We start from the raw sequence: 72089 nt of genomic DNA on the forward strand, positions 1-72089 counted from the left end.
TGTTTTACTTGCTATAGAATGTAAAGAGACCAAGAGGGGAAGGAGATGGTCTAAGCACCACATTTTCAACAAACCCTGACCACAGCAATCATATTCCTTGGATTTACATCATTCCTGTAGCAGAGCACAGCTACCTGTTGATCGCAGCTTAAGATGCCAGAGCTGAAGCTAATCAAACAGATCAGAACAAAGAAGGTTCTAAGACCTGATAAACCAAACAGCCAGTTTCCTAAAGATGCAGCCAGTCAAAAAATTGAAATAAATAAGTTAACTTTCAGATTATTTTTGTTCAATTTTAAGCAATTTCTATGTAAGACATGGGATTTCATGAGGATGTTGGCTTGGGTTTCCCTAAGGATTTGTTCATATTCTGTGCAAAAGGTTAAAGAAAAAGTCACTGTTTCAAGGTAGAACTTAGACTCCCTTTCTTTTTTTCCCCCGAGGTCCTTTGCGGCTCAGAAGGACCTTTCCCGGCACTGTTCAGAGAGCATTAGGCTGAGGTGCAGTAGGAGTTCGGAGCAAATACCATAGCGTTCAATTAAACGATAAAAAATAAAAACTCCACGCACCTTAAACCCGGGTTCAGGTGGCCGGGTGCTCTCCTGCTAGATAGTAAAATTCCTGGTGGCTCTCCCTGCCGCTGGCTGAAGCCTTTCTTTCACGGGGAAGGCGGAGCAGCCCCTCCAAGGGACGCTGTGTCGGGAGAACTCAAAGAGTCATTCCAGGTGTGCCCGGACAGGGACCTTTATGAGCCACTAATGCACCAGGGGGAGCCTAAATGCCCCTAAATGGGCCATTTGTGGCTGGAAAAATCCCAGTGAGACCTGTCTGACAGAGCACACGTGGAGGTGCCTGGCAGCTCCCCCCGCTGACACCTGCCCCTGTCACAGGATCACAGGGCGGTCTGGGTGGGAAGCAACCTTAAAGGTTGCCTACTCCAACCCCCCTACAATGAGCAGGCACTTTTCCACTGGACCAGTTGGCTCAGGGACCTCCTCGCGTTGGCAAAAGCTTTTTTTTGGGGGGGGGAAAGACCTGAATCCTTTTTTTCTGTCCATTTTAAATGAATCGTTCCCCTGGTCAGTGGTCGGGCTGCAGGTGTGGGAATGGGGCATCACCTGCTTCTGGGTCATGCAAGCCTGGCTGAAAAAATTCAGGAAGAGAAGTAGAATGGTGTGTGACAGATCCAGCTGCAAAGGAGATGGCTGAGTATTCCTGCAGAATAACTTAAAAGCATCTTTCTTTGTTGTTTGTTTTTGTTGTTTTTGGTTTTTTTAGTAGGAAAAAGAGGGAAAAACCCTTGTTTTTAAAAAGTTAGTTGGCTTTTGTTAATGTGACTTCCAGCCACCAATGAATTTTTCTTATCTTAATTCCTTAAAAAAAAAAAGAAAAACCTCAGACAACTAAAATCTATAGACTGTACTAATCCTTGGAGTACAGATCCACTCTTTTGAAAGCCATAAATACCGAGTTAAAGAACCACAGGAAATTAGTTCTCTGAGTTATGTTAATTGCTCCCAACACTCCAGTATCTATCTACACAAGGAAGAAATACAATTTGAAGAAGACATCATAACATATCATGGTTAAAAAAACCGTTATGCCTAATGCTTTTTCTTAAGAACTAAAAGGGATTCGAACCACTTAAGAGAAAAAAAACCAAGAGCATGTCTGAAACATGGGCAGAAAGTATACACAGAGTAGAAGCAATTGATCCGAATGCTGTGTTATCTGTCACTTTAAATCCCTCTCTCCAGCAGCAGCAGCAGCAGCAGCAGCAGCAAGGGAATGAAACCCAAGAAAAGCAGCTACAGAAACAGGGAGAAAGAAAACAACAGACTGTAATTACAGTTCTGAATTCATAGATTAGAAAAGAAACATTTCAGTATTAAGAGAGTGGCTTCAACATGAAGATAGAAAAGTAAATCACATTAGGAGAAAAACATATTGTTAACTGTATTTGAAAAGTATAAAGCTCACAGTGTAACAAAAAATATGACTAAGAACACTGTCAAAATTTAAACCATAATAAGTCTTTCATGTTAAAGGCTTGGTTTTGTCAAATTAACTGTTTATCTGATGTAAAATACTAAAATGGTCATTAATATCATTAACTCAGAATCCTGAAGTTTGAATACTGGCCTTGTACCAACTGTATCTCAAGTATTTTCTGATTTATGATGAAGAGTTTGTGTTGTGGTACTGATAGTCGATCCAAAGTTTTATTGCTACAACAGGATAAGTGTCAGTTAGCTCAATCAATGTGAACTCTGACCTTCCTTGGCTCTATTTCAAACTTCCCAGTCCTGGATGTGCCCGCATTCAGTTCGGTATTCGTGGGTGAATGAGGACAATGGCTGAATCATAGAATCGTTAAGGTTGGGTGAATGAGGACAATGGCTGAATCATAGAATCGTTAAGGTTGGATGTGGGGATGTGGAGATCATCACCATATTCTGCCTGGAAAACCACTAAATAGGATACAATGGGAAACTGAGTAACCTGATAGATATGTGTATTGATTTACAAATAACTCTTTATAAGAGGTAATGAAAATGCAGATTTTCTAAAGAAAGAAGGTGATGAATTTCCTAAACTTCCTACTGAAAAATGTAAAGGGCTATGCAAATCACCTTGTATCTGAAAATAAATGAAGAAGCTGATTTATATCACCGAAATATTAATTTTTAATTTCGTCTACCCCAAACAGAAAAGCTATCTTCTTTTCCATATCAAAAAGACAAATGCGCAGAGATTTGGATCATACACAAATTCTACCTTGCAATATACATTCAAGGTTAATTTGAAAACAACCTACTAAGAATTTTCTTAGACAAATCTATATAGAAAGCTTTCAAAATATGTTGTTTTTAAGGCTCCCTTAACTTGTCATGACTACAGGGCCTGCACTGGTCAGCCAAGGGGAATATAACCAGGTGGTTCTGTCAGTGTCAAAAATTTGTCTCAATTACATTGCATAAAATAAATGTTAGTTAGGAATGGAAAAATGTGCAGTCCTGCAGAGAGTAGAGCTAAAACCTAAATCTCTGTGCTCGTTTCAAGTTTGTATAGGTGTGATGAATAGAAGACAGTCTGGCATGTCAGGGTTTTCTGTGTGACTGATAACATGATACTTCCTCATGGCTGGCTATGCAGGAACATTCAGTTTGAAAGGAAAATAACGTCTTTCATTTGCATATTCCTCTAATGTTAAAGTTGAAATAACTTGATGGAATTTTGGTAGTACTTCACATTTATTATTTACTGTGCAAAAATCATTTATGAAGTAGGAAATTACATGGAGGCCTAGAAAGTAGGCTTTTTCTCCCCTAGTAGAAGACTAAAATTTAAATATTTCTCTTTTTTTTTAGCACTCTGGCCCTTCCTGACCTGATTGGCATTGTAACCAGAATGACATGCCAACATGGTCCTGATTAATGGCAGTCCTCGTTCCTGATACTAGCCTAAATTTTGGTTGTCCTTATCTGACAGAATAATCACTCTTGTACCAGATGAGCTCCAGGACTCTTGTAATGTAGAGGTTACTTCTGGATTAATACTTAAAAGAACAATGTCCTAAATCAAAACAAGTGTCTGTAGATACTGTAGGCTGAAATACATTCAATCTGGTGTACCACATTTTGTGCTCTGCTGCCTGCATTCTCAGTGAGGTGTTCTTAATTGTCCTTCTTAGATTTGTTTTTTGTTCTTTGTTTTCTCTGATTGTTTTCTTCTCGAAGGTTTTGTGAAATCAGTCTTTCACTGCTTACATCTTTTTGTTTAACTTTGGTTAAATATTTCATATTTTAAATATAGCATATTAATAATTATTTTTCTGTTCTGAATTGGAACAAGTGTAGCTGAATGCATTATTCAAGAACAGCATCTGATCTTATTTAATATCATGTAACGCTTTGCTTGTTCTTACTCTTTTTTTCGTGTAGATGCAATATAGCATGCTTGCCAAATGTGTACAAGTACGTTTCTCCCAAACAAGCTGTTCAGAAATATTATTAGCCTAAATATCTTGTCCTGAATTTTTTAAAGCATGTTTCTTCTGAGTCAATCATATTTTTTTCTGTGTGCTTCAGTTATAGTAAGCTATTTCAGAAATGGCTGTGCAATAGGACGTACCATAACATGATCAGGAAAAAGTTAACCCGCTAAGAAAGTTAGTGACCTTTTTTTTCCCCCTGATTTCTAAGCTGCCCACTGAGCTTGCTTGAATCTCTCTCTTAAATATCTCTAGGGTTTGAGAACCAAATGTTTTCTGGTAGTTGAATGCCTAGGGATTTATGGTTGTGTGGTTTTCCAAGCGTATTTAGGCGTATACAGTAACTCCTGTAACAATCACCAAGTATCACACAATTATGACCTCCTGAAAATTCCACAAGGTACCTTTTTACTTCCTTGAGAACTAAATTTCTTAGTTTGTCTTGTACAATTTGTGATACTTGGCAGTAAAGTCCTACTAGACTTTCACCAGCACAGATCTGAGCAACCCTGAGAGGGGTTATGGCAGATGGGTTTGCCTCAAAATAAGCATGTCCTGCCTTCTGGGAATAACCGACATTTCTACTACTGAAAAAGTAAGCTTTGTGTGTACAGAAAACACAAAACTGATTGCTTCTTATTCTCCATCTCCAGCTTCTCAGTGCTGACTCATCTCTTTTATTTTAAAACTCATTCTCCCTCCTTTCTGGCTCATCCAGAGTCTTTTAATTCAGTAGACAATTACTTCTTCATCCTTGAGTCACTATTAGAGCTGTTCATTCTCACTAGCAATAATTTTTGTTACACTCCTTGCCTTAGGAGGCCTATGCATAACTTCATATAAGATGCCAAGCTCCTTAGAGTATACACTCATTTTACTTCCATAAAAATGACCTTTTTTCCCACCAGATAATTCATGGCTTTGCAAATATGGCTAGCAATACAATGCAGAGATTCAGTATTAAGAATGCTGATAGCATACTGCTAGAAGTTTTTGTTTCTAGGTATGATCAAAGGATCACTTTTTTGTGAAGAGAAACTACTATGTCAAAAGCTTCTGTAAATACACAGAATATCCTTCCTTTCCTGACCTTTTTTATCAAGCTGAGTCTCTGTGGAAAATTTCAAGCCTACTGTAAATGCAGATCCTTTGTTTTCTCTTTGTGAGGATGGGAGCTGTATGTTTGTCTCAGGCTAAACGCTGGCCTGCACAAATCGTCCAAATAAAAAAAAGATGGGTCTGAATATCATGAGCCTGGAACATCTGTGGCCATGTCTGAAGCTAATTTTTTTAATTAGTCAAAATAGCAAGCAGGAGGTGCAGCCAGTAACCTTCCTCGCCATATCATAATGCTTTATAGGCAGTTTTACATTCTGTGTGTTCTTCCTTCCTCGCTGTTGATACCAATTTGGATAGGCTGTGGGATGCAATGTATGAATAAACATGCAAACTAGAGTACACAGTGTGTAAATCTGCTTATAAAACCTGATGGTAAAAGAGGTATCTAAGTTAACCTTTTTTATCCTGCTCATGTGAATAACCTGTTGATGGAATTGCATCTCACAGCACCGATGATACTTAAATAATGCAGTCGCAACTTCATTTCTGTTTGAATTTTCTCTCAAATAAATGATCAGATAAGTAATACAAGGAGGGAGGTGTTCTGGTAAAACAGATTATGTTCTTAAAATAATTCTGAAGTTACAACTTGCTTGACTTCACAAGTAATCTCCTGTGAAATGTTAAGACCTTAAAGTTGGGTTAATCAGGTGTGTAGCTCACACAGCATACAAAAACCAGCTCGATGTGTTTACTTCCAAGTCTCAGATTTATGCTGTGTGTAATAGTCACTGGACTCTGAAATGTTGACTTGATGATTATTTTCCTCCATTATATCATTATTTGCTTTTTCTAGTATTTCTTTCTGTAAACTAATTTGGTACAGTGTTTGGAGAAGACAGACACAAAAGAAGTGCAAGCACAGAAAAGCTGTTTAAATTTAGAACTGGCTAGGAAATTTTCAATTTTCTTTCATTAGAAAAATGTTGGTTTGTAGAAAACAAAAACTATTCATTCAATTAAAGCAATCATCTACCAAGGAAAGAATTTGAAAGGGTTTATAAGATATTAAATCACATTTTTAAGTGAAAGGGTTGCTTGCAGTTCAAGTTCTCCAATATTTTCAATTAAAACACAGTAAATCTATAATTAAAGAAATAAAAGGTAAGCATTAAAAAAATACTTCTAAAATCACTCAAACTTAGGTTGATCTGATTAAAACTATGAAATTTTAAATAATAATAAGAAAGGGATATCAGCTTCTTTTACTGGTACCAGGTATGAAGAAATACAGATATCAAAAGTGTCATGTGATAGAAGAATGGGTGTCTTGTACACATCACTTCCAAAGATCCCAATGGGGATTATAAATCGGAGCAAACAGGGAATGGTTTAAGGTCTGACTCCAGCTCTTCATTGACCTTTGTACTAGACTGTCTTCCCTTTTACTGCACAGGGAATGTTTTGCTCTGGTGTCTACAGTTCTGTATTCTGAGCATCCACTTTTGTCTAATTTTGCTTTTCCTTTTCCATTAATAAACTTCCTTGTTTTAGAATAACAGATTCAGAAGCTGGTTTTTCAGTCCCTTTGTGCTACAACCCAGAAACAAGTATTCCAGAGAGTGTGCATCTGAGCTGATGCATCTGCACTACAGCTGGGCTCTACATTTCCATGCCTCCTTCCAACACGTGGGGTGAGCTTGGACAGCAGAACAGAAATCCAACATGGCTGTTTTCCAGTGGCTCAGTGCCCAGGACCTGACAACACTAAGCTCCTTGGCAGAGGCTTCCAATTTCATTGGACTCGGGCCTGGCCTTAAAATCAGGGAGCTGATCACATATCTCTACCATCTCACTGGCTCCAAGACTTACTCATGGCAAGAGAGAATGTGACACCCCCCTGTTCCATGAGTCTGATCAATCATGATTAACTGTGCTAATTAAACTCAGGCTCCAGAGCTGTAACACTGGTGTAAATGATCAGAACCAGCCCCATCAGCCATTTTGGTCCTGATTTTCATTTGTGCAACTGTAATTTCACATTGCTTATTTAACGTTCTGCTCTCTAGGCTGTCAAAGCGTGAAAAGTGTCCTAGCATATGAGACATGTAAAGCTGACTTGAATTAAAAAGTAAATAAATTAAAAAAAAAAAACAAACTCCCAAGTCTAAGAAGTAAATCTTTTAAATCTTTGCTCCTTGGGACTTCTCTCTTGTGTGGTGTTTAGAGTAATTTGTGTAGACAATAGTTTTCAGGCTCAAACCCTACTGCCTCCCCCTCTTCTTCTGATCAGAGGAGGGAGCAAAGCATTTCTGTGATGAACGTGATAACCTTTTGCATGGAATATGCAACAAGTATGCACGTGAAAAACTCCCTTATATTTTAGATGTCTCCCATTTTATTTAACTATATTATACTTTAACAGTAAACACACATATATAATCCTAACCTATTTAGGATATTGTATTTAATCAAAGAAATACTCATGCGATGAATTTCCCTAAACACACTATGCAAAGAGCATTATTCAGAATTAAACAGGAAGAGTCACTGATTGTGTTTGCTAAGATTACAAGTAAAGTACCATAAGGAAAAATTAGCAGTCAGCAGATGCTATTAAGGGCATCCGTTGACTACAATTAGACTACAGAATGCAATCGGATGGATACTATTCTAGGCACCTGAAACATGTACATGATTAAGAGTCTTCTGTTAAGGAGTTTACCTTATGTGCTCTACATAGGAAACAAACACTATGAATTAGAAATATTTCAAAGATCGCTAATAAGTTGGTCAATAATACGTAATGTTAATCTGCAATCTGCTTTATTGGCTGCTGACTTATTCTTTCTACACACAGAGAAAAGCTGGTGATCTTCTTACCACTCTGTTCAATATACATGTTTCTACTGAATTGCCTGAATTTTCTTTGGGAAGTCATGGTTCCTGTTCTGGTAAAAGGATAACCCAGTAAAAGCAAAGCTTTGTACTGATGAATTCATATGAACCAAGAAATAAAAAGAAGGAAGAGAACATTTGTGTATAATATGACAGTATGATCATTGAGGACTACATTAAATGATAGCCAATGTACATGGTAGCAGTTTAATTTCTGTTTTTCAGAAGGTGAAATAATAACTGTAGTGATAGGAAAGTCTGTATTCTTTAGAAGCCACTGCATTCTTTGATGAATTATAATTATGCAAATAGCCAAGGATGTTAGGACTGTTTAGAACAACTGAAGGACACTGTGGGACGGCACATGCTTTTCTTTCATAACTTGGTAATTTTTATGAATAGCTCAGCTTAACTGCATCAGTACCAGGGCTTTAGACTTTTGTTTGCTTGGTTTATCCTCTATGTCAAATTAATATTTGTAGAAATCATGCACCTTTTCAAATAGAAAATGTATCACTTCTGTTCCACCTTTGCTGTATGTTGCTGGTGTTACAATTTTTATAAGTCACATTTTTGTGGATTATGATGCACACAGAACTTCCATGCATATTAGATATAAACAATATAAAATTAAAGATAAAAGATTTAGTATACACTCTCAGAATTGTTGGGGACAGAGGAGAAGAAAAGGAAAAAAAAAAAAAAAAGGGGGAATGGAGAGATGAAAATGTCAGTTCTTTTGGCCATTCTGCTCATTCTAAAATGTGTTTTGCTTTGAATTTCGCGAGGCTGTTTTTTTATTGATGTAGATTACTTTTTTGCATGAATCATTCAAAACCTGCCTTTTGAAGAAGAGGACATGCATATTTTAATGCATACAATGAATTGTATATTATATTAGAATAGCAAATTCTTTTAGCTTTTCTCTCTACCAATGTTAAAAAAAGAAGAATTGATACAACTAATTATATTAACAGGAAAAATGAAAACAAACAAAACAGCAACAACATAAAATGCAGTCAAGAATTTGTTTCATTAAGACCTCAGTAACTTCTGCAAGTTTTATTATCTGTTATTCTCTATTAATGAAAATGTTTCAATGAGAGAAAATGGGACTACTGCAAATAAGAACTCAAGACCTGAGTTTGAGTATTTCCTTATATTCCTTTTTCCTCCATTTCCTATTTCTGCATTTTACCATCATGGCAAGGATTTTAATCCTGGAAGCAAAACACAAGAATAAGCAGTAAACTTTCTGCTATTTTTGGTTTTGTAATAGATTCCCGATGTGGGCAAGTCATATATGATCTGATTCAGCAGCCCTGACTTACACAGCAGTCATTATTCACATGAGTAATTCCATCAATATTAACAGGGCTGCTCATGCACATAAGAATTACTTACATAAAGGGTACAAAACCATGCTGTAATTCTACTGTATCACTGTTTCCTGGCTTCTGGTTGTAATAGGAGTATGGCTACATTAAATGTGCCCAATTTTCTATAGACTGGATGTTTGATTGAAGTGCATTTTTATCAGTATTTTGTTTCATAAAATGGAACAATGGGCTGTGACATTTATGGCTTTAGAATTTGTGTGTAAGAAGAGTGTAGATAATACAAAAAATTTTGATACTGATGATTTCCAACTTTCCAGAATTAAATAACTATAATTGCCTTGATCCCTTAGTTCCTGTTCAAACTCGCTCTGAAATCCTATCTTATTTTACTGCAGGAAACAAAATCATAGTATATCAAGAAAGCAAAGCCTTCCTTTTAATATAACACTTCCCTAAACTCATGTTTGTGAATGTAAAATGCGGTTTTCCAACATTAAAAAAGATGGTTATGGTTCATTTTTTTAATTACATGGCTTTTCTAACATGAAAAATAAACCTGCCTGCAAATACCTTCAGAAACAAAAACCCTGCATGTACAATATGAAAAAAAGATAAAAGATATCTCAAGAGTAAAGTATCTGAAAGCCATCATGAGATCACTTCAGGTTTTTTGTTTTCTTATATTTTGCAAGTGTGACATTTTGAAAGGAATGGCAGTGAATGAACTATCAGATAAAGGGATGACTTCACCGTGAAATGAGTGCAGTCATTGTACTCAGAAAAAGAAAGTATTTTTTTCTTTTTTAAAGTGCGACTAATCTTTGTTATTTAAAGAACCCTGTTAAATTTTAGAAGTTAAGTGCAGTGCTTGCCCATTTTTCTAGTTCTGGTTGGAAACTGGCCATCTATTTGAAGGGTTAGGAAAGATTTTAAATACAGTAAAATGGAAAAGTGCCTATTTCTTTTAAAATAGTTCTATTCTTTTTTGTTATACATTATACATCAGAGTGATATTTGAAGGCAGATTTATTACACACCCTGGCAGAATGCTTTGTACATTTATAATGCAAAGCTTTTATCTAAAGTTCAGAGCATTATTTTAGAAAGGAGGTGTATCATATCTGTGAGACAAGTTCTGTTCCTATTGAGAAGTGTCCGTAGGAATTGAAACTGCGTGGTAAAACTGGTAGCCAAGGAAGAACTTAAAATGAAATGTGTATTTTTTCCTTACTGTAGTGTTGCTTTTTGAGCCTTAGTCTCTCGATCAAGTTGAAGATGTCCTTGCTCATTGCAGGGAGGTTGGACTATATGACCTTTAAAGGTCCTTCCAACCCAAACCATTCTATAAGAACCAAGTCTAAATGCTTGATCTGTGAGTTATACATAACTTAATATAGTAAAACTAATTTATATTGTATGTAAATATTGAATCTGTTTGAATTTGTAAATCCTAGAGTCATAGAATATTCTGAGTTGGAAGGAACCCACAAGGATCATCAAAGTCCACCTCCTGGCCCTGCACAGGACAGCCCCAAGAATCATACCATATGCCTATATATCTATATATATCCCAGAGACAGTAAAACTGTTTTAAAGTATTTCCTTTTTTTTATATTTAATACCATTCTGTTTGAAATTATTTCCTAAGGATGCTCTTAGCGCATGAAAAATTGCTATTGTAAGGAAAAAGGTCTATCCATGAAATGAGATTGAGCTGTGTGTTTTAATACTGTATTGATAATTAAGGACTGGGATTTTCAGACATAAAAGCATTTGTACAATCAATTTCCTCAAACATTTAAAGTAGCAGGAACTTTGAAACTACATGGCTTTGCAAATGGAATCTAATCTGCCTACCCTCAGACCTGTATTTTCTAATATCACTTGTCACTCTGTGTTTTCATTCTCTGATGTTCCTTGAATAATTCTGAAGCAACTTGAAAAAACACTTTTGCATCCAAGCCCTTCACTCTGTGCCCATGGTCATTACTAAAGACAGTGATCAGGTCACTGCCTTAGGGCTTGGAGTGCAGGGGGCTTTTATGGGGATTATTTTCTAGTGCTTCTTCCGTGTTGGGAATTCAGCACTGAACTGAGAAGCCTCAGTTGTACTGCGTTCTCAAAGCTCACCAGCAGTTCTGTTTGCAAAGGAATAAACATGATGCTGGTGGAGTCAAACCTTGCTAAATAAAAAGTGTGCAACAAAATGGTTAAAAATGTTTTGATTAAACTTAGTCATCTTCAAAAAATTAACATTACAAAAAAAATCTAAAATTAACTATGAATAATATGTCTTGAGGCAAAGTAAAAATTATAGTCAAAAGGCATTTTTTCCATTAAACACATTTAAATAGAAGTCACCATTTTCTTTGTATTCTTCATGACCACTTGACACTTCTTTAGAAAGTCATCCTTGTCTACAAAGAGAGCTAACATGGTACTGTCAAAGCCAAATACAGTGATCGTAATCTGTGTTAAAGGTTTTATTACTGGAACTAAAAAATTATCAGTATTTCATGTAGCAATGATTTCAGTGGGACTATTTGTGAAGTCACCAACTGCTTGGTACCATAATTTGGATTCCCTGGCTGACCATCTTCTATACCACAGCCTGTGATAGGATTCCATGAATCTGAAATGGTGTAGGACACAAATATAGTCTCTTTTTTCCTGTCTCGCTCAGGCCAGCTGTCTTCTTTCAGGCAGGGGAATGCCCACTTTGGAAATACTTCTAAGAGACCCTCACAGCTTCTGTTTTAGATTAGATTTTGAATTTCTCATTAGCTGTGGAATGATATCAGCATTTGGAGAGTTTATCATACATGCCATATGGCATTGAAACTTAGTCAAATTTGAAAAACTGAGGAGTGTTTTCTGAAATGTTACCAGAGTCCACAATGTAGCATTAAAAGAGCTGGTAAAGAATCTGAGTGCTGACATGTTTGTAAGAAGAGCAGGTATGTGAAGAATGCCTGTTTCTTCTGCATGCACAGACATAACAAGCTTAAACACCTGGGACTCCAAGCCAGACAATGTCATACCAGAAATACAGTGAAGTGGTTTATCAGTAAGTGTAATTAACCATTCGGAAAAAATAACTAGAGCTGTGATAATTCCTTGTCATAAGATTTTAGTACAAGAATAAGTGTCTTCAGGAAGGAAATGCAGCCCAAACATTACTTACCTTGATAGACCTATTGCCTCTGTAATGCAAAAGGGATGGCTGTGGTGGCCACAGCTGGTTCAGAGCAAAGGGCAGAGCTAAGCTTCCTACCACCTCCAATGATAATGGTGTTTTACTTTTTTTTTTAATTTAACCATAATGGATTTCATTATTTTTCTGGAAATAATACTTTCATTTTACTCATGAAGATAGATAGACATATGCTTCTCTTAGTGCTCCTAAAATATCCTTGTTTTAATATTACACCCATTGCTAATTACACACTTACTAGCATATCTTCCATATTTATTGTAATATTTAGGGCATAAACTAGTATCCATAATCTAGCGAAATGTTGGGTTTGTTTTTCCTTGCTTATTTGGAAAACAAAATCACAGTAGAAGGGCATAACATATGCAGTGGTGTTGGAGCCACTGCTCCTGCACAGAGTGCTTTTTAAGGGATGGAAAAGAATTTCTGGTCTGTATCATACCCACCCATGTAATACATGACATATCAAGCAAATAAGTGTTTGTGCTTTAGTAGTGCATTTATGTCCTTCATAAAGTTTCATACTTGATTTGAAAGTTTCAAAACTCTTTGTGATACAGATGGTTCAAACTCCATTGGTAATTCAGTGTCTGGTTAGTTCTAAAGTAGACCAAAGACTGGTAATTGATGCCCTGAGAGATCTGAAAAAGCTTATGTGCACATTTGTATATACACTTGTATCTGCTGTCAGTGTTCAAACGTTTTTAGGAAACTGGACTGTGATTTGGAGCATATGTTTCTTGTTCCCTAATTGGTAGTCAGGGCCCCACACTGAGGGCCACTGCTGGCACGGAGTGAGGGCTAGAAGGTAAAGCACTGAATAAGAATTATAGTTGAGATGTAGTTCGTTAAAGTGAACATCAGTGGGTCTTCATATCTGTTGCTCAGATAGGTTTAGAAACTGAAGTGGATTTATAAAGCAAAATAATCAAATCCTTCATAAATGGGATGAAAGTTTCCATCTAATGGGCTGGTTTTGCAGTATTTATGGAAACTGTACAGGAGCTTACATTTTAAACATAGAAATGGCACAGATCTAATCAGTCAAAGCCAGTCAGATTGATTCCAGTAGTTACTGGTACACGTGTTGTGTGTGTGTATCAGTACAGCAAAGAAAAACATTCCTATATTTTTACAGGCTCACTGAATACACTGAGTTGGAAAAGGATCCACAAAGATCATCGAGTCCAACCCTGCCCAAGACCATCCCCAAGTGTCACACCACGTGTCTGAGAGTATCATAGTATCATCCAAAAGCTTCTTGAACTCTGCTAGGCTTGGTGCTGTGACCACTGCCCTGAGGGGCCTGTTCCCCTTGACTTCTCGCCACCAGACATTGTCTTTAGTCTCACAGTTCTTTGTGATATAGACCATGGAAACTCAGAACAAGCATTTCCATAACCTGCAATTTTCCAAAAAACCTAATGGCAAAGATATCACAAAGCCTCGAATAGCAACTGTTATGAACAGGATCACAACTAATGGCAGCAAGAGAGAAATGGAGGAATAAAGAACAGCTCCATTTATACCCACAGTGTGAATCTTCCAATCCAACAGAAGGCGTGTTTTGCAGACAAACAGAGAATGCCTTCCAGGATGCTCTGCAGAATCCAGTCATGGTGACAAAAATGTTTACAGAACAGTGGTCTAGTAGAAAAATGTTTACAGCACTTTGCTGAATACAAAAAGGAAAATCTTTCCTCAAAGACTGACTGCAGTCTTTCACACCTTGACACACACACGAATTAGTCAGATTTGTAATAGGCAAATTCTATTGCATCAAAATTTCAAAGCCTCTGTGCTGTGCAGCTTGCTCACTGGGAGACTTGTAGGACCTAGGACCAGATTCACAGAGAGCAGTTTGGGTCCACGTTCCCTGAACTTCCCATTCTGGTTCATCTATCTTTAATGAAAATTAATAATTTAATCTCCGTGTTACTAACACATTATCTCCTTCCAAAGGTACCAGTCGCTACCCCATGGGTCAGATCACAGTCTTCCATTACATACTATATTAAGGCAGTAACAATGGTTCAGCTTTCAATATTATATGAATTTTTTCCTCTACCATTTGTGTTATTTTCCCCATCCTAAACGTTGATGGCAATCATTTGTGCTCTGATTATAAGCTATATCTTCATCTATGGCTTCTCTCATCATAATATATGAAAGTGGCAAATACAATCTGTAAGTAATAAATATGGTATGAAATTTCACAAGGTCCTTATCATTTTGTGTCATTATTCTTGTCATTGTTTATTTCTCTCTTTTTATTCTAGGAATATTTTTTATTTAGTGTGGGGTTTTTTTCTTCACCTTTTCTTATTCTCTTTGATGACTGAATGTATTCTACTGCTTAAAATATAAAAATACTTTGTGGTCTTTTCAAAATGTTGATTTATATTCAGATTTACTCAATTTTTTTTTCTGTTTATGCCCCTTCTTGCTTTTTCAGTCATTGAAATGCTAGAGATTTAAGGTGTGTGCATGTACTTGTGAAATTAGTATAACTGAGCAGAGTGTATCCTGACCTTTACCCTGAAATGTGGTAAAGTTTGTGCTAAGGACATTTCAGATTATGTCTCTGTTCTTGTCCTTAGCGGACAAGACTTGTCTGCTCTTCCCAAAATACAAAGCTACTTCTGTACTTCCAGGTATATTTGCTTCATTTTGCTTTACTCCTCCTTGAAAATAAATCCCCTTAAATTTCTTTGTGAGGCAAACCACTGAGGAGGCCCAGCTGGTTTGTCAGCCGTGAGCCAGGGAAGCCTTTGATTCTCAGAATTAAGGACAATCTTATTTCCTTTGCTACACACTCAAGAAGCTTTGGGTTCACAAAGAAAATCTAGAAAGAAAGAATGGAAGCAAACAAGCAAGCTTTCAAGTGTGGGAAGTTTCTGGTGAAGTAAACATTTGGCTCCTTCAGGCTAGATGTAAAGGAGATAAAGAAAGTTAGGAAATCAGAAATGTACCTCAGTCCTCTAAGTAGACAGCCATGGATCGGGACTAGAATGGAAAGCAAATGAGTTTCAGATAGAAGCCTGTGTAACATAATTCCTCTTGCACACCAGCCAGTGTCCATTAGGTTTGGCTTAATATTATCTGAGACTTTTTATTTTTAGAGATTTCATTGATACTAATTTCCTGATACTTTTAAATAAAAATGAAATCTTTAGATATGCCAGCAAAAGGGTTACATTGTTAAAACATTATAGGAAACTAGAACCTGAAGAGCTCAACTAAGACCTTACTTTCGACAACTCAAGTATTTCTAAAACAGTGAATTTTGATGGCGTCTGAGATCCTTGCAATCTACATAGAGCCAGGTGCAGCAACACAGGAGTAAATAATCTGCAGATGGCAACTGGGAGCAGGCTTGGGTACATGTGCAAAACTAACCAAATTTCCTCTCTATACTTAACTTTGTAATAGTCAATGCAAAAATTTACCAAATATGCAAAATGGAAAGACACATGATTATACTAAGAGCTCTGGCAAACACATGCAGTTGTGAAGTTCTTAAAGATTCACTTACTAGAAACTGGATAACATGAAGCCTTGAGACTTCACTTTATAGTACTCTTTCAAGCATCTCTTCAAACCACTAAAAAAACGTGAAGAAATGCAGGAACAGCTGAAGTGGATCGAAGTAACAATAGCTACTGATTCAGAACAATAAGTGAAACCAGGCACCAGGACCAAAAAAATACTCGGTATCACCGTTCAGTGCTTTTGAGGTAGAATGTAACAAGAAAGTAAAGAGCTTGGTTGACAAAGAGTGGACAGGATCCTGAAGGCAGAGGGGAGAAAAAACTTCCCATGATCTCAGATTATCATTGTGGTAGAATAAAAACATATTTCAAAGGACACATTGTGTAGGTGACACACTACAATTTGAAAAAAAAGCTTTGTGATTACAGAACACAGAGTTTTATTATCAGCCATTGAAGAGGAAGGAAAGTCTGCACAGTCATTACTACACCTGTTGCATTTATCATGGCATGACTTCGCTCTCTAGTAGTGGTGGACATTAAGAAAAAAGAAGGCTTAGTACAGATCTAAACCCACTTTTTAGTTACTTGAGAAAGGCAGTATTTATTACATGTGACTGGAGATATCCTGTGTTACTTACCCAGCGCAAAAGTACTCATTCTTGGTGATGGGTTTCGAAATAAAAAGAAATTTTTGTACCTTCTCTGTTTCCCCTGTAAGATTCACCCTTTGCTTCTCTGGCTGTGGGACTATTTGGGGAACAGCAGGTTCCCCAGGAATCTGACTTCAATGCAGGAAGGATCTTCAGTAAAAACATCCTACTTCCATTTTTGTTTAAATAATGACAGAAATGGCAGTTCATAACCTATGTCTCTGAATTCAGCACAGCACTAGCAGAGGTTAAAGAATAAACAAACTGATGGACTGACCATCCAGCAAAACACAACAATTAAGTTATTACAGTGTTTTCACTATCACTGTTGGTTTTTCTTTTCAGTTCAATTAAATAAAATGGCACACAGGCAGAGATTTCAGAAATGTGAATTTTATTGAGATTTATTTCATAGAAAATTTAAATACAAGAGATTAAATGGAAAGTCTTATCAAGTGAGACCCTGTGAAACTAAGTTCCAATCACTGAACAACGTCTGATGGAATTGCTAATTAGATCACATGTTTCTCCTTAGCTGTAGAACAAGGAATCACACCAATGATTTCACTTTTCATCTGCAGAACAAGTTTTCAACCCCTTTTGTAGCTGGTTAGTACAGTATAAGGTACAAATTCTACTGATGCTGAACAGAAACATTTATGTATTTATAAGCTAATATATGCCTAGGGAAAAAAAACCTCCAACTTTTATTTTTCCAGTATTTATCATTCATTGAAAACCAGATGGTAGGAGGTAAGCCAGGTTATCTCAGACTTCTTGTGATGGGTTCAGTGGCAGAGACCCAAACAGCCTCGTATGCAGCAGAGTACCTATCCCACTGGCAGCCAGTTTTTTCCACTTAACTCCTTTTTTTCTACTTGGAGCCAATCCAGCCCAGTTCAGCTCTTTTGTAGGAACTGAGGAACCAGTATTGATTTCCCATTTAAGCCAATCTTGTGTAAGCCCACCACTGCCTCCCTCGCTATGAATACGGGAAGCACTGGAGGAAACCAGCTGCAGCATTTTCCACACGCAGAATTGCTTCTTCGGGCTGGATGTGAGCTGAGTTCCAAATTAGAAAAATAAAAAGCGAAAATGGCAGCATAGATAGGCTTTCTTTTCAAGTCTGATACACATTCAGCACTGCCTTCCTAGAAAGGATTCTCAGAAAACAGGGAATTTGCCTGTTAGAGCGAAAGAAGGAGATTCTTATTATAGGCTTCAGTGCAGTTGTCAGCCAAGATAACAAATCCTTGTACCAAAGTGGCCTTAGAACAGTGAGGCAATGAGGGCTTTCCTAAAAAAAAATATCAAAATTGTGCACTGTGCTTTTTTATGAAAGTGTGAAAATCTGTTGTAACTGTCTATACTGAGTGTTTATGGATTTAAGCTGAAGACTGTAGTGGTGTTTGAGGATTCTCAGGCTCTGTGCCATGAAAGTTTTGTTACCAGATTCAGAGTTGTCAACAGGCGTCCATTGCAATCAGGGGTAAAAAATACCTCCAGCACAGATATTTTTAGGGACTAGCAGTGAAGTCATGCTTTAAAAGATAAATAACGCTAATAACATTGATACAAACTTTCCAAAGTCACTTAGCAATAAGCTCCAGATATCTAGAATGCAGTTGCTGAAAAATGGAACACAGTTTGGTAAAAATTTGGCAATACTTCCTGAAGTATAACATAGAAATTAAACAAAATTTTGAATTGTGGGTGGGAAGTCATAGAGATAGTATTTGACCCTTACATGAAATTACCAAGCTAGTCTAAATATCATGCTTTTTGAGATCTCACTTCAAAATGGCTTAGCAGCTCTCTGACCTAATTCACTCTCTCTGTTCTTATCTGTTCACAGTCTCTAAAATGGAAATCTATATCTGGAATTTGTCAGGGACAAATTGTTGGAAGATCTTACATGGAAACAGGATACCTTCTTCTTCCCGCGGCGTGTCTCTGTAAAATACTTAAGAGTAACCATTCCCAGACACTGGAGAGTTCAGGCACTACTTTTTCTGATTTTCATTGAGAAACAAGCCACCAAACTCAGGTCATGACTGTTCTTGTCCCCCGTAAACACCATCAGTGCAGTAAGATTAGTCCACTGTGATTAATACAGACTGAAAGAACAATCTGCAGCAGCCTGATGGATGGAGCAATTTCAAATAGTATCACATGGATGTAGGAAACCAGAAACAACTGCAGCCTCCTGACCCAGCCTTTCAGGTTGTGTGCAGCCTAATGAACAAAGGTATAAGCTGCTTCTACACAGAGAATTTGACTAATGGGGAGAAAAGACAACTTTTATTTTTGTTTTATTTTTCTGTACAGAAAGCAATTGGCAAAATGGAGTCCATTAGGATAATATGAAGCTTAGCCGTCAGCAACTATATTTTTTGGTTAAATGTTCTTTGTCAGAGAACCTTATGCAAGAAGATTTCCCAAGAGAAAGAAACTGAGAGTTAGGTGGATTATTTTCACGTAGTGGAATCAATAACCTGAGTTTCCTTGGTGAGTGGTCAGAATAGCCACATATTTGTAATTCTCAATTCTCAGGTATCTGCACCAGGGAATAATTAGCAGCCTAAGCTGCTGGTTTGATTGATGAGGCTGCTGAGTGATTATTTCTCCAATTTTCCCCAACTTCAATTCTCATAGGCTAGGGTCAGTGAAAAGAGAAGTTCATTTTAGGCTCCTCGATACTGATATTCAGATTCTTTCTGTATTTATTAATATATTTTATCTGCATTTTCGAAGAGTGAACCTGGAGGCACTACTGAGAAGGTAAAAGACTTTACAGGGATTTTTGTGGGAGTTTACTGAATTTGTGGCATCTGGTAGACTTTAGGAAGAATGACAGAACAGATTCTGCCTAACAGAAGAAGTCTGAGCAGGAGGCAGTAGTAATATTTGGAGAGAGTGAGAAAGCTGTGGAAGGCGAGATGAACATCAAAGCTTTATTTGAGATGTAGTGCCCAGTGAGAGAGAGGAATAGGAACAAATGTCAACAGGAACAAACCAACCTTTTGCTTTTTAATGTAGTCATAAAAAACTTATGTGCGGGTAAGGAATATTTTAAACACTGCCTCAGATACAAAATGTCATTCACATCTACTGGAAAAAAAAAAAAAAGACTGGTGCCTGGGGCTATGCTAATTCTTTAATGTGATGACATTCCTGTTCAGAGAGCTCTGTAAGCTTTCCAGGCTGCCAAGCATGCTTGGCACCCATGTCTTCAAGCACTATTCCTGCAAGGTTCCTGAGTACATTTTCATTTTAATGGGTTCTTAAGTCAAGCATCTCTGGCAAAGCTTCCTAAAAAATGAGTGAGAGCTCATGCAAGGGACAATGACATTCTTTAATATTTACTGCACTAAAAATAACTTTTGAAAACAATATATGGTATACAGAATGTTCTTCTTGTTCAAAAATGGCTGGTTTTAACAGCATTTGATGGATTCAGAGGGCTCTTGGTAAGTACAGTTAATATATTTTCTCTATATATTCCTTCAGTATTAAAGAGCAAATTGCTTAATATGTAATTTTGAGTAAATGTTTCCCCAGTTACATTCACTCTCTCTTTCTGATATGCTTTATTCCTGCCTGAGTATTTTTCTCCTTTTAATATTCTCAGCAGGCTGGATTTATGAGCCTATGAAAGCAAAGAATAGGAAACATCTTCTTCTGAAGCCAGCTGCACTGGTGAACTTATTGAATAGCTGACCGAGTCCTGAATGATAATCATACAAAGAGAAGAGCAAGAGGAACAAAATGAGACAAAATCACCTTCATTTTCCAAAAAACTTGGAAAGTACCGGCACTGCACAGAAAGAGAGAGAAAAAGAAAATTAGGGAAAGTGAACCCACAGTTTGTTTCATTTTTCATTCTAACATCATTTCAACCACAAAGAATGACAGTATAAATGATCAAACAACTGTTTGCTAATGCATTATAGATAGTCATACACAATATGGCAGCTTTATACTTGTATATTTACCCACCATGAATACAAAATATACTAAGAGTGACAGGTAATGTAGCCAAAGCTTCTACTCTCTGTAAGCATCTGTGTACTATGAATTATAAATGAGAGTCTTGTGTCCAAAGGTAGCAAGTAATGTAGATAATGCCATCTGAGTAAATGAATAAATGTGAAACAGATGCTTCTTGCATTCAGGGCACACAGGTACAGCCAGGAAGCCACCAGTACAGATTATGGATGCTGGTGAGACAGCTGTTGTCTGCATCCAGTGCCAGGTGCATTCCTACCTGGGCTGCACTACATCAGTAAAAAAGGCCTTTCTCTTAGTCCATTTTAACAAGTTTCCAGAAGGATGAGGTATCTTCTTATGTAGATTCCTCAGGTGCTTGGATTTCCTCAAGGCTTTCCTAAAAAATCAAATTGGCAACATTACTAGAAGAGTCCTTTATAAGAGGTGGTGAAATTGCCTGAATGGAACATTTAGCTTAAAACAGTCATAAAATACTTTATCTTTGCTTTTTATGCAAGTGTTCAGGTTTGACGTTATTTTTTTCTGAACAAATATTTTTGCCTCAAGATGAAATTACGTGGCTTAAAAAATTACTGCTAGAAAGGTATTAAGAACTATTAAGAACTCTTTTTTTTCTTTTTCATAGTAAATTTACTTATAAGCAAAGAGACAGGAGCTTGGGCTCTGGTTAGGGAACTGGAGGGTTCTTGTTGTCAGTACAGACAGCTCCCTTGATACCTAAAAGGTAGGTTGAACTCCCCAGATAAAATATTAAACTTAACAATGCTGACAGATAGTTTTTACTTGTGAGATACAGCTACAGCTATTCTTTAAAGTTCAAATAAGTTCATAATGCAGCCTGGGTTTATGTTGCTCTTGCAGCTGTTCCTTTTCTGCCTAATACTGGAGTTGTGCTGTGTCCATTTCCATATGTGCAGAACAAAAGCTTTGTCCTTTTCAGGTTCAAAAAGGAAGGGAAAAAGGGCTTCAGACGCACTTTCCTTCAGATTTGTCATTCATGAGTTAGTTATGTCATGTAGGGTGGGTAAAACAGTAGTTACCAAGTATGGAATGAAAGTCTATATATAGCAATGCAATTTTAAGAAGAAAATGAGCAAATGCAGTAATAAAAATGGCTTTTTCTTGTTTAGTAGGAGTACCTTGAGCTATACAAAACTCTCAAAAGGAAAAAGTCCCAGGACCAATAAATAGCTGTACATATTCTATGATGTCATTTCACCATAACTGAGCATTTCAGAGATAGAAAGTACAATCAGAGATTTATGTAAAGTTTTAGAAAAGCCTAACAGATAACATAGAGCTTCTCAGAACTTACTGAGATGGTATTTGAACCCTTAAGAGTATTTATCCAAAGCTACCCAGGCAGTCATTGCAATAATTTCATAGCATTCCCTTAGAAGTAAGGTTTTTTTCTTCCATAGCAAATATCCCAAGCTCTTTAAGCTTTTGGCATAGGTCTGGTCAGTCAAGGGGTCTGCCTGCCATTGCCAGATTTTTATTTCATTTTGAGGTCAATCCAGAGTATGATATCCTAAGAGAAATTCTGCATTTATAGTTTTCATAGAGAATTGAGCTTTGTAGCCCAAAAGCAAAGGCTGAAATCAGAATAATTCAGATTCCACTATCTACTATCCTTTTTTTTTCTTTGTTTCATATGCACCTGTGCAAAATCTACATAAAACACCATCATTGTTCCAATTTGACACTTCTATGTCCCATTTTTTCACTCTGTTTGCTGAAGTGGAAATGACAATACACCTCGTAAAACAGATGCAATCCAACCGGGACAAGCAAGCCATTCACTGTCTGTTAAATGACTTATTACTGCCATTGTGATATCCCAATATTTTTAACCTTGTAAATAAAGCAACTCCTTACGAGTTACTGGTTTTGACGTACAAAGCAAGGAAAAGTCAAACTATGCAACTTTGAAAGCCATAATTTTGCTTTCCAAACAGCATGATTTTATTTAGAATTATTGAATTTTAACCACAGAAATGTCAATAATCCACAGGTGGCTTGTTCCTATTTTCTCCATGTCCTTTCTTTCCTTTCAGTAAGTTGCCCTTGCATTTATTTCAGTGTAAAAGTTTGAGGAAAAAGAAAAAGAGACTGTCTAGGTTTTTAAAAAGTTTGAGAAGTAATTTGCAAAGTGATAGTTTCTGGTAATGAAGGCTGCTACCTTTGCCCAGGTCTGTCAGTATGATAAAATTGTTTTGGAATGTTAATTACTGAATAATCAGATTCCCTTGAAAATGAAACCTCAACTTTTACTGAAATATGATATTCCTAAATTATATCAGAGCTGTAGTACAGTCAAATCAACAATTACACTAAAAGAACTCATGCAGTCTTCTATTTAGGATGAGACTCTATTATCTCAAAAGAATTAGAAAAGCATCTATGATGCACAGCCAATATGGAAACATTTATCCCATTGGCCTCTATTATCCAAATGGAAATGAGAAAACTTCCATTACATTTTGCAGTGATCCACACCTTTCTGTTTTAAAGTCAATAAACTCTATCTTTTGCTGTAGTAGCTTCAGCATGTGTGCAAAAATGACCCTTTGCAATTTGGCTGCTGAGACACATGCTGGGAGAGGTGACATAGGAGTTTTAAAAAAAGATGCAAAGCAGTTTTTACTGCCAGGCTTGTCCTACCATGGAGTAATAAAATGATGCTTGCAAAGCCTCACGTAAAATTCTATTGTTCTTTGTATCACAAGACAGAATTCCCTTCCTAAATCAGTCACCTCTAATCAGTTTAATTGAGGCTGATGCTCAAACCACACAAAAATATTATGAAGAAAAAGTCCCTCAAGTGGCTCTTGACCTCTTTGGAAGCGTGGTCCCCTCTATCACATCCTATGACAACATACAGCCTGTTGAAAAGATGCCTTGAAATAAACACAACATCACAGGGATTTACAGAGGAGAGGGCATCGGGGGGGCACTCAGCACTCGCTTCTCTTCAGAAAAAAAAAAAAAAAGAAAAAGAAAGACTTCAGAAAAAGTACTTTGAAACTGGTAAAATAATCTTCTAAATAAACCACCAGTGGGGAATACCCACAGTCACTGAGGACAGCGTGCTGTTCAGCGTATCAACAAAAATACATTTGGCCTGAGGCAATGCTCAGGGCAAACATATCCCAGATGGACTAGAGAGGCCCAAATACCTTCAGAGATGAAAATTTAATTAGAGGAAATGTCACTGCAGTGAACAAAAGGATTGCTTTAGTGATTTTTCATCATTGTTTACTACAAGCGAAGTATAAGTGTTAGGACAGGCTAAGTACAGGAGTTTTCTTAAGCACTGGAATGGATATGAAAGGAATGGATGTTGAAGGTCAGAGACAATCATCTGCACTTGAGGAGTGATCAAAAGGAGTAAACCATCAAATATTGACAGATGACAATTTTTAATTGCTTCAGTGATGTCAAAAGGTGACAAAAGGTGTCAAAGGTGGTGCTTTCAAGCCACTAAGAAGGAAAAAACTGCCCTTATGTGGTTGGTCAGGTTAGGGTTTTTGTTGCTTTGTTGTTGTTATTAGTGCTGTTGTGAGATCCCAAGGATGATAAAAAGCTTAGGTTTTTCTGAAAGCTCAAAGCCATCCCTGAAAGCTGAGGTGCCTCACTGCCTCTTTACCTCTTTGATAATCCGTTGTATATTATCAATTCTGATTCTTGCACAAGTCAGGGGTGAAATTGTTGGAAAAGCAATATAGGAATTGTTGCAGCACAATCATAAGGAATCAGCCCCCTTAAATGAAAATATGTGATTTCTTGCATGACTTCTGAAGGCTGTTTGGGATAAACTAAAAGAAAATAAGACATAGTAAACATTATAGAAAGTCTTTCAAACTATAACATGTTCTCCATTTGGATTTAACATCTTCAGAATGCAGAGTTGAAAATTTCATTCTTTTTTCCCATCCAGCCTTCATTTTGTATTTTCTGCTGAAATGCTCCCCCCCCAGCAAAAAAAATAATCACCTTAATTGAAAGGATGCACATAATTATTTTCCCATCATAATATCAAAATAGTGCTAATATAGCAATCTTTATTAGTATGTAACAGGAATTACATACTATTATATGAGGCAAAAATAACTACAGAAATAGTAATTATTATCAGATATCTCTCACAGAGGCCATACCAATTTCAGTTGATTAATCTCCTTAAGAAGATCAAGGAGATCTCTACAAACAGACAAATGAAGAGGAGATTTATTAAAATGGGCCACAATCTAAGTAAAAAAAATGAAGAAAGCATTATACAAGTATAATTATATACAATTATGTACAGATCAGTATATTTATTTTGTTAATAAAGTCAATAAAGTAGGTTGATAAAGTTAATAAGACTTTTTATATTAGATCTTTACTATTATTTATATTTTTGGTCTTTGCTAGATCCCTTGAATTTTATGGATGATGTTGAGAGTTTGTTCTTCTTAGATACAACTATACATAGATAGATTCCTTCTGTGTAGAAGGTACTAGGGAACATGAAGTGTCCTGAAGTTACTGGGGAAACTTGACACTGACTTCAGCAGAGTTTGGATCAAGCATCTGGAGTACCTTATTCACTTACTAAGTTTACTGGGTAACATGTGCCCTAATTTCAGGTGATTGATTTTGGTCTCTCCTGGTGCTATTGTTTATTATCACCTGTTACCCACACTTTTGTATTCTAGCCCAAATAATCTCCCTAGATTTCTCCTGACTGGAGGCACTATGCTTTTGCTGGCAGTCAGAACTGGCTTTGTGTTCACTTACATTGTCTTGTTAGTCCTTTCCCTTTTCCTCACCTGCTTCCTTGTTTTAATTTTTCTTTCTTTCTCTCTTTTTAGCAGGTACAGTTCTACACAAAGTTTAATCATATGTGCAGAAATTTGTTAGGTTGATGCCAAAGGGCCTGCCCAAAGGCAGGCTCTTAAAACATTATTTGAAACCTGTGATGGAGAGTCCAACCAGCCTCTGATTAGGCAACGTGCCATACTAAGCAGATATTAATGAATCTTGGCAACCAAATATGAGAAATCAGTTTGCTTGCCATCTTTTCTCTGTTACAGATGGTTATCTGGAAAACCATCCAAACAACAGAAATATACCATATGTAAAACAAAGCCTCTCTTTTTATTTTCAGGTTCACAGACTCTCATCTTAAGATTTCACAGTATTTATTATTTTTATACTTCAAGATGAGCAAATACATTATTATCTAAATGTATCCAAATTATGACACACTGAAGAAACCAATACTGTGCTTTATGGGGATGTGATTGTATTATTGATGCTACGGACTTCTGGATGATCTGCACCAATTCCATCCACAAACCCAAAGGACAAATCTTTTCTGTATCTACATAACAACAACCATAAAATGGAAGTACTGAGGTCAAAAAATGCCAGGTGAAACAAGTAAATAGATGTTTAAAGAAATATACCACCAAGTATATATAAGATTGGAATACATTACAGAGATTCTGAAGAGGTATTAAAGACAAAGCAATGAAGCATAGACATTTATTTTTCAATTCTAGTGTTACCAAAAGGCTGTCGATAATAAATCCGTCTTCTGCTAAATGACAAATCTGAAGAGGAAACTAATTCTCAGTATGCAGCCTTCTTCCTCCACTGATTATCAGCAGAGTAGATCACCCACTAACTACACAGTGAAGTCAGTATAGTAGGGGACACAAGATGTGAGACAAATAAACCTCCTTAATCAGATGTAGGTGACACGCTCTGAGAGACACAAGAAACTTAAACATGGGTCGAAAATGTCTATGTATGTTCCATATGTAATCTCTTAATGCATTTCTTACTAATTATTCTTCTGCAGAAAACCTTTGTGAAATTATTTCCCAAACAACTGGACTAGAACGGAGAAAAATAAATGCCTGAGAGCAAAACAAAAATTCATAAATAGGCAAAAGGTGACTCCTTAGTAAGAAAAACAATTCAGAGATGCAAAACATTTCTATGTAGTTTTGGTTTTGGTGGTTTGTTTTTTTTTTGCATAACCGTGGAGCTACTTTCTTGATTTTTCAAAATATTCTGATGACTTATGCACCACATGAACCAGTTTGTGATGCTCCTACTCACAGTGAGCAGCACCTCACTTCAAAAAATTTGATCTAAATTCATTAAGAGCACAAACAGTGGTCTTAACTGAGACCAGAAATGGTGGAAGGTAAATATCCAGAAACAGGAAAGCACAGCCAAATACCACCGAATGAGTGAAATTGCTCACATTATGTACAAAACAGAAAAGAGGTGAAAGCCTGGTGCAGTAGTTTGAGATGCAACATGAGCAAGACTTTTATATTCCTGCCATAAGAGCCATATCCCAAAAAAGCTCCTAAGTGCCAAAACCAGGATGTATGAGAACTTTTGGCATGTAAGTCTTCACTCTGAAATAAACCCACTCACCATCTGCATAAATCTGAAGGTAATAAAGCTCACTAGGTGCTCTCATCTAAATTTTTCGTAGACCAAAATCCTTTACATATATCTTTGAAAAAATTACATGACTGACATTTCCCCCTCTTATTTTCAGAGGGAAAGCATATTCTGAGTCCTAGCATAATCTTCAAAGTACATTAATGTGTTTTACCTGGTGTACAGTTCCATCAGCATGATAAGATTTTTATTTTGCTCTTAACTTGGTTTTATTTTTCATTCCAGGATGTGTCATCACAGGTATATTTTTACTATATCGACTTTATCACTTTTACATGAAAAAAAATCAATGAAAAGAAGAACACAAACACTCACCTGCCATGAATGCTGCAATCTATTATTTTGGCTTATACAGACTTTCAATTGGATAATTAAGTATCCAAGAAGTAAAAGCTTTTCATCATGAGAAGATGCTCAAGAACAGGGCTATGGATTCACAAAGGTTTGCTTGGGTTTTTATCTACCAGTTCAGAGGAGCAGAGCTTTGTATGTGGAAAGGGAGGAGAAAACTGTTACATGCAGCAGACAGTTTGCTCATTTGAATCATTTGCAGAATTCCATGTATGGGTTATCCAAATTTTATAATTTCCTGTAACATTTTTTTTTTAAGAATGGTTTCTAGATTATAACTATGAGGTGAAGATTTTTCCTTTATGCATTTACAGCTCAAATCTGTACATCCAGAGACTTTGGAAACTTCCAGGTTCTGGTACTGTTTCCTAGGAGCGAGGGCAAAACCATCTAATAAAGACAGGAGCACTCAGATATGGATAATGAATAAATCTGATCTTAAGAGAAAGCTTAACAAACCTTTCAGAAATAATTTACACATAAATCCTTTAATATGAAATTCCCCTCAGCTGATAACCCAAGCACTGACAGTGGTGTGGACTGAGGGACATTAACCCAGCTATGCCAAGTTAAACCAGAGAGCAAATAACTTCTTGCAGATAAATCAGAGAACTGAATTTTAGAGGCAGCTCTTCTGTGGCTTCTCTGTCTACTTTAACCCATGTGCTACCTTAAATAATTTACATTTTTGCAATCATAAAAGGCTTTGGGAAGCTTAATTAATATTTGTAAAGCAAGTTAACTTGCTCAAGCAGAAGATACTACCAAAGTGCAAAATATTATTTTATATCAAATAAACATAGTTTGGCACAGATTGAATCAAAATGCAGTCCATAATTTGAAAATGAGCATTAACAGAAACCAGTAGATAATTCTTCTTATGCTGAAGGAAAAAAAAATCTGTTAAAAACATCTTAGCAGAAATCATACGGGAAATCAAATCACCTGCTCCAAAGAGTTGACAGCAGAAATCATGTGGATTCAAATTCCACATAAATGAACTAGAGAAACTGGAGGCTGTTGACACTGACCCAAACTGACTAGCAAAGCTATGTCCCCCCCCCAAATTCCTGTTATTTTCCTTTGCCATAGAAAATGGCACGTATGTCATCACTGAAAGCTAGAAAACATATTAATGAAACAGAGAGAGAAAAACTACCATAATATAAACAAGTTAGTAAAGTTTTTATATAAGTCACAGGTACCTAGGGAGCAAAATGATGAAACAGAATTAACAGTGAAATGCGTCAGGCTGCAAGTAACAGAGTTAGAGTACCAGAGATGTTGGAAGATGAGTTCCAACAAAGTGGAGTACTGAACTGTGTGCCTGAATAGAAAAATTAAAGCACAAAGTGATGGTGGAGAATTTATTGGAAGCTAATGTTATGAAAGACTGTAAGAGGCAAAGAGGGATAACATATAACACTGGACCTTCCACTGTCAGGATCTGTGCAGAGAGGTTTGTGTACTCTTGAAATGAATGAATATGTTGCTTCAGTTTTCAGTGTGGGAAACTGAGCTAGGGACAAGAGCACGAGAGACAGTGGGAACAAAGTTATGGAAATTACCGTGATAAAAAGAATAATAATGTAAGTAGTTGAATGTACTGAGGTAAAGGAACAGAAAAATCTCAAGCCAGCAATTCTGAGAGAACTGGTGCATAGGACTGCAGGTCCAGTGATGAGTATCTCAAACAAATCTACCCTGCCACTGAAGGATCTCAGCAGTACTGCTGATGTTCAGAAAGAGACCTAAAGATGCTGGGAATAACAGCCTGTAAGCCTAACGTCTATTTAAAAAATGGAAAGCATCAGAGTAGATTGAGAATGAATTTATCATTGCACATGAATGTAGGTTGAATTTATCATGAAGTTATCATTGTACATGAAAAGGCAAAAAAACCCCAAACAGAAACATGTAAGAACACAGAAATTCTGCATTGATAGAACACAGAATCTACCAAACATTTGGGTATTATTGCAGTGTCTGATACAGTAATATGTGACAAGAATGTATTAAAGCAAAGGATGACATTTAGCTGAAGATAGCAAGGTGAATGAGCTGCTATTTGAATGGTAACATATTAGTATATATTAGCACACATATTAGCATATTAGCATATATTACTAATTTACTAGCTATAAATCCAAAGTAAATGTAGTTACTTTTAATTAAGGTTGTTTTATCCTATCTAAGGTAGCTCATACAGCTATGAATTGCTTATGGTTGATCTAGCTGTCTGGTTTCAACCTGTTCATGTTTCCTTTCCCACATCTAACATTACTCTGCTCCCTGTCTTTTTCACTACTGTGACAAAACCTAAACTGAATATACACTACCTTGAATTCTTACTCATGTTTTCATATTTTGTTACATATATTCTTGTCTTAATTCTTATTTTTTGTATAATTTTATACTGTGCAATACAATAGGAATTCCTAAAAGAGGAAAAATCATAGATCTATTCAGTTGAATACGTCAAGTAAGAGAATTCTTTTTGTGGACTGTACACAAAAATCAAGTGTCCATTGCCAAATTTCAATGGAGTCAGAAACAACCTCTCCACTCACTTAGGAAATATTACTAGTACATTACTTGGACTTGCTGCTTTTCAGTGCTTTCAGCTTTTAATTTTGAGTGAAGATGGTTGAGTTTTACTGGAGATAGTTCTCTCTTACGTTTCGAACAAATGCCTTTTAACAGGTTTTTATTTTCATGTGCTTCATCGCATTCTTTCATCTCTCTGGCACTCGCTTTTCTGCACGTCAGGATCTCAGCCTTTTTTTTGCTGTCAGTGACATCAAACACTTTTTTCAATCTCTGTTGTTGTCTTCTAATTTCTCCTCTATTCACCCGATCTGCTGTAGTCATTTGTGGCTAGTTAAGTTTTGGATTGTTAATCTCTCTTTGATTTAGCCTTCAGTCTTGCTTTCTTTCCTTTCTTTCCTTCAATCATCACCAATATCCAGAATGATCTCTTCCCTCCTCTTTAGCTCTCTTCTTTCTCCCTAACACATCTGCAGACACCTGAGAGTTTTCTATCTCCCAAGTACCATTTAAATCTCCTTTTTTCCTACAGTATCGATAGAATTTAAATCTGTGATTCACATCAGAAATTTATTACTCTTTCACTAGATTTATGTCACAGTTTCTACAACTTCATGTTTGAGACTACAAGTCTCAAGTATTTAGTAATCTCAGTCAAAGCAGCACTTGGATAAGTGTCCAGCACATAGTCAAGCTGACTCCCAAAGAACCAGGATGCCCATGAGAGCCACCTCCACTTTCAAGAGAGACAGGTAGTGTGCTCCCCATGGACAACCCAATTCAGCTTTCAGCTTACTACCTTTCTCTCACTCTGGAGGGATGTGGCATCCCTACTTTGTGGCAAGTCTTGAGAAATTAGAAGCCTTTTGTGAGAACTTTTATGAGTATTCGACTTAGTAATCATTCATAAATATCTTCACTCTCTCTTGTGAAAATAGAATATAAATATCACATCATTGTGCTTTTTGTCACAGTTTGAACACATCTAATGGACAGTAGTTTATTATGTACTCATTTGTAGCAAAGAGTTGCTTTAGAAGGTTTCTGACTCTGACAATACCTCTAGAGCACAGTGAATGCACTGTCAAAGTGTTGAAATGACCCTCAGGAAATCCCTCCAGTCTGCTGTACCCACCAGGCTGATTCTTAGCCACTCTAACTAGCCTTTTTTTAATAGTGGCTCTCTCACTTTCTGAAATGTTCAGATGTCCCAGCTACCTTTTCAGTGTTTAAATCCAGTACTCATGACAGAGCTTTAAAAATCACTTTCATTGACAAATTTTTGGGAAACATATTCCCTTGTCTCTCCAATGATGCACACATTCTCAGTTAATTATTGTCAGAATTATATTTCTATTCACTGTGTTACCAGTAAAAGGTGTAGCAAATACCCAAGGAAGGTGGTATAACTCCTCAGTGTCTTCCTGTCATCTCAGGTGTGTATCTTGCCAGTTCCATCACAAAAATTACTTCCAAATTCCATTGCAAAAGCTGCCCACCTAGTAAGAATTAATTGCTTTATTTTTATTCTTGTTCTAACTTTGGAGAAAGTAAATGGAAATGCATATTTAAAAGCATTCATGAGAGGCAGACTATCAGTCTCTATATGTATTCTTTGCAACTCATTTTATGTTATCATTGTGTGCTTCCAACATCGAATTAAGCTTTGACAAATGTAACTTCAACAGTTTACTATCTTTTTATCCTAAAAAAAGATTATAGAAAAAAGTTGGATTATTTTTTTAACAGCATGGAAGCTATATACTGAGACCATATGTGGTGTTCCTACTTGGGAATATGCAAAGAGTCCTTGGTTTTAACTGAAATCAATTCACACACACCATAAAACATGATTTTTTCTCTCTGAATATTGACTTGAACAAGTTGCTTATACAGACTCACTTTTATTTGTCATATTTTATTTATTTTGTAAGGAAATCATGGGAAAGCAAACATTCCTTGCTTGTACAAATAACTGATTTTTTCCTTTGTCTCAAAACAAAAAGATACTTCGAACAAATCTGGTTTTTTGCTCATTTTTAACATTTTCCCTGTTGAATATAAAAATTTTAAACATTCCTCTCTTGGGTAGCCATGGCAGTTAGGGAAAAACAATGACATTTAACGATTAACCTGAAAATTATAATACTTATGTCAATGAATAAGTGGGTGGGTGGCAAATCAGGCTTCTATACCCTACACCAGTGAATGGCAAATTGGAGTTAATACAGGATTATTAAAGGGATACTGAGAAAACTAGAGAACTCTGATCTGTTACATTTATGGGGCTGAGCTGCTCTTTTAGGTTGCAAAGATTCGGTCAGCCATTAAACTTATGTTTTTTACATCACAGATGCACTTCCCAAGCTCCATAAATCCTGTGGTTTGAGGCACAGGAAGGGTGGGAGTGGAGAAATCAAGTGAGAACATTTAGTAGAATTTCTTTGCTTTACAGGAAGTTTGGCAAATATAGATCTGAACACTTGTGCACAGCACAAACTTCTATGGGTTTGATCACTTCCTCTGTATTCAGTGTGTTCTTCTCCTGACATATTTTGGAGGTTCACTAACAGAAGTCAGAGCCTGAGGTAGCCCAAGGCTGTCTGAAAGGTATGTCAATAGTCTTTGAATATGAACATCTGTGAATTTTTGTTTTATCCTGAATCTCCTAGACTATGAAATCCTCCTTGCTCAGATAATGTGAAAAAAGGCCTCCATTGGTCTTCCATTTTTTCACACTGGAAGAGTGAATTATGTGACAAACAGGAACCTACAGAAAGCCCTGGAAAACTGAACCGCTTTTCAAAACATTAATGATGACAGCTCCAATTTGAAGGCACTGAAAAAATAAATATTAAGTAAAGGAAGTTAATCTTTATTCACAGCATTCTCACAAATTAAAGGTTAAAAACAGGCAGTGCAAGCTCACTAGCAGTTGCCAGCTCATATTTAAAACATTGCCACATCAACTCATTCTTTTGAGATAATGTCACTACACTCACCCTATACACAAATGTTGCTTATTTCCCTTTGCCATTTATTCACTGTTGTGGCAGTAATTAGCAAAGGGCTGTGATTGACTCAGAGAAAACTGAAGACATAAAACAGGAGCATGATGTGAAATGAAATGTCTATTATCGTATTTACACCTTCCTCTTACATTTCACTATACAAATCATAACTAGGAAGAAAAACAGAGGTATTTTTTCATTCTTAATAATCTTTTCCTCTTTGTTTTAATTTTTCATTTCACATTCAAAGTTTTTTCTGCCCTCTGTCCTTTTTCCACTCAGTTGCCTCTGTTTACAGCAATTTCATTCTGTCTAAATATTAGACTCTGAGTCCCCAAAGCTAGCTAAAAAGCTCTTAAATGTCCCTTGAAGCTACTTCTGCTGCAGATTTCTGCATGCATTAGTTGTCCTGATACAACTATTTTTAGACTGTTAGTGAAAGGATCAAGCTCAGAAAGATAATTCAAGAAAGGTTATCATTACTTGTTTTGGTCCTGGTTTAGCAATATAAGCACAGCATAAGTAATTGATCCAGCACATTTTAGAAAGGAGTTCAGGAGGTCAAACGAGGAGCGGCATGACATCAGAGTTGGCATATGGCAATAACCTCCAAAACTAGCTTTGTTCTCAGAGATTTTTCTTCTCAGGGAAGCTCACTTTGCAATTTAAGTTCAAACTGCTTCGTGTACGTACTTACCTCCCTCTTTTGCTGCTTTTCCTGCCACCCCTGAGGCTTCCATGAAATGAAGCATTAAAAAAAAAAAAAACTACAAACTATGCAATTTACAGGAAACAAATGACTTGTGATTCATAGCCTGATATCCTGCTTCATCCTTAATTGATTCCAGTTAGGCATAGCAGGACAGTAGTATTCTGCATTTTATGGCCTAACAGAAATGTCAGCCATCTGTTTGCACCTGCTGAAGTTGCTAAGGATAAGTATTACAAATCCTGTAAGCGTTTGGGCCTGGATTTCCAGAACAAGAAAGTGCTTTTTTGTTGATGACTGTCAACATGAAGGAATAGATAACAAATGCTAGAGATATGTTTGAGAGAGAATGATCCATCCAATCCAAACGACATGAACATTTTCATCTATACCTAACCTTCAGAAGGACTGAACAGACATTTAGTTCTTGCAATTTTGCTGTTAAACTATGGTGAATGAACTAAAGTGTAGAGTCTATATTACTTGGGACAGATGGGAAATTAGCATGTCATAAAATTCATAAAAAAGTGGTTGATGATGCTGTCTGCCTCAAGAAAATGATTACATAATGATTGCCTCCTTCGAGAATACCAACAGACTAGGTAAGAGAACAGCCAGTTCTCTGATTTACCTATTAGTAATTTTTTTTAGATGTTTGATATCCTTCAGGTAAGATGCTTTATATTGTTAACTTAATCCTTTAAGAATTTTAATCCTTAGTATTAAATTTTTAGGCGCTTTGTGTAACTGAGCAATAGTGAAATCCGAGTTATGAATCTTGTTTCAAATATTTGCTCTAATTTAGAAGCTGATTATTTTCTTTCACTATTTCTTAAGATGGTTGAAAAGTTGTACAAAAATATCCTTTTCTTAACAGACCTTATTGTTTCCATAACCTCTAAAAAGGTGGTGGCATTCAGCAAATTCATTAAGACTTTTTGCCTTTGTCTTTAGCAAGTCAGATACTGAACACTAAAAATAGGTGGTTAGAAAGCAACAGTAATGTATTTTCTGGGCTAAATAAAAAGCAAAACCCAAGCAATTAAGTACAATACTTGCTCCTTGCACCCAAAATGCTTGCAAAAACTTTACAATTCTTAATTATTTTAAGAATGTGCATTCAGAATGAAAATTTAAACATAAAAATACTCCTTTTTGGAAAGTATGTACAACAACATTTTGGTTCACTTTCTGTTCCAGTATACGCCTCAAATTTTTGGAGGTAGGTCTAAAATGAGGGACGTGTAGCATGATTTGACTCCATCTCTGTGGAGCAGACACTTGAGTGTAAGGGCCCATGAGCTCACTCATCCTCTGGGAGAGCAAGATCTTGACACACTCCCATGGGACAGTTTAGACCCAACCATTTCACAGAAAAAGACTAATTCCAGAAGAGTTACTCTTTCCCACCTGCCCTCTTTTTACAGACAAGCTTAGAAGCTGCAGAGATGAAAATCCATAATTTACTTCACTGCAAATTTTGTCAGGTTGGTTCAAATCAATGCCAATTTAAACCACAGAAGCTAACTTTGCAATGAAATAAACGATCAATGTCTGTGGAGTTCTGTCTGGGTTTGCTGTCTACCAGCTGTGGGAAACTCTTCAGTATCTGAGGGATAGTATGAGTTGTTGAGCTAAGATGTAGTGAATGAATCAGGACTTTCCTCTAGATTCCACAAGATTCCTGTTCTTGTGCTAATGTTCAGATAGTAAACTGCACTCTAATAGTCCTTTGATGTGCTCTGGAATTATAAAAACATGCAAACCTGAAGTTTAAGAACAGTGGTGCATCTGAGGATTGTCATTAATATATTATGAATTGTTAGCAATGCAAAAAAATTTGAAAATTACCTACTTTTCTATTTCTTTCTTTGCAAGTTCTTCTTCTGTTCTAGGGTGACAAAGATGATCATTCTACCTTTCGACTTATTCATAAAGCTAAATAACATAATACAGAAAAGACAATACATTTGACATCTCCTTTGTGTGAGAAATTCAATGTTAAAAGCTGCAATGAATTAAGTAATTCTCTTGAGAATGATGAACCACAATATATTGAGGGGGTTGAATTACAGAGAAACGTTACTTCAAAATAAACCTGGTGAAGAAGACAAGGTTAATAATATAAAATCTATTTATTTGCTCTTTTTAAAGAATTTTATTTTTATTTGGAGAATGAGGAAGTTCCCCTGCAAATATTCTCTGTTGGAAGGAGGGAGCTCCTTCATCAGTTCTCAGAGAAGCCCTTGCAGGGGCTCCAGGGAAGGTTGCAGAAGCCTGTCCTTGGATGCTAACTATGAAAGCAGTAACAAATGTCTACAGGCTTTTCCCCTACCTACAACTATCCATCACTCCAACATAATATAATCAATTACTAGGTGAATTCAAATGGCAACAAGCCGTCAGAAAATCAGGGATAAGGGAAGCTGGCTGGTTCAGGTCAGATGGCACAGCTACGGATGAAAGAGAGAGAAAAGGAGTTAAAGTGTGCAAAGAGGCAACAAAGTGTTTTGATCAGGTAGGTGTTCCCTGCCACAACATTTCTGATTCCCATATTTACTCAGGGCGCAGATAGAAACCTTTTTCCCAGGCATACAAGAGGGACTAGCCGTGCTATCACTTACAGCTGGGCATTACCACACCTGAGCTGGAAGTTAAAACCCACAAAACTCAGCTGGCAAAATGGAAAGTCAGAAGTGCTTATCTGCACCAGTGCAGTCAAATTAAGTCAAAAAGCTGTAAAGAAAATGAAGATTTGGGCATTGCAGTTCGTGAAGGCACACCCAGATGAGTGTTTTATGGAAGCAAATGCTTTCTGCATGGGATTAGTGGCTCCCAAGATATTTAAACTACTCCAGCTCTTTTCAAAAGGAACATTCCGTCAATTGCCTTGAAATCTGACAGAATGAGGGGTCAGATTAATGATCCAAATATGCTGTCGCTTAAGCTAAGAACTGTCCCAGCACAGTCACCTTAGACACACAGGTATATAAACACACACACACCTCAAAGCTTTCCTGAAGACTGACAGATTCTGTCAACTTTGCATACACAGATGACATTCAATCTATTATTCCAACCAGTTCCCAAAGGCCTCAGTCATTCAAGATTTATATCTCAGCTTGTTGATGGAATCCACTTTATTTCTAGCAAAGAAATTCTGAATAAGGAAATTGGAGTTAAGCAGTTCACAGAAATATGAACCTAACCCTTTGGAGAAAAGATTTTGTGCTATATTTGCATTTAAATGCAAAGTTCAAGAAAAGCTATTTCTACACCCCTTTACTGGTACAACCACTGCAATGGTAGGCTGAAGTAAGGAATACAGGATGTCTGTATGCACCTCTTTCCATCACATCTATGCAATGATTACTCAAAGACCATCCTCATCTCATATCACACATTTTCAACAATTGGTATTTTCAGGAAAAGCAATTCACTATTCAGGGAACTCCTATGTAAAACATAACTGTATACAATTTTCTGGATGAGAATTCTCACTGAGTCTTGTCAGCTCCAGAGTGAAACAGAAGATTTCCAGGACCCATGGCTTTTGGAAGCTCAAATATTTTTAATATTCTTTATACACTGGAAGGCATAAGACAACTAAGCCTGACTTAGTTACAGGTTATTGATGTATTTGTTACTGAGAAACAACAAAGGGTTTTTTAATTATTTATGTTATTTAAAAGTATTTCTTTGCTTCCTTTAGAAAGGGTTTGAAAGAAAGATTGAAGTTCGTATGCCTTCTTTTTTTTATGAAGCCTTTTTTTTTTAATTCCATGTGAATGATACCCTCATCATTTTTGTTTACTGACAAGACTGTGTAGAGAGGTCATTTTTTTCCTGTGGTGAACACACAGATGTGTCACCTGGCATGGCATTGCTAGGTGAGCTCTTACCACATCCAGATACCATCCAGCTGCTCCACTGCCAGTGTCGCTCTGAATGTGACCCACAGCAGCAGAAATGAACATCATGAGGACTATACAACTTACCAAACTGGGAATGAGCAAGCCACAGAATCACTGATCCTTCACGTAGGGAAATAGATATCAGAATTTTTATGGTGACTTTGACGCTCATTACCAGTTCAGCTATTTCCCATTACTCTAGAGATATAAAGAGGAGAGACTAAATGAAGTTTAGTCCTTTATAGGGGCCAACAGTAAGATCCTTCAGCTTATTAAAAATATTAATTCAGTTTTGCATATTCCGTCTGTGTGTAACCCCTCTAAAGAGTTCTTAAGTAAAGGTCATTTTTAATTTCTTAACAATATTTCCTAGAAAATACTGTTTCAGAATGACAGAATCCCCAATACTTAAAGCAAATGAATATATGCAATATATGCATGTCACTAAATTTAAGCATTTGTATTAGATTTAAAACAAACAGGCAGCTTACTAACCAGATCAGTACAAAAGCAGTTTCTGTAATCGAGTTGGCACCAGTTCACAGAAAATATAATTTGAAAAGGTTCACATTTAAATGAATCTTGCTTTTCATACTCAAATGTCATTCCAAACTGCAAGGATGAGGTATTAACCCTTCATGCACTTCTATTTAATGAAACTCATCACTGAGCTTGAATAACCTTGACTGCATATTTAACCAAATAAAAAATTAAACAAAAGCCCCTGTATTGCAATCACTTAATTCTAAGAAATACCAACCACAAATAGATGAATAAACCTACAGTTTTCAGCTAAACTTTTTCCCTTAGATTTCATCATGGGTGGGGCAACCTAATCCCTAACTTTATCAATTATGTCTTTCAAAATGAACCACTTACCCCTTTTCCAGTGGTGTTTTCCCCCACATTTGTGGAACCAGACAGCTGGGGGCTGTCTATCTCCCAGAAAAAAGGAGCCAAAAAAACCCTTCAGGGGCAGTCAGGGCATCACTCATTCTAGTCCCCACCTTATGCACCTGAACAGAGGAGAGTACTAAGTCCCCTTCCATTCATTTAGAGCTCTGCTCCAGACAATGCTGACAAAACTATTCCAAATACGTAGCTTTTCTGTCTCGTTGGTATCCTGAGGGACATGGCTAATCTAAGGCAAAATGAGCACAAGAGGAATGTACAGGTGTCATGGTTTGAGAACTCCAAAAATCCAATTCCCTAGTCCAAGCCCCCTCCCACATCTCAACCCAGTGTGAGATGGTTTTTCCAGACACCACACGAGACTCAAAATGGGGAGAAGGGAATATATTACAATGACTGTACAAATAAATACTACAATACATTATATACAATCTTAGCTATCTCTACCATGACATAAAAGTATTTACAATGGATCAAATCTCTTCTCCCCTCCAAATAAAAGTCCAGGAGGGAAGAAGGAAAAGATCTTTTCCACTCTCAGAGCAGCAATGTCTCTAGGGCAGCAGGTCTCTCTGTCTCTCTCTTCCATGCAGCAGCTGTAGATAGATCTCTGCCAGTACACACGAGGGGGTATCCAAGCCCTCATGGCCCATCATCTCCAAGCGAGGGTCTTCTCTTCCATGGACTGCGTAGCAGGGACAGAACTTGCTTCACCATGTCATATCGTGGGGGGTAAGACCCCCATGAAAGTCCCTTCCTCAGGGGATTCACCCCTGAGTCAGAACATCTTGAGCAGCTTTCAGTTGAAGGCCTTTGCCTCAAGAGTTCTATCAGAGCTTCTGTGCTCTGATCTCAGGCTGCCAGCTTAGCTTGGCAGCAGCGGTGAGGGGGGCCAAGGTCACTCCCTCTGCGTTCCTTTAATCATCCCGGTCCAGCTTTTTGGGGCTCTCAAACCATGACAACAGGGAAATCACCTGTTAATCCACTTCTTCCTACAGCCAGTCAGAGCGCTGGAAAACATGCAAACATATACAGGTATAAAAAATGTGTAGAGGTGAGTACACACTACATGAACACCGACATATATCTACACACATAGGCATATATATATATATATGTGTATATATACATATATACACAAACTCCTTGCAACCAACGTGGGTAGAGCCCTTCCCAAATCTTCGTTCGCGAAGCCTAGCCATGATGATGACACAAATTCACATTTGTGCCTGTGTCTGCACACACAATCTGATTTGCCTCAAATCCTGTCTTTCTGTAAAAAACATAGAAGGAAATGGAAAGTAGCTTCTGGTATATATAGATATATACAGCATATTCGTCTGTGGAGGAAGGTAAGAAACCGAGCATGATTCATAACTTATTTTACTTTCCACTTTGCTCCATTACAACTTTGGTTTATTGTGAACACCGAACTCAAAATCCATCAGGAGGAATGGTCTGGTACATGTCTTCTGATCACAGTCAAAAGCAGCACATACCAAAAGACACAAAGGTTTATCAGTGCAAATATGTTTGGAGAGTTAGAGGCACATGGGCTTTCTGAGAGCTCTATCCGTGACCATCCCATGTAAATTCCCATGTTGGACCAGAAGGGTTCTCACAGTTTCCTTAATACTCATTTATTCTATGAGATGTATAGCTTGAATTGATGTGTTTCTAAAAGTACCAACAAATATTCTTGCTGGGTGCTGCCCCAATGGCAGAGGGTGGTCACACTGACCTGCTGGTGGCACTCACTGACCTTTGCTGTGCTTCCACAGGCTCTTTTCATTCTTTACACCTGTCTGTCTTATAATTTTTTTAACAGGATAGTGCTCTTCATTAGTGGAGCTTTTGAATTGCTGAAAGTCTGTGTAACATTTAATTAGCCTTTATCTTTACAAGTAATAAAATGAGTACCTTTAGGTAAAAGAAGGCAGTCTATGGTGTACCGCTGGATAACAGCAAGTTTTTGATTTTCTATTCAAACAGCTATCAAACAGATTATAATTTTAGCTTCATTATTTGGCTAATTCACACTTCCTTAAAAGACACATGAGAGCAGGCTTATAAATATTGCAACAAAGAAATTTGGAGTCAACAGTAAGAGAGGTTTCGAAGCTGACAGAAGAGAACAATTCTTGTAAAAATACAGTTTGTACTACCTGTAATCTGTGTGGTGTCAGCTAGTTTCATTTAGATAGAAATATCCTGGAACTTCTGATACTTTTGCAATTTACCTGTTGATTATTGACACACCATGTCTTTGTTTTGAATCATCCTCAGTATGATCATATAATTTTAAAATTTTAGAGATCTCCTTCCAAAATTTATCAAACTTTTAGACTTCATCAACCAACCAGACTGCAAAACACACCAAAAAATACAACAATAACATAAATTTAAGAGTTTCAAATTCAGTTCAAATAAAGTATCAAGACTGACTTCTCCCAAAGACATATTGCTAATTATTTTTCAAATCATCATTGTAAAATATGCTCTCTGAAAATCTCAGATGTCATATAAACTGGAGTGATGTCTTTTGCCACATTAATGATATTTTTGATTTACATCAGTTGGCAAATGATCATGAGGAACTTCTCATTTGGTACCTGTATAAAAGTAGTGAAGTCGCGCTGGAGGGACTTTCAATGTGCTACTTGAAAGGTTTATATTTTTTTAGAAACATCCATGACAGTCATCCTGATGTGTTTGCTGGAGGTTCTGAGTGTGCAATACAGAAGAATTTCAGTGGAGAAAATGTAACCAATCCATTTGGTGCTTGAGTTTAAAACTGTCACACATGTAAACTGTACATAATCTAAAGTAGATTGGGGCAATCTCCCTTTTTGTGACATTTCCCTAAAGCCGCACCACAGATCACAAATACAAAAGCCAAAAGTACACTCCAAGACAGAGATAAATACACATCCATACACACATTACACATTAGCATGGACTCAGCCATGCTAATTCATAATTCTTACTTCAGGATTCTCAGTGTTTTAATGATCAGACTGAATAAATGCAATTAACATCCCCTTTATGCAACAGAATAAATTTGATCTTGTCTAACTCAACTTTTCAATCACCATTCATCAAACTGAAAGTTTGTTTCATTGGACTAGTTGGTGCAGAATAAATACTACTTTGTAAAGTAATGTGACATGAATATTTTGTAACAATAAAGAAAAGTGGCTAAAGAAATAACAGAATACTTGTGTTTCCAATATACTAAGACACCACATAGAAAACAAAAGAATTTCCAGAAAAGCTTTCTGGTGACATATTGAGGTCACTGTGAATCTGTTCCTGGCAGTGCCAGGATAACATCTGCAAATTCTTAATTTATGGGTTTTGTGGAGAAAAAAATGACTGATCATATTAAATAATTCTTGTAGCTAGTCAAGCTCATGTAAATATTCCTAGTAACACATGGTACTGCTTATCATTGCTGCCCACATTGGACTGCTTAGATGACAAACCATCCCTCCACCATCCTGCTCACTGAAGAACAGTTTGAATTCTCTCGTTAATGTTGGTTTTGTTTTTACAAGTGATCCTCCATTTTCTTTTTGTCAGCTCTTTTGATCTGTCCATTTCCCTGTTCTCCTCAACTTTCAGCACAGCCCTTAAGGTTAATATTCCCCAGGATAGTAAAAGCAGAGTATATGGCTTCAGATTCTTCAGGAAAAGAAAAAATCAAGACTATGAGCATAGAAAACTTAATTACGTTGCTTTCTGTTTGACATTGGGCAGCTTTTGCATGCACACATTAAATATTTCCAACCTCCACACCATTTCAAAGGTATTAAATGGTAATTATTCCCTGAACTCAGTATTTGTAAACATTTAAAATGTGAAAGACAATTCTGTAGTGTAGAACAGGGTTTTAATCAGTATTTGGTTTAAAAAGAAATTATGTCAGCCTGATATGTAGTAAATAAAATACATGTTAGGTAAAAAATGCAACTTAGGAGTATGACATTTCTAGACCTAAATGTAGAAATGTTATAAATGATACAATTAAATTTACTCTTTAAAAATCTCTAATTGCTATTGTTCTAAATGGAGGGACTTGTCTAAACAAAGCAAATAATTAGTGCTTAATGCCTGCATGACCTGGAATAAATAAATAATGGTAATGACAGGTGGGAAGACACAAATAGTACTGTAGTGTTGACAGCAATCTCTCTACCTTTGTTTTTAATTTGTTTTAAAATAATGAATTCACATTCTAAATAATAACAGTAAGGTTTTTCTTTGCATAGTGTGGAGTGACTCTTAAAATGCAACAATGTATTTGGCAAGAAAGAAGCCATCAGGATGAAAAGGAGTTAATTTTCCCTGTCTCACTGTATTCACCGGAGCAGCCTCGACAATTTATTCTGTCGAGTTTTTTTTCCTTTTCTGGGTTCTACATTTACACTTGAGTTGAGCATCTTTCTGGTTGACAAAAAATGACTGTATAAAAGGAACATTTTATTTCTGTTTAAACATAAAAGATCTGTGATACAGGACTGCTTTTTCTAGCCTTTGGTCAATATCTGCAATAAACATCAGCTGGCGGTTTTTTGAGAGAGTCCAGTAGGTTCCATGTTACCAGGATTTGCTTGACAACATTTCCCTTACATTTACACCTGTGATAAGTTATTTTTTAATCAATAGAGATGGCCAACAGACTCATTTTTTCTTTTCTAAGCAGTCAGGAAATAACAGGGAATATTTTAATATTAATAACATTCAATATATATAAATACCATTTGACCTAGGTAAATGCCAAAAAAAATCCAAAAACAAAAGCAAGATACAACTTTTATAAAGATACATTGTAACCAGTATCATATCAATATTTTTTAGATTTTTTTAAATTACATTTTTTTGTGAGAGCTATAGGTGTAGAGGAAGAAGTAGTCACTTATTCCCTGTTTGGTCAAGGTTTTCTTATTGCTTTTCCAGTGTCCTTGTTCTCATAATTGGTTAAAGCTCTCATAAACAAGGGCATTATTTCTAATTTTATATTGCATAAAGCAGAGTAATATGGAAAAGTTTAATGAAAATGAAAATTGGTAAAGCATTTTACAACTGGAAAAGGTGTGAGAATATTGGCTTCAGACATGCTGAACAAGTATTAGCCCAAAGAAATTTGCCTTTTTAGCAGAAATCTGCCTTTTAGTTTAAATGTGGCTCAACTGCAGTGCAGATGAGAGAAAAGCTCCCATGAACAGAGAAGGTACAGAGTAATTTTACAACTAATTATTAAAAAGAAGACACAGTTAGAAATACGATTACTTGCTACCTTCACCTTAGGATCATTACTGCCAAGGTAGACTAATAACACAATTACTTTCAGAAGAAGTTCTTATTTTGCTGAATTAACAGAAACTGATAGATGTACAATTTAATATGCAAATTAAAAAAGGGAGTTGTAGAATTCTGGCAAGAATTCCCCTTTTATTTGTGTGTGCTCATTATTTTAAAAGGAATCTAGATACATTTCTTCAACTTAACTAACTCTTCTTTCTGTCAAGTAATGGCTTCTCATCATAATTGCTACAAATTGAGATTTCCAAAATTGCTGAAGGGAGTTAAGGGTTCAATTCACTGTAAAAACCAGAGGGAGAAGAGTATGTTACACTGAGTTTGAAACTCAAATGTTCAGTCTCACACTGTTAAATAAATGCCACCTGGATTTTAATAAACCCTTTTTATTAAAGGACTTGAAAGCATTTATGAGATGTTTCATATTAAAAAAAAAATTCTTTGGATTTTTTGGTAAAAAGAAATTGCCATCTAAGAGGTTCAGATTCTTTTGGTAGTTCCTATACCTGAATCTGTCTGTTGATGACTTTCAGTATTACAACATGACTTTAGAATGTTTTAAAATCTTTATATATATTAAAAACAACTGAGGTATGGCATAATCCTTTTAATGTTGTATGATATGTGAACCATATTGTATTTCAAAACAGACTTCGGGTCCACTGTAAGATACTTTTTCCATTTAAAAGCCTTTTAAGCATTTTAAACTGGTTTTTTACTGTGTATTAGTGAAAAAAATAAAGCACATGTAATAGTTTTACAGGCCTATAATTGTGCTGAGAGATGACTTTGGAGATCAAGAATTACTTTAAGCTTAAAAATAAATTGTTACCTGAAATATGAGGGGCCCTCTGGTGGTCTAGTGGTTAGGATGCGGCGCTTTCACCGCCGCGGCCCGGGTTCGATTCCCGGTCAGAGAAAAAGTCCCCCGGGTAGATGGAGCTCGTTAGCCCTGTAAGGCCATCCGTCTAAGAGAAGGTCACTCTAAACAAACCTACGTCCTGAGGACCTCACTGCCACCGTCCAAGCTCGCTCGGCCCCGGCAGATGAACCTTAGGATTAAAGGGTGGGCTCAGCTCAGCGCACGCTGTGTCTCACCTAAAAAATCCACTGCGCAGGCTCGAAGGGCAAAGACCCTTCCCAAATCTTCGTTCGCGAAGACTGGCCATATATATATATATATATATATACCTGAAATATGGCAGGCAGAATTTAGTCCTTACTTTCCCAATTGGAGTGTTTTCATTCAAGCATTTAATTTCATTTTGTTCATTTAAAATTGGAGCAGATGATGAAAACTGAGTTTTCTACATTCCAGCTTGAATTATTAAGCACCCAAGCATAAACACTCATTTCTTTTTCCCATTAGGAGAATACCTGTGGGTTTGACCTGAAGACCAGACCTGAGGTCCATAATGCCAGATGATTCATTTTTTTTATATCTGCTGATACAGCATAATACCAAACCCTCTCTATGTGTCAAGGTTATTAATGCAATGTCTGGAGATTGTTTTAAATGGCCTGCTGTCATTCCAACTGGTATTTTTATTGTTTGCTTTCCAACAGAAAATATTCTTGGAAAAGGTTCCATCATTTCGTACTGTCTCCTTAAGACCCAGATGTCCATTCCATGTTACTGAGAGAGAAAGCTCCTGGAAAACTCTACTGGAAGTAGGGAGGGACTTGTTTTCTTTTCTTAAAATACATGGTATAGTTGTCTTATAAAACATAGCTGAAGGAAGAGGTCTGCTCTGTTTTTCTAGAGGGACTGAGTTGAAGCTGGAGGGTGTGTTTTTAGTCGTTACCTTTTTTAAGATCATTGTGCAAATGTGTGGAAGCACATACAGCAGAGCTGATGTTCTGGTTCTGCCGTTTGTCCTTAAATCAAAAGAGTTACTATTACTGCATTTGTGCTGAAGCTCAGTCTTGGATAAGGCATCTTTAAAAAGATGTAACCACAAGCTGTAAATCTGCTCAGTCTTCTACAAAGTTTTAATCAGGTATGCTTAAAAGTCAATCTGTCAATACCTGGGAATTCATCTGATTAAAAAGGAGGTACCTAAGGAGGTCAGGTGTCTCCAGAGTTAGGCAGTAGTTGAGCTGGATATTAGGATTACAGTTAGGATTTAGGTGTCTAAATTTCATCTTGAGGCATCAAGTTGCTTCTTTTCAAAAACAAGTGTGTGGACTAACTGACCCTAGCTATATCAACAGAAAGAATTTTATGGAATATGCCCTCAACAATGAAATCTTCAAAGTAATGAAATTTATGAATTCTCCTGATTGGCACAGGTAAAGGCTAGGACCATTTCAATCAAATGGGGTAGATGTTTGATCTTACTCTACGAGGTAAAAGCACACGTCACTGTAATTTGTGCTTTCAAAACTTTCAAGAAGCAGTAGCACTGTAGCCCTCGCATACTTGTCTCCAGGTGTGTGATACATATCCTACTGCCTTTCTGCAGACTCATCATCGTGCAGTTAATAGAAAGGTAATGAAGCAATGGGAATTAAAGAATGAAACTGATAATAACTACATATCCACAGAGTCCTAGTAGCGCTTAGTAATATCATGTATCTCATGATATTGTGGATATCTAGTGGATGACAAATCTAAGATTTACTATCTCTTGTGAAAAACATTCCCAAGGTTTGCAGCTTTTCAGTAGCTCCTACATTTACATGTTTTTTCCTTTTCCTGTTCCTTGTTTTTCAGTATATGTTTTACTTCTTCACTTCACTATGACCTGATCCTTCTGGCTGGATATTTTCAGGCCAAAATGACTATAGGTACAAAATTCCTCTTTAAACTTTCTCCTAAGTGTTTTCAGTTGTAATGGGATCATGTATTGGGAAATGAATATTATGGTACCACATATTCTTAGGCACCAAAGGCCTAGATCCAAGAAAAGCAGATCTCACTAAATAAGAGCAAAAATCTGAATTTCTGAAAATAACTCATGTTGCTGTAACTTTCAGCAGGTGAACAGATACAAGGATATCTACAAAGAGACCTCGTATCCCTCTCTGACCATTTTTCATGCTGATTGACCATAAAATAGCTTGGAATTGGAAGTTATAGGGCTTCGTTAGTGGTCATAGGACTCTATTAATGCACTGCTTGTCTTCAAGCTAATTAGCCCTGCTAAGCACTTGAGTACTGTCCAAGCATAAATTACTGCAAATACTTATTTCATATGAAAATATTAGTATGTACATTAAAAAAGAGTATCATTTCAACATGACCTAGAGTCTTCTTTTATATAAAAACCTGTATCATTATCATCAACTTCAGGCTCCTTTTTCTGAGATCATATCCGTTACCTAAGTACAGCCAGGGAGTGCCAGCTACTTCATGTATTAGTAGCAATCTAAGAAGTAATGTTCTTGTCAGGAGGCACAGCAGCTCAATTCATCTTACTATGCCCAATCACAACCTTGTATAATAATGTTGTGCTCCCCCAGAGAGGAACAGAATGTTTCCTTTTGTCTTCATTTAGTGTTTGCCATTTCCCCTTTATAAATAATATGCTGCAGTTAGGAATCCTCATGCTGCTAAAATTAAAACATCGTTTTCCTTTTGGCACCCAGGGATCTGCAAGACAACATGAAGAACTGGTGCATGTGACCCTTTTCAACAAGAAAAAGTTGAAAGGCTGCAGTTTAGGCTTGGCTCCTAATTTGCCTTTTAACAAATGACACATTTGTCTTTTACCACACACGCACAATTCCTTGCTCCGGTGATGTCCCTGCAATACCTGTGGGGAACCTACAGCCAGGGAAGAGGGGACTTTACCATAATATATCTTACTCTGAGTATTCAAAGCTGCAAAGAGGGCTGCTGCAACCCTGGCAGCCTCCAAGGAAATATTATTCATTATGTATTTACAGTTATTGGATTAAAACTTTGTAATGTGCTCTGTTCAATTAATAATAATACAGAGCAGAATGAGCTATGAAATGCGTTGGGCCTTTTAAAAGATCTAATATAAGAAAAGACAAGCAGTTTGTCCTAATGAATGCATCTAATTGGTGCACTTTATTATAAAACACTGGAACAGCATTTTTCACGAGGCAGTTCTATTTGTAACAGGCTGTCTCCAGCACGTCAGGGTGTAATAAATGTGCTGCAGACTAGAACTGCTGATTAGTATTTCTGGAAGCCCGGGAAGTTAGTAGAACTTATTTGCCATTGCAGAAAGACCTTCCAAATCCTTACAGAGGGACCAACAGCACTGCGATCTGTTAGGGATACACTTATGTGATCGACCTTCTGGCCATCTCTGCCATTAGCCCACGGGATGTGTGTGCAGCTGTGGCACCTGAACATCCCAAACAACTAAGAATTGCTGGCACTTTGTTGTACCCCTGGTGACTTCCACAGTAGGCTTTCAATAAATAGTGTCTTCAACACAGCTTTCACAGCAATAGCTTGAGACAGACATATGGTTTATGTATGACTGTAACTCACTGTCCACATCACCCTTTGTTCATTTTTGATGAATGTAAAGAGGAAGAAAGAAAGGATGCACATGCAAGATTTCTTTTGAGGTGTAAGAAGAAACAAAAAGCCCTAGAGGCACTTCTAAAAACACACCTTAAAGCCTTAGAGGAAAACAGTCAACAGTCAATATTCCTTTGGCAGGACTCATATAGAGAATGACATGACAGCATTCAAGCAAAATAGTTTAGATAATATCGAGTTTATACAGAAATCAAATCTATGCTGAAGAAATAAAAGACTATGAAAGGAGTGAGCTTTGACCCAGAATTCTTTTGTTTTCACTCTCAATAACTAAAAAGAAGCTTTTCAGGCCTGTATTTCCCAGAAAGTACCAGTAAATTCAGTCAATTTTATTTTCATGCTTTTGAAATAAAGGATACCCAAGAAAGTTCCCTCAGAAAAATAAAGATCCTTTCAGGTGCAGGAGACACTTCAGTCCTTGTATTAGGTTGCCTTTCAGTCTCAGCAGTATCTTCATTTCCCTTGATATTCACTGAAGAAAGATGTACCCGGTACTCCTCACTGGGACTGGCATTCCAATAGCGTGAACCTGGGAACGTCTCCCAACTTTATGGTGTTATTCAGCCTAACAGCATTAATCTGCCTTAATACATTTTCCAGTAATAAGATGGATCCACCCCATTACTTTTACTAATTTATCTGAAAGAACAGAGGCTTCCACACTGGTTGCTTGGGCACTGCCCTGGTATCTATAGTGTTCAAAAACCTGCTGATTCTCTGTAATGCAAAAGAATAAATTATACAGCCATGCAGGGAGAATATGATAGCATATTTACGTTCATTAATACTCCTGTCCCTGAGAAAGGCAACTTTATGATGAGGGACTAGTACAAACGAGGTCATGGGTTACAAGTAAACAAACTTTGTATATGCATTTCTGTTAGAAGTCTAAAACAGAATCACAGAATATGCTCAGTTGGAAGGGACCCACAAGGATCATCAAGTCCAACTCCCGGCCCTGCACAGGATCATCCCCAAGAGTCATACCATGTGCCTGACACAGAAATGTTCAAATGAGACAGAAGAAAGTAGGCCTCAAGCAAATATAACCAGGCTACTACATCCCTTCTTCTGTCACACAATATACAAACTGATCAGCCTCAATTATATCATATTATGTTTTCACACCAACCAAAGCTGAGACCAAACCACAGGGAAGTAGAGAGGCAGTTCTGGGTGGCATACATACCCCAGGCCTGGGCTGTGCTGCCCACTGACAGTGGTGCTGAGGCTTGTTTGTATGATATACAAAATGGTCCAGGGTGTGACTTTTTACTGAACTCCTGCTCATATTTTGACTAAGCTGGCTCATGCTAAGACCTGACCTTATGCTGAAAGCAGCAGGATTAGGTGGAAGTGAGAGTACCAGGTAGGCAGGACAGGTGGTCAGAAAGAGCTGAAGGGCCATCATTCAGCCACAATCACCTGCAAATTGCTGTCTCCAGCAGCCACTATGTTTTGTCTGGTAGTTTCCTCAGAATCCACTAACTTTCAAAAAAGGTATAGACTAAGCCTCCAAGCTGGAGAGTATAAAACATCTACCTGAAGATGCCCCTACTCATTGTAGAGGGTTGGATTAGTTGACCTGTAAAGGTCCCTTTCAACCCAAACCATTCTATGATTCTATGATCTTACCCAAGAGGCTTTTGAAGCTGAAGCTTTCCTGCTTCCCAGTGTGATACAGGGGATGCTGCACCATGATGGAAGAGGAAGGATTAGCACTTTCACCGTTGGCTAGGTAACCAATTCTTCTCTTTGCTCATAGCTGTATGATATCAAGAGTCATGGGTTATAAGTTATGAAATCTCATGAAATCTTATTCACTAGAATGGTGAATAAGTTGATTCACATGACAGATTAGTCTGGGTAAAAGGTGATGGAGCCTCTGTTTGTCATGTTTGTTATACTTCTTAATAAACTCAGGAAATACAGTTGAAAACACAGAGTAAGTTACCTTGTAAATTTGAAAATTGGAAAGGACCTTGACACAGGGAAAGCTGCATGCAAATCCTGCCTTGGTATCATTCAGTCCTGGCTGCCCATGCTGGTCTCAGGATAAACCAAGGTGTAATCATTGATATTACTAGAAAAACAAAGGCTTATATATTTCACAGCATACTGTACTCGTGCTACCCCTTTCTGCCCAAGGGTATGTGAGATACCTTGTGGGGACACAGGGGTGTTGTGGGAATACTTACGTTGATTAAACATGTCCAAGTAACCCTACAGCAGTGAGCTGCTGGCTTTGGGCCACTCTGTGCAGTATATGGACCACTGTCTTCATCCTATTAACATAATTTTATCTGCTGGTGCTTCTGAATATTATCTTCCTTGTCTTTTACCTAATTGCCTATTATCTGTTTTTCAGTGGTATCTACTAACACTCATCCTGATCTATATATCACTGTGTCCCCAGGAGTCTGTTGCCTTCTGTTCTTCCACCTTGAGCCTCAATTAGGGGCAGCAGCCAGGACATGGTATGCCAAAAGGGTGAATGGGAATGAGTTTGGAAGGCTTGCTCTTCATGCCACCTGTCTCTTCATGAGGCCTGTGGCATATGTTAAACTCCTAAACATTATGTAATGCTGTTTGCCCTATGCTTAGACTAAGACAACAGCCCTTTCAGATGCTTTGGCACCACAAGCCCCCCAGGAATCACGATTTCATGAGGGGAATAAGTATTTCAAGAAATAAACTATTCAGAAGAATTCTGAAATTCTTTGGTGACTTCAAAGACATGACTGTACAATAAAAAGTGTATGGCCTCTTGACATTCAATAGACAGCAAGGAGAAAAGCAAACCAAGCCCCACAAAAACAAGAACAGAAGCTTTCTCCTTACTGCCTTTGATGACAGGATATAAAAGAAATTGTGGGTTTCCTTTTTAAAAACAGTGGTCCTAATTAAGATTTCTTACACACTGGAAACAATCTCCTTAATAGGTCATAAATAAATTATAGATATTCTACATAAACAGTCAAAATACAAACCTGAATTAGCTCAGTTTGATGAAAAATATTTGTGTATCATGTAAGTCAAACTCTGTCATCTAAAGGCATATTTTGCCCTGCATTTTCAATTGATTGAGCCTGAACCAAAATGTTCCCTTTTGGGTCAGAGGCTGGGATTGGCCTTTTAACTTGCTTTGCAAAAGCTTCCAGGCCTGAACTTTCTCAAGCATAAATGTCAATACAGTAGTCAAAGTGTTTGGCTTATTCCAGTTAAGACTTTTTTTTTTTATATTTCCATATATAGGATAACATTAATATTAAAAAATAATCCCCAAGTTCTGTCTATTATTAGAATATATACCAACATACAAAATAAATAAAACATACGGGGGAGATTCCTCTACATGTTATCTCCAAAATACACACAGTACTGTAATTTCTTGGAACAAGTACATAATGCATAAATATTTCTGACAGTAGCTTATAAAAAGGACATGTACAGTGTATGATTATTGCAAACTATTTTTTCTGTCTCTGAAAGATTCATGATAATTTTGTTTTACTCAGTGTTCCTGAAGTAGACACAGTCTGGTTGCCAAAGGAGATGGTATGGGATGCCAAATAGTATGGGATGCCAAAGGATATCTGAAATACTTACAGATAGGTCAAAGATAAAACGGGAAAATATATACTGAAAATACATGAGAATTTTTCAGTAAATTGTTATTAATTAACATTATTTACCTTTCAAATCGTTTATTATCCTTTTGGTTTGAGCTAAATTTTGCATTGCTTTTGCAGTAGAAGGGCTTTCAGAGCCTGCACAAATCTTGTCTAGCTGAACAGAGGAAGAAATGAGGAACAGAGGTGAGTGTGCGCTCAAATTTCCAAGTCTCTTGCAGTCATCATTTTACCCCAAAACAACTTAGTGAACTAACTATAGTCTTAAATTGCTCCTCATTAAGCAAGCTCCATGGGTTTCTAATGCACCAGCTACTGCACATCAAACTGCTAAAAAAAACACTTTGATTTCCCTTTCCCTTAGTAAGAGATACAGGTACCCTGCTGTTTTGGGAAGTGACTTCTCCACATCCCAAGTCTCTTGTTTACTGAAACTGAGTAAATACATCATAAAAGAAGGGAAAGTTCTATTTGCTGATAGGTTACAGGCCTTGATTATTTGTAGCTTTATGGGTCTTGGTGTTCATTTTTTTTATAATATCTTTTTCCTAATTAGGATTTTTTTCCCATGATCCAAACTTGGTCTCTATCTTCCATGTAACTGAATGAAAATGAAGTTTTTAATTAAAGAATTTAAGCATTTAAAGACAAGAGTACAAATATGGTGTCCTCACAGGAGCAGTGAAAACACAAAATATTAAATATATTTCACAGCTAATGTATTTAGCTTTTAAAAAAGTGAAAACTGCATGACTATATTATCATACTATATGATTATATGTTTTTAACAAGATTTTACAATTTTGGGCTGGCTGAGTCAAGGACTAAGAGAGTTCCCCTCTGTTCAGAATACCGTATATAGTTAAGTCCTGTCTGATAGACAGCACACTTTTGACAATATAATTTACACAATTAACTTCCTTATAAATTTTCATACAAAAGAAAAAACAAATTCTGAATTTCCCTTTTAATTTTGGTACAATTTGGTGAGATAGAAAACATTCACTCAGAACTGTATGAGTGTGCATATAGGGAGATAGTTTGATGTCTTTGAATCTGTGAAAAAAAATACTGATTTCTGAGAACTTAGGGTGGTTAATAAATACATATCTAACACTTTCACAGAAATAACCAAGTTTCTCATTACTACTATCTTGATTAGGCATGCTAAGGGTTGGTCACATTACAGCATTTCCTCTTTCTGATTCTGTAACTGTTTCTGTTAAAACCCGAGTCCAAATGCCAAGTGTTCAGATGGGGAATAACAGGCTTTTCTCGTCACACGTAATTTTGTTTGAAAAATAAAGGGATTCCTCAGAAGAATATCAATGTCCAAACAGTCAAGTAGTGGGGATGTGAGTGAGTAAAGGGAGAAAACAGCCAATATTGGCTCACGCTGCCAGCTGTTAACACAGACTAATGGAACCCAAGGTACAGACACACCCCTAAATGCTGGCTTGCCACGATTTGATCAGTCACACTGGAGGCACATTTGCCCACAGAGAAACCTGGGCTTGTATTACTAAGCAGATGAATATCATCACAGGAGAGTCAGCCTTTGTGCTAGGCTTCCAAGTACACCTAGTGCACCTGTCTGAGGCATGAGGCAGCACTAAGTGTCAACTTTTCCAGAGCTTAGTGGCAAAGCTCCATAGACAGAACATGAAAATATAGAAGGCTATAAACAGATATAGAAATAGATCCCTGCCTTTCCTATATACTTATACATGCTGTAGGCATGCACACTTCTGAATACACAGGTACCCTCTCACACCAGTCAAACCACATGAATGGCCATATGGATACCAGAGCCAAAAAGCAGATGCCTGAGCCTGCTTTGAAGTCCATGGCCCTTTAAGAGTTTCAAAAAGAAATCTCTCCAATACCACACCTACATCCATATTATTGCATGTGTACATAGGAAGATTGTGTGTGGCAGCCAGGCTCTTCTTGGAGCTGCCAAGCAATAGGAAAAGAGGCAAAGTGGAGAAACTGAGGTACAGAATGTTCCACCTGAATATGAGGAAGAACTTTACTGTGTGGGTGACCAAGCACTGGAACAGATTGCCTAGAGAGGGTGTGGAGTCTCCCTCTCTGGAGATACTCAAGAACCATCTGGATGCAATCTTGCTCTGGGATGACCCTACTTGAGCAGGGAGGTGGGACCGGTTGACCCACTGTGGCCCCTTCAAATCTGACCCATTCTGTGATCAGACCATAAAGATCTCAAGCGTAGAACCCTATAGTGTCTAACACACTGTGGGTATCCCCTTGCTTAAGCCAAAACCCCCAGTGGGGTTGTGATGGCTACATCCAGCTTACTCTGGACTTTGTGGGTCAGATGGCAACCAGGCCTGTCTGGAATGGTGACCCAGACATCTTGCTGTTATGCAAATATGACTGTAAGTCAATCATTACTCCACAGTGGTCAGTCCAGGGCCCACTGAGCTCTCTTGCACAGCAACAGGCTGCATGCCAGGATTCCCCCTTGAGCAGGAACATCTCCCAAGATTAGTCTTTGAGGCTGAGAGATTCTTTGCCACTATAGATTCTCTGTAAGTGATTAACAGCATGCTAAGCTTTGAAATCTTAGCTAAGTGATACAGAGGATTGATGGTGCATACATAATCCTTTAGACATAAACCACTGACCATGTCTGGGATCCAGCTGCACCCAGACTCCTCTCTGAGAAGGACTTTAGAAAGCAAAGAGGTCATTTCTGAGCTTCATGACTTAATGGGAAGGTCTCCTGGACAGTTTTGTGTGACCCTCTCCTCCATGCAGCAAGTAACCAGGAGTACCTCTCCGTGGAATCTTGTCAAACAACTGCCACATTTACCACTGAACTTTGTTAACTCCTTCTTTTCTATCAATAGTGTATTGTGGCCTCTCTGTTATGAGTAAAGTGCATGACTCCATCTGTGACACAGTCCCACATCGTTTCCTAGGAGTTCAGAAACTGAAATAACCAGACTGTGTCTTCTTCAATTATTTATTTCTCATCTACAATCACCTCATCTCCGAGGATATACATGTGATATTACTCAGCTGTTTATTCCTCATAAACCATTTTACTACACTTAGGTATGTCAAATCAACATAGAAATCTGTAATAGACCTATTAAAACTGGTCATTACAGTCGTCTTATTGCTCAAGATTGATAACAGGACTGAAGGATAATAAAACATGATGTTTCAAAAGCGAGCAATAAAAAAAGTCACAAAAGAACAGAATAAAATTTTTATTATGCAGTGTCGGGAATGTAAATAGTTTCAAAAGTGATACTGTCAAGCCTTTTGGGATCCATCTCATGGTGCAGTCTCTTCTCAAAAAAGTGAAAATGGAAATAACTTCAGAGTGCAGACTGATAGTTTATAAAATAAGTGTAGACAATACTCTGCTCAATAATATATACTGAATTACATCAGCTTAAGTTTTGGACAGCAATTCTAAAAGCATACGATAGAATCAAAATTTGTTCTACCACAGGAATATATAAAATTTGTTACTTTGGGAAGTCACATCCTGCCACAGTTAAAATTATTGTACATCCATCTATACTCTGAAAATCTTTTTTTGTTTTGTTTGGTTTGGTTTTCAGATCACTGGAAACACTCCTTATCTATAAAAGTAACATACCTATTTTTTATTGCCTGATTATGTTCCAAGCTTTATTTACGGAAAAGTCTTCCCAGCACAAATATTTATGCACGAGGATGACATTCTGTTTCTAGAATATCTTCACAAGGGGGTAGGAAATACACTTCTTGGGAATATTTTGGAGACCCAAATGCAGTTACTTAACTGCTCCATGTCTGTGACCTCTCTGGTACCTGGATACATGCTCCAGCAAAAATGAATCGGGAATGGAATGAAAATTCCAGTGGAAAGGATCTTCTATATCCTCCCTCCCCCTTTTAATTTAGTGTCTAAATTCCACTTGCTTTGTATTTTAGTCATATGATGTGGAAGTCTTTTTACAAAACCTGGTCCTTATGTAACATCAAGTCTGCCATTGTATTTCTAATATTTTCATGTTTTCCACATTCAGTTGTACGCAACAAATAAGTAAATGAATTAGGTTTGGGGTTTAACAAATATCTCCTACATCATCAGTAACAACAGAGCAATTGAACTACTGTCTGTTTTTTGGCTGCTGAGCTGAATAACTCAGTTTTCAAAATTTCTGTGTTAAAATTTTTAGGGAAAAGGTGCCTTAATTTAGTCAACACATAATTTCTTGTAGCAAATAAAAGCAAATTTGACATTTCAAAACTGTGCCAAGATTTCTGAAGAAAAATTGGAATTCTTTTGTAAAAGACTATTATTGCAATGAGTGCTTTTGTTTCTGTTTATCCTGCCATCTTACTTTCCTGACCATACCCATAAGAATTACTAGAGCAGAAATGGTTGCTCAGCTTTTTTGCTATAACAATTCCTAGAAATGCAAAGCAATTTGAAAGCTACCATTTCATAACATCTGCATGTAAGACACTATATGCTGCTTTGTCTCCAAAGATTAAACTCCATCATTTGAAACAGGGAGAAAAATCGTTCAACTTCTCAGAACCAGCTATGACAGAGTACTAAATATGTCCTAAAAAGTGAGGAATGCTCCAGTCTGATGCTGAGTGACTTGCTTTAAGACAAGTTTTGTTTCACTGATCTTTGGTTTATGATATCTGGTTGAAAGATGACATATTGTTGGAAGTAGTGATGCGTAAGTTCCACATATGTATCAGGATGTAATAATGATTGTGGAAAGAGTGGGGGGTTTGGCTCAAGACAGTAAGTTTTCTGATTAATTAAAAAGGGGAAAAATATATTCTCTGACAAGCTAGGAATATAGGGTGCATTTTATCACTCAGAGGAGCCAACACTTTGCAGGATTAGGCAAATACCAATTCTGCAGCTGTTATTCATCAATTTTTGCAGAAACTAGATAAAGCTAAAGCAGTCTCACCATCTTAATTTTTTTCTAACTCCTAGGCCTTCAATTTTTCATCTTGACAATGTTTCTTTAGAGAAATGATACAGTATAAACACACCTTCTGAAGGAATTAAGAGAGACAAATACTGAGAAGTACCACAGAATTCCTACATTCTTGCATGGACAGAGCACATCCTGCAAATAGAAGGGGAGGACAGTTTCCTACTCTTGGATTTTCTAAGTATCCCTGCTCTGAGAAGCAAAGGAGCCAATGGCAGGAGCATTGGAGGTGAGCAAGTCACTGTCAATTAAAATAAAAGGGAGCTGGACCTATATAAAAAGGTTTTGAACAGATATTAGAACCATTTTCTTGTGTAGTCTGACTATAATTCTGGCATGCTTGATGTTTTACCAGAACATAGCACCCTTTATCTGCTAATTTTAGTGTTCTTTACATATTAGAAGTGCAATTAATAGAATATGTACCAAGCAATTAGATGACTTGTTGTGACCTTTCAATTTACACTGCGACAAAGACACGCACTTGGAATTCAGTAGTAGACCATTTTCTGGCATTCACACAGCCAGTTTAATGGAGCTTGGCAATATTTAAATCAAAAGGGGAAAGATGAAAGCTAATTAAGGCCAATATACTAATGCTCAAATAATTTGTATTAATAGAAATTAAAAAGAAAGGGGTAAAAAGAATCAGGTATTACTGGGAGTGAACACATTTTTCTCTACTAATTTAAACACCACTATGGGATAATTTCAGTGTTGGCTTGTGCTCATATTGCATGACTTTTATTAACATGAATAAGACCACTGAATTTATCTAGAGTAGACAAGAAAAAATGTACCACATTATTTTTGAACACACATGAAAACAACTCAGGTTCTCACTGCATATTTAAGTAGCTGAAACACACAGCTAAAACCCTCCCACATCTTTTCATGACTCCCTGATATGCCAAATACTGTATTCAAGGTTAAAAATGTGCTCAACTAAGGAGTGAATTGTCATTTCCAGAAGAAGGTGCTCTTTCACACAAAAGTGAGTTTACTTCTCTTTCCTAAACTCCATCAGCACTGCACTCCCACAGGCACAGCGAGTGCAGGACTGATGCATCAGGGATGTATGGAGTCTCAACCACTTCTGCAGGGTCCCTGGGTGCTCTGGGGCTGCCAACTGGCTGAGCATCAATCCTACACCAGGAGCACTTCGGTCCTCTGCCCATCACCAGACAGGGAAGGGACCTCCAACTGTGCTTCTCCTCTTCACTCCCACCAAAACAAGGGACAGATTCAAGAGGGTCAGTTTGCCTCCATGGCTTATCTTACCATGGCATGATAAGAAATGAGCATTTTGATTTGTTACAGAATTCAAGAGTTTTTCCAAATTCTTATACCTGCTTAATAGTTGGTTTAATCAAAACATTTCATTATGAAGTTTACAAATAAATACTGAGGTATATTGCAAATGTCTGTGCCATATCCCAGGCTCTGATGAGGATATAAAGGAATGCTTCTAATTCTGCTAATTTTGTTTGTAGTCAGATGCTCTTTTCTTAACTGATTTGAGAAATGAATTACTACAATGATAGTAGTAGAATGAAGTAATGTGCCAATTATCACAGTTTTCTCCAGATAAGCTTTCATTTTGCCATATACAGTTGAAAATCATGGGTAACTGAGATAAGTTTCCATAATAATTTACATTGAGAATTCACCATCTAATTTTCAGTTTCAGAAATTCAATGACATTTACTTTTCTTCTTACAGTCTCTACACAAATCAGTTTACCTTAAAGGACATGTGCTTTGCTAAAAAGACATTTTTTTTCCTTCCCACAAATACTTGTTTCCAATTAATATAGTTCATTATTAGTAAGGAAGATTTTGGTAAAAAAAGTCACTGCGTTATTCCACAGGCCAAGATTTTAATGATAAACTTCTTTAGCCAAAGCTGTGTCTTGAAAACAGATTTATTACCAATTTATTAAGGACAGGAGAGTCTTACTTCAAAAACCGGCACTGAACCATATAGTGAAATGAAGAAGTGTTTCCCTTTTTATCTCTTGAGTTCTCTTAGGGCTCGTTTATGCAAGTCAGTGACAAAGCTGCCCCTTGACTCCTGTGTTACAAAATCCAGCCTTACTGAATTTCCTGTTTATATTTCTAACCTAGTTGGTATGCCTGTCATGTGCCTGCGGACGCTTCCAGGACTGCCTGCATGCTTTCAAGAAGAAGGTCGTTGTTCTTTTAGGATCATCAAACAATCATGAGTGAATCATGAATCAAGATGGAAAACATGAGGGGAATGGTCTCCTGAAAGATAAGAAAACACATAACTTCTGCAGTGCAAGTCAAATGACTCATCCCGAGAAGGAGCATCATTTTTCTAATGCTGGAATGGCAGCCTGCAGATTTCCATGTGGCAGTCCTGGTTCTCACTGAATGTTGATTAACTCAGGACAGCATGAAATGCTTTTGTTTTATGGCTACGATCAGGCCAAATATTTCTTGTCAGCTGCTTAAATAAAAAGATCTCTTTTCAGACAGATCATCTATCTTTCAAGAGCACATTGCAAAAGCCAATCCACTGTGAATTTCGCTGATTGTACTATGACATTTATCCGAATCTGTGTGTTTTGGAAAGTAAAGCTCACATGCTGAAGAGTTAGGATAATGGTAAGATAGGGAAAAGTCAAAGAACTTGTAATTACTATTTTCTTCTAAGATTGGTATTTGCCATCTCTGTCTTGAGGAGTTTAATACAAGGTTATCTAATTGTACTGTTTGAAATATAGTTTGTTCTTTATTAATCTTGCTTTTTTCCTTATGAAATATTTAAATTGAAGTTATTCAAATAATTAATCCGGTAGCAAGGTGCCAAAAATTTTTAAAGATTGTAAATTCTGTTGTCCTACACTATTACTAACCCACTCCTGGGAAAAAAAAAATTGTCCGATCTTGATCAAATATGTTATTTTGATTACACATTAACCCTCTAAATGCTTTTAAAAGTATGTTTTTCTTTTCAATTATCAAAGCAAAATCTAAGATCAAATTAAGAATACTAGTGTTGCTAATTTCAAAAGTAAAAAAATTATTTGACATCCTTATCTTCCTTTTGGATAATATAAAGTGGACTCTTAAAAGAATCCAGAACCAAACAAAAAATTATTGAAACTGAAAAACCATAAGAAACAGCAACAGCAAAAAAATTCTATTTGCTTGGTCTACATTATAACAGTCTGCAGCTATTTACAGAAGGTTTCAGGGATGGTGGTAATATAATGTTGTGCTTATCTATAATGCAGAAGAGAATCTACTGTCTGAAAGCAACAAATACAATGAGTTTTAATTGCAAAAATAGCTGAGCTAGACATTACAGAAATGTCTCCCTGATAACATGTAGTAACATGCTAGAGTAGATTCCAGAGGACTTATTCTTGGGACATTTTGGAACATTTGATATTGAAGATTTATAAAAGTAAGTTAGGCAAACATCTTCCAGTAGTCTGTCTCTTTAGGTAATTACAGAATCACAGAATGGCCTGGATTGCAAAGGACCTTAAAGATCTAGTTCCAACCACCCTGCCATAGGCAGGGACACTTTCCTCTAGATCAAGTTGCTCAGAGCCCCATCCAGCCTGGCCTTGAACATTTCCAGGGATGGGGCATCCACAGCTTCTCTGGGCAACCTGTTCCTTTACCTCAACTGCCTCACAGTAAAGAATTTCTTCCTAATATCTAATCTAAACCTACTCTCAATTTGAAGCCATTCCCACTTGTGCTGTCACTACATGCTCTTGTAAATAGTCCCTCCCCATCCTTCTAGCAAGCCCCATTCAGGTACTAGAAGGCTGCAATTAGGTCATTTTAAAGCTTTCTCTTTTCCAGGCTGAATAAGGTTCATTCTCTTACCCTTTCCTCATAGGGGAGGAGCTCCATCCCCCTGGATTAGCTGATCCCATGTCGGCCCCTGAAGCTTTATCTTGCACTAAGATTTGTATGAAGCAGAAAGACTTGTCACTAGCTGTTTTGGGGTTATTATCTAAAAGTTTTCAAATAATTAGAAATGTTTTAAATGTTCTTTTCAGAGCACCTAGAAAGGTTTCAAGGTTTTTAGAAATACAGCTCTATTTCAGGCTTATTCTTCTCATTTTAATAATTTTAATAAGCTTTTGAAGGTAAGTGGGAATCAGATCAATAGTTCCTCTGGATGTCGTTTTCATCTAGTGCTTCTCTGCTATTTCAGGTTTTGTGTCCTCTTTGTATTTTGCTGTTAAGTATCCTTTTTTTAATCCTCTGCTCTGCAGTTAATTGTAGTTCCAGAACTTGAAATCCTGTCAGACATTTGAATGAACTTTTAAAATTCATATTAAAAAAAAACAATGCCAAAACCAATAACCAAAATCTTTCACTTGTTAGGCACACTCACGTTTTTGCTGGTTTAACGTAAAGACTTCTTTTTGCCTCTTCTTAAACTGTGCCACTGGTGCTTCAAATATTCTCAACGCAAGTCTCCAGCCTGGCTCCTAAAACAGTATTTTGTTTTTAAAAAGTACAATGTAACATGCATTTCCATTTTTTGATGGGAAACATTTTTTTATGACGTTTAAAACAGACTCATGATGCAAGCACTGTGTGTAATACAAATTATCAAGCATTTTTTGTGGTTCTGTAAATTCCTAATTTTTATTTTTTTTTGACTGCTGATTGTTTGGGCAAGGTAAGGAAGCGGCAGGAGCGAGCACAAAACCCTTCCCATGAGTACTGGCATAGACCACTCTGGTGGTGGCTCACGCTTCGAGGCGCTGTGACACGAGGAAGACGACACAGACAGGCAGAACAAGGTACATAACCTGCAAGCAACTCCCTGCCGGTTCGCATCCTCCCTCCGGGAGCAGAATCGGCAGGAGCGGTATGTGACGTTCTCTCATCTCCGCGGTGAGCCGCGTCTCACCCGCAGAGAGCGAGTTACCCACTTCACCTCTCCCGTTTCCCGCCGGGCTCCTCCCGCCTGCCGGGCATTTGAGTAGCATCCCCAGCGCACCGCACAGCCGGCTGTCAGACTGCTCTGTGCTAAAACACTGCACCATCCACGTTCCTCTCCACAGCCCCTGCGCAGCCTGGCCGTGTCTGACTGATCCCCCTTGGTGCCGCTGCACCACCAGTGGGTGCAGTCAGGGAGCAAGGAGTTGGTGGGGTGCAGAGATGCCCCACAGAGGCCAGGCAGAAGCACAGGAATGCGGCACAGCCCTCGAAAATCTCGGGCAGAGAGCGTCAGCACACGTGCAAGTCATCACAGAAAGGAGTAAGGATCAATTTTGACTTTGCTGCCTTTTTTTTTTTTTTTTTAACTAGCCAGGTGTCAACCTTATTGTTCTGCCAATTTACAAAGCTGGATTGAGGAACCAGCTGAGATCTGTCAGCCAGAAAGCCACACTGGCAGTTTTTGGCACCTACTCCTGGCCAACCACTGGCACAGGGAGCACTCTTGAACTTAGGAGAGGAGGGCCTGATTAGAGTAAGCAGCTCTGAGACAGCTCTACATTGCATCAGGAGGTGTATGGTCCTAGAAACCTTCAAGGTCAGCTGAGGGGAAAAGATAACTATCTTTTTTCCTGCAGGTTTAAATGTCCATTTTATTCTTTTTCTCCAGAAAAAAACCCCAGTTGTCAAATTATTCGTATTTACTTATTATGATTTCTACTGTTCTTCATTTCTGAATGCACACATGTATGGCTGTGTACCAGCAGTTCCAAGTTTGACTTCAATCCGGCTGCTGCCATGTGAATGTTGTTATCAATGGCATCCCATGGAAGTCACTATTTCTACTGTCACCTTTCTAAAGGACTGATCATGATTGTAGCATTTAACAAGAGGAAAAGAAGCAACACTGCGAGAGAAATCGTAGAATCATAGAATCAGCTGGGTTGGAAGGGACCTTTGAGATCATCAAGTCCAACCCTTGATCCAACACTGCCGTGGTTACTAGACCATGGCACTAAGTGCCACATCCAGTCTCATCTTAAAAAACCTCCAGGGACGGTGAATCCAACACTTCCCTGGGCAGCCCATTCCAATGCCTGATTACCCTCTCTGTAATTTCTTCCTAATATCTAACCTAAACCTCCCCTGGCAGAGTTTAAGACCATGCCCTCTTGTCTTACTGAGAGCTGCCTGGGAGAAGAGACCAACCCCCACCTGGCTACAACCTCCTTTCGGGGAGTTGCAGAGAGCGATGAGGTCTCCCCTGAGCCTCCTCTTCTCCAGCCTAAACAACCCCAGCTCCCTCAGCCTCTCCTCACAGGACTTGTGCTCCAGTCCCTTCACCAGCCTCATTGCTCTTCTCTGGACCTGCTCCAGCACTTCAATATCCTTCCTGAACTGAGGGGCCCAGAACTGAACACAGCACTCAAGGTGTGGATTTTCTAGTTTTATATCTGGACAAAAAAAAATTAATATTTAATGCTAATTATCATATATTTCCACCTCCTGTCAGAGAAAGATCCTGCTGTTTTATCCTTTGCGATTCTATCCCCTCTCCTACTGATGCTATGCACAAAGCATTTTATCATTAATCTCATTTCTCTCTCAATTCCTAAATACAACTAACTTTAAGTTTTGTGTTATTTGATTTTCTCAGTTCAGTAGTTTAATGCAGTTATCCTATTCAGATCAGTAGTACTAATATTGTTGGGTTGAAAGCTGTCAATGGCATGTTTGTTTGATGTATAAGCTTTCCAAGCCTCCTCAAGGAAACTGTGCAGACTTATATGTTCTTTCAGTTCTGAAAATTAAAGCCCTAAGGGCCATTTGCATGACAAATTTGAGGTACCAGTAGAAGGCATCCTAAGGTAGGACTTAGATTTAGATTTAGATCTATATCTATACTGATTAAAGTTTTGATGTTCATACCAGTCTTTATAAGTCTGTCTTCAAATGATACATACATGAGGTGCACAGAATGATCTGCTTTGTTTTGCACATGTTCAGAAGGCTGTACACAACTATGCATTTCTATTTAGATGAAAAGTTAACACTACTTTATGAAAGAACTCTCCTCCTTTTTCACAAAGTCTTTGACCTATAAAGACCCATATTCTTATTTTGACTCCTTACAAACTTTTTTGGTTTAGGGTCCACAAAATTTGTGTTTGTTTATTTCAGTGGAAGCAAGATCAGGTCTGTTTACTCATCCTCATGGCTTGCACTTTTTACCCATCTGCTGAATGGTTTATAAGTGATCTACGCCTACCAAACTGCTTGTGGCAAGCTACATTTTCCTGCTCTACACTTTCTGATTCTGTGGTTTGTTAAAAGCCTTGCACTGCCCAGGGATAGTAACATCAGTGGCTCAGATTAATTCTTTTTGGTCTTTAGCCAAACAACCAGCTAATTTTGTCACTTGGCTAATTTAGTGATGTGCCAGCAAAATTCATAATTACAGCTAAAAGTATTTGTACTTCTATTGCTTGCTAAGCTGAGGTGACTCCATGAATACCATGTACTCCTTCTGCCCTTCAGTCCAGAGGAACACATTTAATAAAAAATGTGGAAGTGGAATCTATCATCTATTCATTTAAAACTTTTATGGTTTTTGTTTTTTCTTAGCAAGACACTAGGCCATATCCTACTCTGAGTTTCACAGGGAGATACTTAAGGAAAGGAATTTTTTTTCCATGGTTAGGAAATACAGATTGCAAGCAGACTATTTTAGACAGAATTTGAAATCGACGTAACTGAACATTTGAGTTAAAGCTCTTTTATATGAGAGAACATATGGTGGCCTTACTGAGACACGTGATACTCTGTTCCTCACACGAGAAACAAGGAAAGCAATTCTTTGAGAAAATATGATTTAAGGGGTGTTTTACTAAGCTTCTCCCTATTTTTAAATGAGTAAATATTTCCAGTAAAATCTTCCATCAGAACAAAGAAATGTCATCTCCATACAGAACTTTTTTTGGAAGATGGGATTTAAAAGGCCACAGCCCAACTATTAATCTCATGATTGTGCCTGTTTCACATTAGGTTTACCACCCTGCCCATCCCACTTCCATCACTACCAAACATGGTTGCATCCAGGACAGAGATATTTCCCTCAATATTATTATTGTGGGCTTTCCAAGTGACAATATTTGATACAAACTTAGAAGTCAAACTAAGAGCCTGGCTGTCTGCTAAAATACTCCATGAATTTCTTAAGACTTGATAGAACTGCTCATTACTTTGGGTTGGTACCTGTCAACTTCTAGTAATCAAAACCAAGCCTCCAAAAAACATTCAACTACTTAAAATAGAGAAAACATGCCAATAACTGGTGTGTTTTCTATTTTCTTTGCAACTCGGTGGATGATAATTCCTCTTTGCCCTTCTGAGTAAGTGCAAACCTAAAAGAGAGAGGCAGGCACAAAAAGAATCTAAAAGAGAGAGGCAGGCTCGAAGAGTGTCTGGGGAGGAAGGACTGGCAGCGAAGACCCTGTAGCACAAGCCAGGAAAGCACAGTTCCTCAGGCTGAAGCCAGGAGCAGCAGGTTTGCTACAGAATTAATCCCTGAATACCTTCTGCTGCCATTGGAAGTATTATGAGAGTGCTGAGGGCTGCACATGTTCACAGGCTGCTTCTCCAGCTGCTTTGAGATTAAAACCCAGTTCCAAAGCACATGAGATGCTCAAACACTATGTCCACCTCTGCAAAGAGCACTGGGGGCTCACACTGGTCTGCCTCAGTGGGCTGGAAAGCATCACTCCTTAGCCAGCAACTGGGGGAGTGAAGCAGAGAGACCTTGTGACTTGTCAGGGGTCTGGCAGCCTGTCATGGGGAGGGAGAGGAGTGGTGACAAAGGTCTCACAAAAGAGGGGGGAAGAAATAAGGACCATCAGAGGACTACAGAGGAGGGCAGAAAAGCACTTAAGAGTGTGAAAAGGAAGAGTTCCAACTTGTTCGTATTGCTGACTCTGACTTGATTTGGAAGCTTAGCTGTCATTATGAGAATTGGATCAGAAACAATTCTGGAAGATGATGATATTTACTTGCCAAGCCAATCCCTATCACTTAGTCTGAGTGCCAGCTCCCTCAGCTCTCAGAAACAGCCTTCTCTAATTTTCTTTAGGCTGGAAGCAAATACCAATTCAATAGAGTTGTGGGTTCTCAGCACTTTTCAGGACTAAGTATTAGATACATGCTGAACTTAAGAACTGACACATAAATCAAGCTGGTTTGTTTCAGTATTCTGCCTTCTCTGGAAAATTGTTGTAATACAAAATTGCGCTTCTCACTTTGATGGCTTATTTTATTTACCCATGCTGATGCTCCAGGTAGTTCAAATAGGCAGAATTTGACACAGGTTTTATGGCACATCACTTCTGGTGGAGCTGTGATTGAAGTGACACAGCGGGCTTTCAAAGTACTCACTGAGGTACACAGACTTCACACAGACTGATTATGAGCACAGGTACAGAGAGATTTTCAGTGACACCAGATGCATTCATCCTCTTTTAGCCAAGTCTTGTGAACTTCCCCTTTCTGATTCTACCAATTAAAGGTGCTATCTGTGTGCCTTTGTACACTTGTCACTAGAGATTTAGATTTCCATCACAATAATAGTGGTGCAAATGTCAAAAAAGTACAGAAATAAACAAATCCAGCAAAGCTTTTTTGGGTATAGTTCATACTGCAAACAAACCTGCAAACTGAGTGGACATTCTCACTGTTACTCACCAGTTGTTTTCTGTCCCAAAATCTTTATGATATTCATATTATTTGTTCATTATTGCATCACATGACTGTATCTACAGATGACCATAACTCTGTCTGTGATCAGTGGAATTTTTAGGATTTTACAGGTAGAGAATCCAGACAAGATCTTCTGACAGAGTGTTGTCAGATAATACAGTGGCAAAACCCCCATGTATTACAAGTCTCTAAAAGCAGAGCTATATCATCATGGCTGGGCTTCATGAATGAAGATTTGGGGAGGGCTCCACCCACATTTCTTAGAAGTGAGCTGGTGGCTAAAAAGGCCAATACGAGATAGACACGTCCGGTTGCAAAAGGCACAGCAGAAAGACTCCTTAGGTGGTATATTCTGCAAGGCACGATTCTTTCTGCGCTGTCTTTTCTCCTCAAGGGTGATCCTGAGTGCTTTCTCAAAGGCATCAGCAGCGTTATAGATGGTGTGTCTCCAGACCTCCCGATTTGAGGCCAGAGTAGACCAGTTATGTTGATCAATATGGCCAAGGCTGAGATGTTGTTTCAGGGAGTCCTTGTATCTTCTCTTTGGGGCTCCTCTCTTGTGGCAGCCGGTGGCAAGTTCACCATAAAGCAAGATCTTAGGGAGGCAGTGGTCCTTCATCCTGGAGATGTGCCCTGCCCAGCGCAGCTGTGTTCTCAGCAACATGGCCTCAATACTTGTGACTGCTGCTTGTTCTAGAACAGATGTATTGGTCACATAATCTGACCAGTGGATGTTTAGGATTGTGCGGAGACAGTGTTGATGGAAGTGTTCTAGGAGACAGAGGTGGTGGCGGTAGATGACCCATGATTCAGATCCGTAGAAGAGAGTAGACAGCACTATGGCTCTGTAAACACTGATCTTTGTACATTTCTTCAAGTGTTTATTATGCCAAACTCTTTTATGGAGTCTTCCGAAAGCACTGTATGCCTTAGCTAACCTGTTGTCTATCTCTCTGTCAATCTTACCATCTGAGGAGATGAGGCTGCCTAGGTAATTAAACTGCTGGACTGATTTGAGCTCTGATTCACCAATGGTGATATGGGGATGATGGAAGACATCCTGGGGTGCTGGTTGATAGAGAACTTCTGTCTTCTTTAAGCTGACTTCCAGCCCAAAGAGCTCAGCAGAGTCTGCAAAGCAGGATGTTAAACGCTGCAGAGCTGCTTCTGTGTGGGCAACGAGGGCAGTGTCATCAGCATAAAGCAGCTCCCGGACAAGATGGTTTAAGGTCTTGGTGTGGGCCTTCAGACGCCTTAGATTGAATAGACTTCCATCAGTACGGTATCGAATGTAGATACCGTCCTGATCATCGAGGGCTGCCATGGCCCTTTGGAGCATCATGCTGAAGATTGTGAATAGGGTAGGAGCGAGAACGCAGCCTTGTTTCACACCATTAGTTATTAGAAAGGGCTCAGAAAGTGCATTGCCATATCTGACTTGGCCTTGCTGATCCTCATGGAGTGAGATGATCATTTTAAGGAACTTGGGGGGACAACCTAAATGTTCCAAAATCTGCCATAGACCTTTTCTGCTCACAGTATCGAAAGCCTTGGTGAGGTCGACAGAGGTTACATAGAGACCTTTGTTCTGTTCTCTATATGCCTCTTGCAGTTGTCTGAGAACAAATATCATGTCTGTGGTGCTCCTGTTGGCTCTGAAACCACATTGGCTTTCAGGTAGAATTCCTTCTGCTATAGTGGGTATTAGTCTGTTCAAGAGTATTCTTGCCAGGATTTTGCCAGCAATGGAGAGCAGAGTAATACCACGGTAATTTGAGCAATCTGATTTAATACCTTTCTTCTTATACAAAGTGATGATGACAGCATCACGAAGGTCTGATGGTAGCTCGCCTAGTTCCCAACAGCGCACCACAAACTTGTGAAATTTAGCATAGAGTGCAAGGCCCCCATGTTTCCAGACTTCAGGTGGAATTCCATCAACCCCAGCTGCCTTGCCAATTTTCACCTGCTGAATGGCCTTGAGGGTTTCTCCTAAAGTGGGGGCAGTATCCAATTTGTATTTCACTGGTTGTTGTGTGATGGACTGAATTGCTGAGTCTTGGACTACATGGTTGGTACTGAAAAGAGTCTGAAAGTGTTCAGACCAATGATTCAGAATGGAGGTTTTATCTGTCAGAAGCATTTGACCATCAGTGCTGAGTAGAGGGCTTTGGACTTGGTATGTAGGCCCATATCCTGTTTTCAGGGCTTCATAGAATCCTCTGTGATCACCTGTATCTGCGCATAATTGAGTTTTTTCAGTTAGATCGATCCACCACTTGTTCTGGATGTCACGGAGTTTCTGTTGGAGCTTGCTGCATGCAAGACGAAAGGCTGCTTTTCTTGCGTGACAGGATGGCAGCGCAAGGTGTGCTTGATGAGTGGTTCTCTTCTTCCTCAACAATTCCTGGATCAAAGCAGAGCTATATAAACAATAATATTAGATTCTTAGTACATTGACTGAAGAATGTATTTAACCCTAAAACATATTTCAGTCTTTAATCTTAAGTACATCTTTTTGTACTTAGTCCTACTAAGTTCAATAGCCCTGAGTCATGTATTTAAGCAAATGCCTGATCAGTACAGTCCTAGGCTACATCAGGTATTTGAACTAATTACAGCTACTCCAATTACATTAATGCACTAGGTAAATGGCACTTACTTTTATGAACATAATGGATATATTAAACAGTACATATTAGAAATAAAAAATTGCTAGAAAACACAGTCTGTGGGACAACTTGTGAATGAAGTCTCACATTTCTGTAACATATACACTGTTGCTTTCAGTTTTTATTCAAAAGTACACTCCGTATTAGGTAGGATAAACATATATCTGGAAATAGCATTTGTCAAGTCATAAAGGAGAATAAGAAAAAGGGAGAAGGAGGATAAAGTTCTATTACCAGTGTAATATTTTGCATAACAATTGTAAACAAATCTAATTCATAGAAAAGGTATAACAAAAAAACAGTAGGGAAAATTAATTGTACACTAATCATTCCTCTAAGGAAGAACAGTTCTTTTACCTCTTTCTCCCCCTTTTTCATATTGACATTAACATACCATTTTCCAAATAACAAAACCAGATATCGGTGGTTTTCTTTTTTCTACATTCAAAAGTTTGACTGGATTTACATATTTGATATAATTTATGCAAATAACATTTCTCCAATAGTCAATACATTTTACCTCTCGGATAAGGAAACTACCTAAAACCAAATATTTCAAACCATAATATAATCAATGAATATTCAGGCACAATATTTTAGGGATTCTAATTAAGGACTTCTAATTATACTTTATTGCTACCAGTCAAGCCTTGCCAACTAATGTTAATGGAATTCAGACTTCTGATGGTTTACTACTGACACTGGAGTATGCAGGAATTAATTACCACAAGTAGCCTACCCACAAGTGCCCTGAAATGCACCAGTGAACTTCTAGCCCAATGGGATTCTTTATTTCCACTGCCCCAGTGCAGTCAGTGGAAAATAGTCTTCAGGACGTTTATCTTGATTTTATCCCCTTTCCTTTTTTTTTTGGTGAATTTTAACTTCATGTTTCCTTTCCCTCTGCTGTATTCATTTGTGTTCTATGAGATCTGTTCCCCTATCTATTTCTTTCCCAGGCCAGTATCCTGATACTGCAGTAATAGCTCATGAAATCGAATGTAAATCAAGAGAACTTCATAAAAACCAAAAGACAAACCTTTATAGTTCCAGTTTGGGGGTTGGGCTGACAGTGCCAGTTGTACTTGAGGATTTTCTTTTTCAACTTTTCCTTAATCTCTCACTTCCTTTTTTCCATCACCACTTCTCCTGTTCTCTTTCAGTCTTGCCATTCTGTCTCCCAGCTTCTTGATTATTTCTCTTTCCTTTTTCTTTCCTCCCTCTGTTCTGATGCCTTTCATCTCTCCTAAACTGTCTTGCAGCTCCACAGTCCAATTCTACCCCTCACTGTTCAAGCCCTACTCCATCACTAACCTTTTTCCTCATCTTGCTTTCACAGTCTCTTTGACTCTATCTATGCACTTAACTTAGAATATTTCCTTGCCCTTTCCCTGTCAATCTTCATCCTTCAGGCAGTATGCAGTACTCGGGAGGCAGCTTAGCAGACAGCACCTTCAGTGGCTAGTTATGCCAAAGAGGATATATTTCCTAGTCATAATCAAAATCCCAGTAACTGTGATGTTTTCCACTGCAAAATTCACAATAAAGTCTCTGTTAGAAACATTGGAAGGATGTAGTGGTCTGTTTGGTTTTCCTTAACAAAACAATCTCATTCAATAGTTCTGATAAATCATAGAAAGATAAAATATGCAAGTATTTTATGGGAATCAAAGATTTTACTTGCAGGTAAAAACCAGAGATATGTACAGCTGTGACCTCATTTCACTTATTTTGTAACCTTTTTCTACTCTAATAATGAACCAATATGAAACCATATTTCACTGGAAAGTAGAGAAAAGAGGGAATAAAAAAATAAAGAGGATATATATATAACAACAGTAAAATGATAAAATAATAAATAATAAAAATACCTTTTGCTTGCATGCGAAAGGATCATCTAGATAGGAATCTTGTCCTTTTTCTCTAGAGAGAAAGGAAAAGAGAAATACATTGGTCCTCTAAACAGGAATAAAAGGAAAAACCTGAGGGAAGACAAAACAAAAGTGCTGCTCCTTCAAGAAGGGAAGGGGAACTGCTCCCTTCCAGTAACTGAAGGTTCACCTCATCAATTACCCTTGCTGAAAGAGGCCAAGACCTGGGGCTGAGTTAACCTATCCAACCCCCAGATGGGGGCTGTAACACTACTGTATCTGCTGGTGTGTCCAGAGAGAGCAGAGCCATCCAAGTCAGCTTGCAGTTTAATTTCCTCTGCCTCTTCAAGTGGCCACAATGTTCTTCTTTTTCTGTTTTAAACTGTTAGGTAGCAGGTGGTATGTACTGTTAAACTGTTGTCACATCTCATGCCAAAGCTGCTGGTATTTCACTGACTGATAAAGTGTGACCCTTTAATTCAAAACTTAAGGGACAAGTATTGATAGCACTTTATCCTCTATGGCAATCTACCACTCCGAAAAAGATACTGTTCATTATAAATAAGGTTATCGGAATCTAGCCTACAGAGTAGTGAGGTAAAACACATTACTATACTAAAAATGTTAGCTTTATTATCGGTTTTGCTATGCAGGTATTGACAGGTTGCTGTGATAACACAAAAAGTCCATCACTTGATAAGAACGAAGAGGAATTACAGAGTAGGTGCATGCTGCTATTACAGGGGTGAAAGGAGCATGGCTGCAAAGAGTTCAGGTAGAATCTTTATGTTGTTGGAAGAGATAAAGTCTTC

At 37.7% G+C, this 72089-nt stretch overlaps 2 long non-coding RNA genes across 3 annotated transcripts; one reads left to right on the forward strand and one right to left on the reverse strand.

Moving 5' to 3' along the window:
- Positions 1–19821: 19821 nt before the first annotated feature.
- LOC116786107 lies at positions 19822–50006 on the reverse strand. Of its 2 annotated transcripts, none has more exons than XR_004356820.1 (4): positions 49912–50006; positions 20917–21036; positions 20433–20466; positions 19822–19961 (listed from the first exon to the last, which is right to left on the reverse strand). It is a non-coding gene; the product is annotated as an uncharacterized LOC116786107 (long non-coding RNA). The 2 variants fall into 2 exon arrangements; XR_004356821.1 differs by lacking the exon at positions 49912–50006 and adding an exon at positions 33738–33770.
- An 89-nt stretch (positions 50007–50095) lies between these two features.
- LOC116786160 lies at positions 50096–52529 on the forward strand. Its single transcript, XR_004356848.1, has 4 exons — positions 50096–50160; positions 50791–50899; positions 52175–52240; positions 52419–52529. It is a non-coding gene; the product is annotated as an uncharacterized LOC116786160 (long non-coding RNA).
- Positions 52530–72089: the final 19560 nt, after the last annotated feature.

This window comes from Chiroxiphia lanceolata, chromosome 4 (genome assembly GCF_009829145.1).
Source record: "Chiroxiphia lanceolata isolate bChiLan1 chromosome 4, bChiLan1.pri, whole genome shotgun sequence".
Taxonomy (NCBI): domain Eukaryota; kingdom Metazoa; phylum Chordata; class Aves; order Passeriformes; family Pipridae; genus Chiroxiphia; species Chiroxiphia lanceolata.